Source organism: Mesocricetus auratus, unplaced genomic scaffold, assembly GCF_017639785.1.
Source record: "Mesocricetus auratus isolate SY011 unplaced genomic scaffold, BCM_Maur_2.0 Super-Scaffold_100676, whole genome shotgun sequence".
NCBI classification, from domain to species: Eukaryota; Metazoa; Chordata; class Mammalia; order Rodentia; family Cricetidae; genus Mesocricetus; species Mesocricetus auratus.
The window spans coordinates 61943243-62015331 of record NW_024429266.1 but is presented as its reverse complement, the minus strand read 5'-3'; the positions used below and the strand labels follow the sequence as shown (position 1 = coordinate 62015331).

The 72089-nt window shown below is 44.4% G+C and overlaps 1 long non-coding RNA gene across 1 annotated transcript; it reads left to right on the top strand.

Annotated features, from left to right (window-relative positions):
- Positions 1–43779: 43779 nt before the first annotated feature.
- On the top strand, positions 43780–53192 carry LOC110342756. The gene is made up of 2 exons (XR_002384923.1): positions 43780–43902; positions 51453–53192. It is a non-coding gene; the product is annotated as an uncharacterized LOC110342756 (long non-coding RNA).
- Positions 53193–72089: the final 18897 nt, after the last annotated feature.

The window sequence follows — 72089 nt, the reverse complement described above, 5'->3', positions numbered from 1 at the left end:
TCTGTCTCAGAATAAAAATTAAGAAGAAAAGTGGGGTGTAGGCAAAGAGAAGGGGGGTGTTCAGAACACAGATGACCTCTGAGCTGTACTTTGAAGGATAAAGATTCGCTCCTAACAGGAGCACAAGACAAAATTGACTCAGGTCCCTAAATAAATGACTAATAATTCAATCTAGACCACAGAAAAGCAAGAAATTAAATCCAGGCAGAATCAATCATTTAATCAACTATTTAGAAACCTTGACCCGCATCGGCGCTTTAGAAGGGCGTGGACAAAGCATTGGACTTGGGTCTAAAGCCAGCTGCATCCTGGCTTAGAAATCACAACGAATTCTCAGAATCCATTTGCTTAAAAACATACCAGGAGGGAGCAAAAGTATATATGGAATTGCTGGGAGAAAAAAAAATAGTTGTAATATTGTGGAGACAGTACAGTAGCTGAATTCACCCACCGGCCAGTCGCCCAGGGCTCGGTAGTTGGTTTTTAATCTTACACTGTAATATAGAACTGCAGGGTGGTGTGAAACGTGAGGAAAATGGGAGAGGGGGAGGGCAGTGATTAAAGCAGGAGCAGGATGGAAAGGGAGCCAGTGGGGAGCGGCCCGTGAGGTTCCAGCTGGCTAGCTGTGATAGATCACAGCTCCATTTGCAGTTAGGGTGGTGGAGGTGGTGGGTGATGGAGTGGGTAGGGTAGTGTTGGGGGGCGTGGCTACCTCACTCCCTCAACATTCCTTTTCCATGGGTTCCAGAGTGGGCTCAGCACAAGGCACTGAGCAATAAGCCACTTCTGGGAAGATTTCTATTTCTACATCTCCAAATAGCACAGGCACAAATGTTGTAAACCAGGTTTTCTGTGAGCAGCAGCACTTTTAGGTGGCCCCTGTTGGAACTACAGGTCATGGGAATTACTTGTCCTTTGGATGCTGTCTGGGAGACCCTGGCTAACCTTTCCTAACTGGCGAGCTTAACTTTGCCATACCAGCACACCAACCCCGACCTCCAGTAGTGTATCAATATTTTTATCTCTTACCGGAAAGAGAGAGATCCGTGTGTGCTGTGATGTATGCGCACATGTGCATGCAGGTAGAAGCCAGGAGAGGACACTGAGTGCCCTGCTCGGTTACTCTCTGCCTTATTACCTTGAAGCAATCTCTAACTGAACCTAAAGATAGGCTGGCACTCAGGAAGCCCCAGTGATCCTCCTGCCTCCACCCCTCACAATGTTGGGGTTATTAGTCCATAGGCCGTGTCCAACCCTTTACGAGGGTGCTGGGACTCAAGCGCTCAGGCTTGCACAGCAAATTTCTTACCCACTAAGCCATCTCCCCGGTTCCCTCTCCCCTTCTTAAATTAAACATTTTAAATTAAAATTTAGATTAAAACTTGCGGCTATGCCTCAAGGAACCAAAACTGACCTTGAGCTTCTGAGTCTCCTGCCTCTGCCTTGAAAGTGCTGTATTACAGGTGCGCACCCCATTCCCAGTTTGTGAGGCGTTAGGGATGGGACCCAGGGCTTCAGGGACGCTGAGCAAGCACTTCACAGGCTCAGCTATGTCTCTGGCCCCTTCTTTTTAGTTCTTTCAAATAATCTACCTGTCAGTAAACTTTGTAGGAGTCCATAGGTATGGTAACAACCCAGGGCCCAACAGACAAAACCAATGAAGACTTCGGTCTGAAGAACTGAGCTTTGAGTGGCCATGGGGCACTGTAGCCAGGATTGTTTTCTTTGTCTCCTCCGTTTCCCCACCCATACTGTCTGATCACCTGCATGACTGGAGTTCTCGGAACCTGCTGTGCTTCTGCTGGGAACACTGTCATGTGTGGACTACTTTGTGATGCTCTTTTCAACTCTCGGCAGCTATGACCCACACAAGACTGGGAGTCTTTGTGCTCTGTCATGGAGTTGGGAAGGAACTCACGATGTCCCACCCTCCCCAAGGATTTATAGACCACAATGGTATGACCACCCTAAAGTCTTCCCGACAAACCAAAGTTCCATTCTAGCAAATAGGCACATCTGATCTCATGAAGATGAAAGCTCAGAGGGCACCTTACAACAGCCCTCATCCAAGTTCCTTCAAGCCATCCCTTACCCTTGCTCCTGTAGGCAACCCTCATTAAACTCATTGGCTGACCAAACTAGGTTAGGTACAATCATTGCTTTGGTGTGCTGTTGTCCTGTCTGGGGGTGAATAGACATTTGTTCACATCTCCTCAGAAAATGTTTACACAACATTCTGGGAGCTACTGGGTTCTTGAAAGACATTTTGTTGGGTTTTAATTTGCCCAAATAAGCTCTGCTCGATAAAACTGGCCTCAGAAAAATTGTCTCTCTACACACCCTACCCCTTCATTTCCTCCACTATCCATAAACAATAATCCATCTTCACCTTTTCTCCTTAGAGAGAAGGAACAGTTTAAACACAGACACTGACCAATGAAAATCACTTCACAGAATGTGTAGGTCATAAAATGTGTTTCCTGTCTAAATGTACAACCTCATGTGTCAATCAAATGGAACAAATTTCCCCATAATGGATGCTTTGATGTGCAGACACACGCTGGGAAGCTCCAAGGGGATGTCTAATTCAAGCACTTTTCAGGCCTTTGATCACAGAAATGTGTTGAGTTGTGACTTTTTCCTAAGGAACATGTATTCATATTTTAGGCAAATGCTTATAGAAGGGAGAGGATGAGGCTGGGGGATGACTCAGTTAGTAAAGTACTTCTCATACAAGGATGAAGGACAGAGCCCAATTCCCAGCATTCATACAAAAGTGCTAGGCATGGTGGAGCAGGCTTATAAGCCAAAGCTTGCTGGGCAGCTTGTCTAGCCAAATCAATGAGCACCAGGTTCTACTGGAGATCCTTTCCACCAAAAAAGTATCAACAGTGGACAATAACTGGGGAGTGACAGCTAAGGTTGACCTCTGGCCTACACACACACACACACCAATATACACAAACATTCATACACATATAAAAGTAAAAGGAAGAGGAGACAGCTTCTATTCATTGGCCAGGAGCAGCAAACTTTCCTTTTGCCAAAGACAGAATACCCTCTGAGCAGTAAAAACCTTCTTGGGCTAACACAGAGGCCCTTTGAGCTCTGTGCCAAGATCATTATGAAGGTGTAGAAGGCAGAGCAAGAAAACATTGGTCACCCATTTCTCACAGCTTAGTTAAGTAGTAGAGTTGAGATTCAAATCGCACTGAAGCTATGAAACTACACTAAAGACCTCTCCCGATGACTGCCACCCACTGTTTGCATTCTCAGTAGCAGCCCAGAGGTGTACTCTGTCTCTGAGCTTTCCCATGGGTGACACAACCCACCTGTGGGTGAAGATAAACATGACATACTGGTTCTACCAGCCCTCTGTGCAGCTGGGAGAAACCTGGAGTGATGGACATAGAACCAGGCACTTTCAACAATAAGTTGCAGAGTTCTTACAGGACAAGGTTGGAAAGGTCTAAAGGTTGGCCTATAGTTTTCTCAAATGACAGCCCCAAAGTCATTCCATCATCTCCATCAGTTATCAACCATCTTGCTGTAAAGCCCAGTATGAAAAGCTGTGTTGAATTTGTCTTCCACCCGAGAGCTAAACAAACTCAAGAAACAGCACTCGGGTAAACATACAAAATAACATTTTTTGAGAATAAGAGAGCTGAGGTTGTCAAGAAACTGATGAGCCATGTGACAGCTAGCTGTCATTGTCAACTTGACACAACCTACAGACACCTGATGGTTTGTCTAGGTTGGGTTTGCCTATGGGCATGTCTGTGGGGGGTTGTCCTAAGTTAAACGGCATGGGAAGACCAAGCCCAGTGTGGGCAGCACCCACACTAGGCAGAGGATGCTAAGCTCTGTAATGGCAGGGAAATCAAGCTGAACACAAGCAAACAAGCAATTGAGAAGGCACACATTTATTTCTCTCCATCCTTGACTGTGGATGGGACATGACTAACTGTTTGAAGTTCCTGCTTTGACTTCATTTCAGTGATGGATTTTGCCCTGAAATTATAAAATTAAATAAACCCCTTTCCTGTCTAAGTTGCTTCTTGGTCAGGGTATCATTGCAGCAACAAAGATGAAATTAAAAGAAATCAATGTCCCCAAATGGCAATTAGCTCTTAGTAGTGAGAAAACCCTATACCTCCTTTGCCGCACAGATAAACTGGTAAGTGAACCCAAACATTTTATAGAAGCAAGGATACAGAAGAGCCAAAACAATACCAAAAGTGAAAGACCATTTTGGAAGACTTATTCAACTGGATTTATGGTTTCATAAGCTGACTAACAGTGTGGTGTTGGTGAAGAATAGGGGAGTAGATTAACAAAACAAAATCCAGAAAACAACCCTTACAAGGACAGTAAAACCATTTTTTTTTACCAGGGACACAGAAGAAACTCAAAGGGAAAAGGAAATGCGATTTCAAACTCTCTATGGCAGTGGTCCTCAACTTTCCTACTGCTGGAACCCCTTCCTCATGTTGTGGTGACCCTAATCATAAAATTATTTTCGTTGCTACTTCATAACTGTAACTTTGCTGCTGTTATGAATCATAGTATAAATATCTAATACACAGATGGTCTTAGCCCCCTGACCTATGTAAACACATAGGTGCACCTGCTATCATGTGCATACTCCCAAATGAGCACATATATACACCCAATGCTCCTTCACACAGCAACACACACATGCAAACATATAAAACTGGAACTAAAAAAAGACAAATAACCCAAATGAAAACTGTGAGAAGGCTTCAGCAATATTTCAAAAAGGAAGATTTGTGAATGGCCTATAAACACAACAAAAAAATCTTTGGCACCATTAGTTATCAATGAAATTCAAATTAAGCTACCAGTTAGATGTTACTATAAACCATCCAGAATGAATGAAATTCAAGTCACTAATACTACCACGCCCTGGCATTGATGCAAAAGCAAGGGAAACCCTCCCACATGCCTGGTGGGTGTGAGGAATGTTCCTTTAGAAAACTGGGAATGTTTTTTAAAGTCAAATTCCTATTTTTATACAAATATGTGATGTCTCCGATAGCCTCATTCATTTGAACACTTTGTCCCCAGGTGATGACACTGTTTCAGAAGGTTCTGGAACCTTTAGGTAACAGTTAAAGGAGATACATCACTGCAGGGGTGGGCCTTGAAGTTTTATAGGTCCACTCTACTTCCGGTGCACTGTGACTTCCTGATCCACCAAGATAAGAAATACTTTTGTCATGGCATATGCCACTATGGAGGCACCTGTTGCAATGTCTCCAGCCCCAAAGATCTGGCTTCAGCTGCCTTAGAGATGACCAGATTCATGAAAAGCATTACCCCAGTCTTCACAGAGGAGGATGTTAGCTATACACAAATGAGGAATTCAGAATTCATGAACTGATCTTTGTATTACCAGTGAGTTGTCAAAAGGGCAGTAAGTATTCTTACAAAACCAAGTAGTATGTCATAATTAAGATGACAATAGGCAATTTGTCAGAAATATAAAGTGGCATTCTCCTAGGCCATGAAAAATACTATTGTTGAAAATTCATGTTCGCAGAGATGCCCAGTTTCTAAAAAGATAAAATTCTTCATTTCTAATGACGTTACCTCTCATATAACTTGTGCAAAAGTGTGTCATTATTTTATAGCAATGTCCTTAAAATATCTACTTCTGGGTATCAGAATCTAGCCAGGATGATGACACAATGCAGTAGACAGAGGAATTCTACAAAGAAGAAAGTAAAAATATTATTGGAAACATCATTTTTTTTTGTTTTTGTTTTTACGAGACAAGGTTTCTCTGATGGTTTTGGAGGCTGTCGGTCCAGCCTGGCCTCGAACTCACAGAGATCCGCCTGCCTCTGCCTCCCGAGTGCTGGGATTAAAGGCGTGCGCCACCACTGCCCGGCTGGAAACATCATTTTTAAAAGATGTTTTTATTTTATGTGTATATGTGTTTTCCCACGTGTGTGTGTGTGTGTGTGTGTGTGTGTGTGTGTGTGTGTGTGTGTGTGTGCATAATGTGTACATCTGGTGCCCTCAGAGGTCAGAAGAAGGTATCAGATCCTCGTTACAGATGCTTGGGAGCTACCATGTAGGTTTTGGGAATCTAATCCAGTTCTTTTATAAGCACAAAGGGTGCTCTTAACTGTTGAGCCATCTCTCCAGCCCCATTTTTTAAATGCATAATTAAATAATGTATGGGGTAGAAGCAGCAGTATTCTTTATAAAATAGAGTTTAGGGCTTGAGATGTAGCTCACTGGATGGAGTACTTGCTGAATAGGAACAAAACCTTCCTTCCCAGGTACCATATAAACCAGATGTGTTGGTCCATGCCTGTAATCTCAGCGCTCATAGTTGGAGGCAGGAAGATCAGAAGTTCAAGGTCACCCTCAGCTACACTGCAAATTCACACGTTCATGCATGCTGGGATTCAAGAGACACTGTCTCAAAGAGGCTCAGTTTTCTAGGACTGTTTGAAGTTCCCAGGAACACTGCCTCCATCAACATTCCCCTCCACAGTGAAATGTGTGTGATAGTCATTGACTCATCCGAAACCCTCATAGTTCTCAGCTCACCTTCCATTCTTGGCGACACACACTGTGGGTTAGAACAGGGTCTGAAGGCATGAATCCACCCTTATAGCCTCTCACTGAGTTCGTTACCTTTCCTGTTGTTGTGACGAAAGTCACGACAAACGCATCCTAAGGGGAGAAGAGAAGGGTTCGCTTTGGGTCACAGCTTGAGGGTACAAACCATCATGTGGAGTCATGAAAGCAGGGGTGTGAGGCAGCTGCTCACATCACAACTACAGGAAGCAGAGGGATGAATACTGGGGCTCAGCTCACTTCCTCCTTTTTACTCAGGTCAGAACCCCAGACCATGTGATGTTGCTGCCCGGTTTGGGTGGATCTTCCCACTTAGCTTACCACAATCTAGAAACTTCCTCACAGAATACCCAGAGATTTACCTTCTAGGCAATTCAAGAGCTGTCATTGCCGATCCGTTTAATGACTATCTGTTCTCTACCTGTTCACCCCCGGTAGCCCCTGGAAACTGCAGGCCATAGTTTTTCCAGACTTATGAGATGTGGAATGCTCCAGTGCCCCAGTGCACAGCCTCTCAGCCTGCTTCTTTCATGTGGCAATAGGAGCGTAAGCGCGTCACCACTTTCCATGACTCCATAGTGCATGTCTGTTCGGCACTGGCCGATACTCTACTGTCTGAACATGTCAGAATAGCTTTATTCACCTCCAGAAATAGATTCTTGTTGCTTCTAAGTTTGGGCGATTATGAATCAAGATTCTATAAACATAGGCATGCAGGTTTTGTGGGGCATATTGTCAACTCCTTTGATCAAACGCCAAGGAGATAAATTACATGGTAAGAGTTTTGTAAGGGAATAAAAAATATATTAAAAAAGAGTTTTGTAAGGGATCACGGAACCATCTTCCAAAGTGTCTGTTCTGCTATTTATCTCTGCAGGCAAAGAGCAAGGATTCCATGTCATTCAAACCCTAGCCAGACGGGTGGATTGCTACTAGATATACAGTGGTGTCTCATGATTGCTCTAATTTGCATTTGCCCGACAACTTGCCATGTGGATCCCTTTACATTCTTGTTTGACTGCTGTGTGTGTGTGTGTGTTTTGTTTTGTTGTTGTTTTGTGTGTATGAAGTGTCTGTTAGGGTTTTGTACCTTTCCTTTCTTCTTGTTCTGTCCTTTCTTCCTTCCTGACTGCCTACTAGCTTTCCTTACTTATTTATCTGTGTATTTATTTTGGGGGTGCTGGTGCCCAGAATCAGGACTCTCCACTTTTAGACAAGTGCTCTACCACTGAGCTGTATTTATTATGTGTGCTCCTATTTCAGATGTCCTAGCCCCCAGGAGCCGGGATGGTAGACGTATGCTGCCACAGCTGGCTCTCTTTTACAAGTTTTTAATCAGGTTGGCCAGATATATCCTCATTGCCGTGGTTCAAGATATTTTGGGTTTTTAGATAGTAGCTCTTTCAGATAGGTTTCACACATATTTCCCTACTAGAGGAACACTCCAGTCAGTTAACTTATGCCAGCCAGTTCTTATACCACGTTAGTAAGCCCAAATGACGAGTTTGTTCATTACACTGTCCACATAACTGAGCTTCATCATACATAACTTATCTTTCTTTAAAAATACTTTTAAGGACTGGAGACGTGGCTCAGAGGTTAAGAGCACTGGCTGCTCTTCCAGAGGTCCTGAGTTCAATTCCCAGCAACCACATGGTAGTTCACAACAATCTGTAATGAGATCTGGTGCCCTCCTCTGGCCTGTAGGCATACATGCAAGCAGAACACTGTATACATAATGAATAAATAAAATATTTTTAAATACTTTTAATTCTTTAAGAATTTCATAAAATGTATTCTTATTTTTTGTGATCTCTCACTCCTCCCCCTAACTCCTCCCAGATCCACTTCAACATCCCTACCCACCCCAAACTTCACACACACCCCCACTTTCTTTAATAGTCTACTAAGTCCAATTTGGGCAACAGCCGGTTCTTAAGACAAGGTATAAACCTACATTTGTGCAGTGCAGTCTTTAAGGGCAAGAAAGACCATATAGTTTTTTTTTTTTACAAGAAACACTATTTCTGTAGCTGGAGAAATGTCTCTGCAGGTCAGAGTACTTGCTGCACTTTCTGAGGACCCTGGTTTGGTTCCCAGCACCCACATGGGCTGGTTCACAACCACCTATATCTCCAGCTCCAGGGCATGGAGGAAGCATCTTTGATCTCTCTTCTGCATCCATGCAAATCAGCACACATATGACATACACTCACGTGGACAGGGACACACACACACACACACACACACACACACTCATATAAAAATAATCCTTAAAAAATCCTATTTCCTTAAAAAATTATCCTAATCATTATCAGTTCTATAAGGTTTGGGGAACAGAACAAGATTAATCTTATTCTGTCACCAAACTCAAAGGATTTTTTCCCCTTTGAGCTGATAGAAATGCTAGTATTTGACCTAAGTATTAATTTGGAAAAGATTACAAATGACAGCAACATTTCCTTTCTGGGCAGATGTAACAAATGATTCCAGTCAATTTCCATTTTACTTATTTGCAAACTTGCTCATCTGCTTTCCTTAAACAACTCCATTTCACCCAAATGAGAACTGCTCCCACCAGCTCAGTCCTCAGATCCCTCATAAACACGTGTTCCTTTGTGCGGCCCACTCAACCACCTGGCACTGAATATTTAAGTCAGGAGAATCCCTGATGACTGCCGTCCGTTCTTTTTTGCTCCACATCTGGCTTCGCTGTGGTCTTGGGATATTTGTGTCTCATCTCTTACCTGACATTTCATCATGAAAAGAAAAAGGAGTGTGGGACCAATAAGGGGAAGAGAATTGGTGATGGTATAGGGACCGTGGGGTGTGGCGACCAGCACTTGGGAAGTGCCCTAGGCTTCTAAAGGGAGAGAACCATAGCAGGCATATCTATTACAAAAGGGGTATATTAGATCAGCTTAAACAACACAGGTTGCAGAGTCTAATGACAGATATCTGCACACGGAGGAGGCTCAGACTGCATGCTGTCTGTTCCGTAAGGCTGGGTAACCCCACAGTCTCAACCTGGCGTGAAGGTTGGGATTCTTGGAGAGCAGCTGGTCTTCAGCCCAGGTGACATCTGCATTCTGATATAACTGAAGGAATGCAGTGCCAGGAACAATGGAGTAGATGTACTCACCAGCAAGATTGTAAAAGCAGTAAGACAGAAATCAAACCTTTCCCTCGAGCCTCCGTGTAGGTGGCTGCCCCCTGAAAAGTACACCCATAGTTGGGGAGTATTCTCCTACTTCAGATAGCCCAGTTGAAAGAAGCCCTCACAGGTGTGCCCAACAGTTTATCTCTTGGTTGATATTAGATCCAGTCAGGTTGATAACCAAGATTAGCCCTCATAAGTAGTGTTTAATACAAATGGATTGGAAAGTAGGAGGTCCCTCCCCTTTTAAGACAATATCTTACACAGTCCAGGCTAGCCTTCAACTAGCCATGTAGCCAAGATGGCCTTGGACACCTAATCCTCCTGCCTCTACTTCAAAAGTATTGAGATTATAGGCATGCACCACCATGCTCCTTGTTAAGTCAGGAACTTGAAACTTTTTAAAAGAAAAATTTTACAGCTTCTCGGAGACATATCCAACTACAAGCATCACTGATTTTGAACTTCAGTAAAATAAAAGTTACCTGAACACAGCTCAGTGATATCATGAAATTCAAAATGATAACCAAGTCAGCCAGAACTAAGTTGCTTCTAAGTGATGAATAAATGGGCATCTTATATACATCATGGATACCCTGAACCAGGAAATAACTTGTGTCCCAGACAGGATGGAGCAGGGAAGGGGGCATCTCATTATATTACATAGGAAGTGTGCAAACCGGAGCTTGTAAGTTATTTATTTCTGAATTGTGTATGTGTGTGTGCCTGTATTCATGTGTATACAGATGCACATGCATGTAGAAAAGAGAGGACAATCCCTGGTGTCATTCCTCAGGAGTATCCACCTTATTTTCCTATTTAGTTTTATTTTTAATTATGGCTGTGAGTGTGTATGTCAGGGTTGGGGTGCACATGACTGTAGGTCCCGGTGGAGGTCAGAAGTGTGTCTGATCCCCCTGGAGCTGGAGTTACAGATAGTGATGAGTTTCTTGCTGTGGGGGCTGGGAACTTAACCCAGTGGTCTGGACCAGCAGTGAGTGCTCTAAACCACTGAGCCATCTCTCCAGCCCCCATCCACCTTGTGTTTTGAGATAGGATGTGCCAGTTAGTTTTTTTGGCAAATTGACACAAGGTAGGTAGCCAGTGCCACCCCAGGCAGAGATCCTCACTGTATAATAAAGCAAGCTGAGCAAGCCATAGGGAGCAAGTCAGTAGGCTGTGTTCCTCTGTGGTCTCTGATTTAGCTCTAGCCTCCAGGTTCTGTCCTTCAGTGATGGAGTGTGATTGGGGTGTGTTAAGTCAAATAAATTTGCTCAGTGTTTTCTCCCAGCAACAGAAGCTTAACTACAGCACAACACAGGGTCTGGAGTATGCCAAGTAGGCTAGGTTGGTCAGCATACTTCAGGGACCCACCTTCTCCACCTCCCCAGCACCGGGGTTACAAGAGTGTGCCACCAGGCTCAGGGTTTTTAAACCCCAAATTCTGGAGATCAAGCTCATATCCTCATGCTTGCATGGTAATCAGTTTGCCACCCGTCCCTCTCCCAACCCAAAGCTTTGTGCAATTATTCCCCCAGCACTTACTACCAGCAATCTTCAACTTTCCAAAGCCTGGATTTCAAAGTTGTTATTTCATTTAATCTTCCCAATAAAAGTGTGTGCCATGTCTGCTGTGTGGAGGTCAGAGCACGACTTGCAGGACTTGGCTCTCTCCTTCCATCGTGTGGGTCTTTGGGGCTGAACTCAGGTCGTCACTGAGCCATCTTGCTGACCTCAGTGTCTTCCTGTCATGTCTCAGAAGCGGGTGATAAAATGAACATGAGGTCACAGGCAAAGCCTTCTTGTGACCCATTAAAAATTTCCTTCAGGAGCGAGTCCAGCTTCAGGTGAGATTGGGTCTCCAGCGGGGACCGCCCGCCCATCACCCATCCCCTTGATCTTCCGGGCCGCTCCTGGCATCCAGAAGACCCGCCCACACAGGAAAGACATCAGCCATTCCAAGACCCCAACCCCAGCGAGTCCAGCTTCAGGAGACCTGCCCACACAGCAAAGATGTCAACAATTCCAAGACCCCAACCCCAGCGAGTCCAGCTTCAGGAAAGACATCAGCCCTACCAGGACCCAAACTCCGTGTAAGCATCCCCAGCTTCAGCTGCAGGAAGGAAGGAGACCAGTGGAGATGGAAAGACCCCACCAGCACCCACTGGAAGAAGAGATGGGAAGAAGACAGAATAAGAGATCACTCAGCAATAGAAACACCAACATGACCCCACCAGAATCCAGGGATCCAACACCAGCAAGACCCGAAAAGCACTACATAGACGAAGAAGAGGAGACAGACCTTAAAATTTATTTCATGAAGATGATGGAGACCCTCAAAGAAAAAACAAGGAAATCCCTTAAAGAAATAGAAGAAAAAACAAACAAAAAAATCCATGAAATGGGGGGGGAAATTCAAGAAATAAATCTCTCAAAGAATCTAAAGAGCACCAAGATAAAACAACCAAAAAAATTAAGGAAACAACTCAAACAGTTGAAGGATTGAAAGCTGAAATAGAAACGATAAAGAAAACACAGAATGAAGGGATGCTGGAAATAGAAAAGCTGGGTAAGCGATCAGGAACTACAGATGCAAGTATCACCAATAGAATACAAGAGATAGAAGAGAGAATCTCAGGTGTTGAAGACTCATTAGAGGATATAGAGTCGTCAACCAAAGAAAAATCTCAAAACCAACAAATCCTTAACACAAAATATCCAGGAAATATGGGACACCGTGAAGAAGCCAAACCTGAGAATAATAGGTATAGAAGAAGGTGAAGAAATTCAACTTAAAGGTACAGAAAACATATTCAACAAAATCATAGAAGAAAACTTCCCTAACCTAAAGAAAGATATGCCTATGAAAGTACAAGAATCTTACAGAATACCAAATAGGCTCGACCAGAAAAAGAAGTCACCTCGCCATATAATAATCAAAACATCAAACCTACAGAGTAAAGAGAAAATATTAAGAGCAGCTAAAGAAAAAGGCCAAGTAACATACAAAGGCATGCCTATCCGAATTACACCTGACTTCTCAATGGAAACGATGAAAGCCAGAAGATCCTGGACAGATGTCCTACAAACGCTAAGGGAACAAGGATGCCAGCCCAGACTACTATATCCAGCAAAGCTCTCAATTACCATAGATGGAGAAAACAAAATATTCCATGACAAAGCCAGATTTAAACAATACATATCCATGGATCCAGCTCTACAGAAAATGCTAGAAGGAAAACCTAGAGCCAAGGAAGATAACTACATTCACAAAGACACAGGCAATATATAATCACACTTTACAAAACACCAAAAGAAAAAGGGAGGAGAAACTACACAAGATAACTTCACTAACAATAAATCAAGCACAAACAAGGATCACCAATCAATGGTCATTAATATCCCTCAATGTCAACAGCCTCAACTTGCCTATGAAAAGACACAGACTAGCAGAATGAATACGAAGACAGAACCCTTCCTTCTGCTGCATACAAGAAACACATCTCAACATCAAAGACAGACGTTATCTCACAGTAAAGGGTTGGGAAAAGATCTTCCAATCAAACGGTCCCAAGAAACCAGCGGGTGTAGCAATCCTAATAACTAACAAATTAGACTTCAAATTAAAATCAATCAAAAGAGATGAAGAAGGACACTTCATATTCATCAAAGGAAAAATACATCAAGACGAAGTCTCAATTTTAAACATCTACGCCCCAAATACAAAGGCACCTACATTCGTGAAAGAAACATTACTAAAGCTCAAAATGCACATAAAATCTCACACACTAATAGTAGGAGACTTCAACACTCCGCTCTCACCGCTAGACAGGACCTCCAGACAGAAACTTAACAAAGCAACAAAAGAACTAATAGAAGTTATGACCCAACTGGGTTTAACAGACCTCTATAGAACATTCCACCCAAATACAAAGGGATATACCTTCTTCTCGGCACCACATGGAACCTTCTCTAAAATTGACCACATAATAGGAAACATAGCAAATCTCCACAGATACAAAAAAATTGGAATAACCCCCTGCATCTTATCAGACCACCATGCATTAACATTAGAATTCAACAATAACACAAATCGCAGAAACCCTACAAACTCATGGAGATTGAACAATGCACAATTGCATCATCCCTGGGTAAAGGAAGAAATAAAAAAAGAAATTAAAGACTTCCTCGATTTCAATGAGAATGAAGACACAACATACACAAACTTATGGGACACTTTGAAAGCAGTGCTGAGAGGAAAGTTTATAGCACTAAGTGCCCACATGAAAAAACTGGAGAACAGTCATACTAGAGAATTAATAGCACAGCTGAATGATCAAGAACAAAAAGAAGCAAACTCCCCCAGGAGGAGCAGACACCAGGAAATAATCAAATTGAGGGCTGAAATCAATCAAGTAGAAACCAGACAAACACTGAGAAGAATCAATGAAACAAAGAGTTGGTTCTTTGAGAAAATCAACAAACCTCTGTCCAAACTAACCAAAAGACAGAGGGAGAGCATTCTAATTAACAAAATCAGGGATGAAAAAGGGGACATAACAACAGACTCTGAGGAAATCCAGAGAATCATCAGGGCATACTTTGAAAATCTGTACTCCACAAAATTTGAAAAATTAAAGGAAATGGACAATTTCCTGGATAGATATCACTTGCCAAAACTAAATCAAGAACAGATAAACAATCTAAACAGACCTATAACCCCTAATGAAATAGAAGCAGTCATCAAAAGTCTCCCAAACAAAAAAAGCCCAGGCCCAGATGGCTTCAGTTCAGAATTCTACCAGAAATTCAAAGAAGAGCTAATTCCAATACTCCTCAAAGTATTCCACACAATAGAATCAGGAGGCTCACTGCCAAACTCTTTCTACGAGGCTACAATTACCTTGATACCCAAGCCACACAAAGACACAACTAAGAAAGAGAACTATAGACCAATTTCCCTCATGAACATTGATGCAAAAATACTCAATAAAATACTCGCAAACCGGATTCAAGAACACATCAGAAAAATCATCCACCATGATCAAGTAGGCTTCATCCCAGGAATGCAGGGATGGTTCAACATTAGAAAATCTATCAATGTAATCCACCATATTAACAATCTGCGAAAGCAAAACCACATGATCATCTCACTAGATGCTGAAAAAGCCTGTGACAAAATCCAGCACCCCTTCATGATAAAGGTCCTAGAGAGATCAGGGATAACAGGAACGTACCTGAATATAATAAAAGCAATATATAGTAAACCAACAGCTAACATCAAACTAAATGGAGAGAAACTCAAAGCAATTCCTCTAAAATCAGGAACAAGACAATGCTGTCCACTCTCTCCATATCTCTTCAATATTGTACTTGAAGTTCTAGCTACAGCAATAAGACAACAAAAGGAGATAAAGGGGATACAAATAGGAAAAGAAGAAGTCAAACTTTCACTATTTGCAGATGATATGATAGTTTACATAAGTGACCCAAAAAACTCCGCAAGGTTACTCCTAGAGCTGATAAACACCTTCAGCAATGTGGCAGGATACAAGGTAAACTCAAAAAAAAATCAGTGGCCCTATTATATACAGATGATGAAGTAACTGAGAAAGAAATCAGAGAAACATCACCCTTTACAATAGCCAAAAACAGCATCAAATATCTGGGGATAATGTTAACCAAGGAAGTTAAAGACCTGTATATCAAGAACTTTGTGTCTTTAAAGAAAGAAATCAAAGAAGATACCAGAAAATGGAAAGATCTCCCATGCTCTTGGATTGGTAGGATCAACATAATAAAAATGGCAATCTTGCCAAAAGCAGTCTACAGATTCAATGCAATCCCTATCAAAATTCCATCACAATTCTTCAAGGACCTGGAAAGAACATTAATCAACTTTATATGGAAAAACAAAAGGCCCAGGATAGCCAAAACATCCCTATACAATAAAGGAACTTCAGGAGGCATCACCATATCTGACTTCAAGCTCTATTATAGAGCTATAGTCCTGAAAACAGCTTGGTATTGGCACAAAAATAGGCAGGTAGACCAATGGAACCGAATTGAAAGCACTAATTTTAACCCACACACCTATGAGCACTTGATTTTTGACAAAGAAGCTAAAACTGTACAATGGAAAAAAAGAAAGCATCTTCAACAAATGGTGCTGGCATAACTGGGTACTGGTATGCAGAAGACTGCAGATAGATCCATGTTTATCGCCTTGTACAAAACTTAAGTCCAAATGGATCAAAGATCTCAACATAAATCCAGCCACACTGAAACTTTTAGAAGAGAAAGTGGGAGATACTCTTCAACGAGTTGGTACAGGAGACCACTTCCTAAACATAACACCAGTGGCACAGGCACTGAGATCGACAATTAACAAATGGGACCTTCTGAAACTAAAAAGCTTCTGTAAGGCAAAGGACACAGTCAAAAAGACAAAAAGGCAAGCCACAGAATGGGAAAAGATATTCACTAACCCTACATCTGACAGAGGGCTAATCTCCAAAATTTACAAAGAACTCAAGAAACAAGCCTCCAAAACACCAAAGGATCCAATTAAAAGGTGGGGTACAGAGCTAAATAGAGAATTCTCAATAGAGGAGGCTAAAATGTCTAAGAGACACTTAAGAAAGTGCTCAACATCCTTAGCCATCAGGGAAATGCAAATCAAAACAACTCTGAGATACCATCTTACTCCTGTCAGAATGGCTAAAATCAAAAACACCGAAGACAATTTATGCTGGAGAGGATGTGGAGAGAGAGGAACACTCCTCCACTGCTGGTGGGAGTGCCGACTCATACAGCCTCTTTGGAAATCAGTATGGAGATTCCTCAGGAAAATGGGAATTAATCTACCACTAGACCCAGCAATTCCACTCTTAGTCATATATCCAAATGAGGCAAGTTCATACAACAAGGGCATCTGCTCCACTATGTTCATAGCAGCATTATTTGTAATAGCCAGAACCTGGAAGCAACCTAGATGCCCCTCAACTGAAGAGTGGATAGAGAAAATGTGGTACATTTACACAATGGAATATTACTCAGCAGAAAAAAACAATGAAATCTTGAAATTCGCAGGGAAATGGATAGCACTGGAAGAAACCATCCTGAGTGAGGTAACCCAGTCGCAAAAAGACAAACATGGTATGTACTCACTCATATATGGATTTTAGACATGGATCAGGATAGTGCCAGTCTGCACTTCCACTGATAGAGAGTCTGGGAAACAGGAAAGAACCTAAAAGATATGCATATATGCATAGTACCCAAGAGAAGAGGATGGAGACAAGATCCTCTGAATGGATGGGGAACACGGCGAGGAGTGGGGGGGAGTGGGACCTGGGAAGAAGAGAGGGGATGAAGAGGAAGAGAGTTGGTCATGGGGGAACAGGAAGTTGAGGGGGTGGGGGTGGAATAGGGGGAAGAATGAATCATAGGATCGAATACAGATCAGGCACCAGAGTGACCTCGAGTGATCTAAAGGGATAACACCAATTGGCAAGCTAAGCAATAGTGGAGAGACCACCTCGAGTGCCCATTCCTGATGGTGAAATTGATGTCTGTAGCCATCCGGGAGCCTTCATCCTGTGACTGATGGAGGCAGAGGCAGACACACAATTGATTACTGAACTGAGCCCAGGGAACCCAGTGGCAGAGAGAGGAGTGATGGGCAGGTTGGCGGAGAGTGGGCTGGCAAAACCAGCAGAGACGGCTGGTCTGAGCAGGGGAGAGCTCTTGGACCCCAGGCCAACAGTGGGGAGGCCAGCGTGGGACTGATCTGGACCCCCTGGGTGTGAGTGTCAGCGAGAGGGCCTGGGCAGCCTGTGGGGCCCTGAGCTGTGGATCAGTGTCTATCCCTGGTGTACAGGCGGTCTTCGTGTTCCTGTGGCGCGGGGAGGGATGCTCTCTCAGCCTGGACTCTTGGGGGGAGTGCCTGGACCCTGCCCAGGGTGGAATGACAGACTCTGGATGTCCCCTATGTGGAAGGATTTGGCGGTGGAATGGGAGGGTAGGGGGGAAGGGGGTACGGGAGGGGGGGAGGGGGAGCTGGGATTGACATGTAAAACAGGCTATTTGGAATTAAAATGAAAAATGATTTTTAAAAAAGGATATGAAGAAGATACTCTGAAAATAAATTTTCCCAAGTCCAAAAAAAAAATTTCCTTCAGTATCACACAGGTCAAACGCCTTCTGGACACCTGCACTTTAACTGACAATGATAGCTTAGAAATGAGTCTGTAGAAGCCTTTGGCTGTAAATGTCAGCAACAACCAGGATAAAAGTTTAATTACCCACACATTCCACACGTGGGTACTTTTTGGGAAACAATGTTTCTGCAATATGGAGAGAAATTTCTAGAAGGTTCTCTGAAATACTGTTTTTCCTTCAATGGGAGGTAGTGCCCAAAATACTCTAGCATATCATTAATATTATTACCTCAAGAAATTGCTTTTTTTCCTCATTAAAATGAAGCTTATAAAGAAGTTTCAGAAAACACAACTCCTGGGGGCAGCGAAATGGCTCAGTGAGTAAAACAATTGCCTTGTAAGCATGAGGACCGAAATTTGAGTCCCCAGGACCCACATAAATGCTGGAAATGGGGTGATCCACCACGGTAACTTCAGCCTTGGAACACTGAGACAGGGGATCATGGGAGCAATCTTGAGAGCGTCATTACCCAGTCCACAACTCAGGGTTCAATTGAGAGACCTTGCCTCAGTGAATAGTTGAGCGCAATCAAGGAAGACTTCAGATGTCAACCTCAGGCTTCCATGTGCACACACATGCACCTACACATATATGTGCACACACACATACAAACAGTCATATATAGACGCATACCACACACAAAAAGATCTGCAAAATTTAAACACACACAGTTCTGACCGGAAGGACAAGGGATCTGAAAGGTTCCATGGGAAGAGCCTAGCAGGCACTCTGTATCATATCTTGATGCCCAGGAGGGTCCCAGCTTAAGCTTCTGTCTCCACTCTGGCATCCTGAATGCCTTCATCACTAACAATGAAAGTCATGCTTGGGATTCCGGGACTCCCCTGAGTATTTTCTCTCTAAACCTAGAAGGTACCGTATCAGTTTCTACATCGTGGGATTTAAATTGGTGGTGAGCAGCACTGTGATACCAGCATAGAGGCTAAACAATGCTGACCGACTCCCTGGATTAGCCACTTTCCCGATGCTGTGATACCAAGGCCAGAAGCAACTTCAGGAAGAAAATGGTTGCTCTGTGCTACCTGTAGTAGAGCGGCAGTGCCATCCATGGAGGCATAGCCATGGCATCAAAAGAAGCTGGCTGATCACAAATCTACCTCCACACAGGAAGTGGGGAGGGGAAAAGGAAATGGGGTGAGATGATAAATTCTCAAAGCCCAAACCCGTGACATGCTTCCTTCCTCTGATGGTCCTACTTCTCAAGCAGCATGACTAACTGGCCTGCAACTGTTCAAGGGCTCGAGTCCGGAGGGGACATTTCTCATTCAAACCACTACATCCCCTCGGCCCAATTTTACTGATGAACATTTGGTTTATCTTTTATTATTTCAGCCTTTGCACAAGTATTAGTAAAACGGGCTGGAGAGAAGACTTAGTCAGAAAAAAACAAAAAACAAAATGCGCTCACTGTGCAGGTGTTCAAGACCCGAGTTCAATTCCCAGAGCCCATGTAAAGAAAGCCAGGCATGGCGACACACACTTCTAATCCCAGTGCTAGGAAGGTAGATCCTTGGGGCTTGCTAGTCAGCCAGCCTAGACAAGTCAGTGAGTTCCATGCCAATGACACCCTGTTTCCAAAAAAAAAAAAAAGCTGTGAAGAGAGTGAGGAAGTATGACAGCTCAAGTTGCCCTCTGACCTGCACGTGCAGGCACAGGATGGTGCATGCACACAAACCTCCAGCATCAGGAGGGCTTCATGGTTGACAAAAACTCCAAAAGTGGCATGACGATCCTCATTTGCCCTGGTAAATTATTAAAATGACTTGTAAATCCTCATCTCAGCTTGTAGGGTTATTTCCATGGACCTGAACTGACATGCAGGGCAAGAGCTGCCTATAGCATCATTTCAACACACAGTCGCTCGAAAAAAAAAATCTGAGCTAATTACACTTTTTCTTTTGTATTGAGACTTTCAGATAATTTGTATGTTTTACATGCATAGAAAGGCTTTGTTCAGACTAGCCTTATTTTAAATGTCATATAGCTGGATGGGACAGCAGCTGTGGGACTTATAAGCACCAATCTACAGTTCCCTGTCTGTCTGTCTGTCTGTCTGTCTGTGCGGTCTATGTAGCCCATGCTAGCCTCAAGCTCACTGTGTAGCTAAGGCTGGCCTTGAACTTCTGGCCTTGCCTCTGCTTCCCAAGCACCTAGGGTTCTAGGTGTGAACCACCACACCCGTTATTCATTGCTTGGGCTAAAAGGCAGAGCTTTGGGAATGCTAGGCAAACACTTTTATCAATTGAGCCACACCCCTAGACCCTCTGTACCCCTTTATTTTAAACCAGAAGTGAAAAGTGTTGAAGATGAGTGCAACTGACTAGAAACTGTCCAAGCAAGTCAAGTTTGATCTGGAGAACAGAGCAGAAACTCTTTCTCCCTCCATGAGCAGAGGTGCTGGCATGAAAGATGACTTGAATTGTTCTCAGAAACACGTTGGAATTAGCCTCCTTGGAACAAGAGAGAAGAGAAGAAAGAGCCAGTCAAGCTTTCAGGGAAATTGCTGAGGTCTTGTTCCCCACGGACTGAAGCAATTCTGTTCATCTTAGCTCGGAGAGATTTGTCAGGGCTTCAGGGCTAACACATTATTTCTCAAATATCACTCTGGTTCTGAGGGCTCCTCAGCAATGGGTAATGCAGCTGGAGCTTTGAAAATACTCTTGGAAGTTACAGGAGTCAACAGACTATCTCTTTGACTTCCTCATTCTGCATTCTGTGGCACTCCCAGAGGCTTGTGCTTGACAACCATCTTTCCTTCCGTGTAGTTCCCAAATGACTCCTTGGTCAACTGTTCTAATGTTCCTAGACTTTTCTTGGGTGGACAGTATTATAGCGTTCTATTTTGATCTAAGTTGTACCCGACAATTGGCCCATAAGTATCTGTAGATTAGATGCAATGTGTGTATGAGTAAACACATAAGCGCATACTCATACCATTACTCTCTTTTACAATTATTTATCTTTAATTTCTGGGGACCACGCTTGTGGAAATCAGAGGACAACTTGCCAGAGCAGTTCACTCCTTCCACTGTGTGGCTTCTAGGAACCAAACTCAGGTCATCAGGCATGACTGCAATCACCCTTGCCCACTGAGCCATCTTGCAGGGTTATTACTGCCTGCTTTTGGGCAGTCTACCTGCAGTAGAGAGGGAGGTAGTGATGTGATTTAAAATACAATCTGCAACGTCTCAAGCAGAACCCAGCTCCAGTTCCAGTGATGTCACTTGCTGTTTGTCATCTCAGATGTATATCATGTCATCTTTGGATGCCTCGGTTTCCTCAGTACAAAATGGAAATCGAGTCATCAAGTTCTTACTATTCCCATAGGGGTGAGGCAAGAAAAAGTATGCAAAGTACTCAGGAAGAGTCTGCTTCATCCTAGAGGCTAGGATAACAGCCAGATTTACTATTATTGTTATTTTCATATTAAGTTATTATTATCACTTTAGCTTGAAATGTGCCTGCTGGGATGGTAGCTCGGTTAGTAAAGGGCTTTCTACAAAACCACGAGAACCAGAGCTCAGAACCCTAGCACCCATGTAAAAAGCCAGCTGCGGTGGTGTCTTTAGTTTCTTTAGTTATGATGCTAGGGAGGCAGAGACAAGAAGAGCCCTGGAGCTCACTGAACAGGCAGTCTAACTGAATCCATGAGCTCCAGGTTCATTGAGAAACTGTAAAGAAAAGTAAAAGCTGGGGAGTGTCTAAGGAACATATTCAACATCAACCATCTAGCCTTCTCTCTCTCTCTCTCTCTCTCTCTCTCTCTCTCTCTCTCTCTCTCTCTCTCCTGGTGCCTTCAGTTCCATCTTTACAGTGTAACATGTAACCCACACAAACATGTACATATACCATCTATGACACCAAATAGATACCTGTATCATTACAATCACTCTATTTTATTACTAGTTTGTTTTATTATTTAATTATATTTATTCATTTAGTGTGTGAGTGCGTGCACGCGCACATATATGCCACAGTGCATGTGTGTAGATCTGAGGACAACTTTAGGGAGTCTGTTCTCTCCTTCTATCATATGTGTCTTTGGTCATTGGACATGTGTTGGGGAACTTCGGGTGACTGTCCAGGCAGTAAGATGTCTCTGTCAATCCTAGTGTTTATATATTATCCTTCTGTGGTCTTTGATGGAGTTGAAGACAGATAGCTATAATCATAGTTTTCCTTAGTTATGATAAGAGATAAGCTACATATAGGACTTTGGACTCACAAGAATGAGATGGATGATATTTTCTTTAAATCTTGCTAAAATATTGTAACTATGTTCTTACTTGATAACTGTTCTGTTATATACAATTTGACTATGTTAAAGTTAAGACCTTTCTTTTTGTTTAAGCAGAAAAGAGGAGATGTTGGGGAAGTCTTATGTCAATAAAGCACTGTCTGGCCTATAGGGAACCTAGATGGGAGGGACTAGGAGTCCAGGAGAACTCTGGGAAGGAGAAACACAAAAGAGTTAACATGTAACGCCATGGGGTAGGAAGCCTGGAACTATTCTCCGGTAAGAAACATACTTAGATTAACAATTATGGGGTAATTACTTAAAGCAGAGCTAGCCAGTAAGAGACAAGCAAGGCCAACAGCTTCATAATTAATACAGCATCTTGTGTGTTATTTGGGGACTACAACGCCACGCGGCAGAGCCCAGGCAACTGGCGGGTGATAAACCAAAGTGGCTAGCAAAGAAAAAGCTTCTCTTAACAGACATGGCAGTGCCTTTTACCCATGGAGCCATCTCCCCTTTGCTGGATGTGTTCTTAGTCTCTCATTTGACTAATTTATAAATGAAACTGTCATAGCTGTGTACATAGAACATGGTGTGTTTAAGATGATTTCAAAGGTCTCTGGGGCATGAGGAGGAGGACACTATATAAAGTGAAAGAAGCCTATCCCCAAAGACCACTTACTGCATTACTCCACACATATGCTATTTCAGAAATATCAAAATCCACAGGGATAGGTGGTATATTAATGCTTGCCAAGGGCATAGGGGGAGACTACTGTTAATGGATATGAACTTTCTTCTTCTGGGTTGGTAAAACTGCTCAGAAATTTGAAAGAAGTGATAGCTGTATAATTTTCTAAATATGTATGTTCAAAGTCACTGCACTGTACAAAAAAGGTAGGCAAACATGTTTTTGTATATGTGAAGGGCGAGGTAGCAAGGGCTTTAGGTTTTTGTGGATCATAAGATCTTTGACTGAACTGTTCATCTGACACTGGAGCAGAAGCCACCATAGGTAAAACATAAATGATCAGGCATAGTGTCTTCTAAGAAAATCTCATTTACAAGGCTGAGGCCATAGCTTGGATAATAAGATGCTTGCATAAGTTTGATTCCCAAAAGCCATCTTAAAAATGCAGCCATCATGATCCAATATTGTAAATCCTAGAGCTGGGTAGACAGAGATAGGCAGGTTCCTGGTGCTTGCTCTCCAATTTGGAAAATTCCTTTCTTAAAAAAAAAGTGAATAGCACCTGAAGAATGACACCAAAGTTTCTTCTCAAGTGCACATGCACACACCTCACACACATACATCTGCACACACATGCACATACCCTCACACACATACATCTGCACACACATGAACATGCACACTCACATACAGAAACACACTAGTAACTGACTTAAGAAGTACTTGAACATAGGAAGAGGTCAAGAGAGTCCCCAGCTATAGTGGGAACAAATCCTAAAATTCCCTTCTCCACAAAACCTGTGCTTTACATCGAACCCTTTGTAAGGCTGAAGAAAACTTCTATGACTGTGGAAAGGTCAGGATTCAAGAGTCCAGAGCCTAGTAACAATTTATCTTGGATTCTCTCTGTCCTCTTTAATAGGCATTCCTTCAACACTTGGGTCTGACCGTGTGTCTTGACCACTTGACCACTGTGTCTGACCTAACATCTTTGTAACTATTGGGCGAATTACTTGGAATGTGCAAATATAAACCTAGCACCCACCAATATAAAGGTTAGGAATATCATCAGACAGCACCCAAGACCTTTAGCAGAGATTTCTCCAGTTTACTATAACTTGCCTACCTGGTGCTTTCATCAATATGGTTGAGAAGTGTCTTAATTTATGACTTTCTTGATTGTATTATTATAAAAATTTCATGAAACTAGTACCATGCTGGAGCCTAGTAATTGAGGTACACTCAATCTGTGTTCCCAGGCTATGGGCATTCATATTTAGCACCAGAATAAGTTATCTTTTACTTCCTTTAAGGTAGAGATGTGCATTCGTGTTGACAATAGTTTGTGAATTGGAAGCATAGGTCATAATGGGAGACTCATTATTGACATGTGGAGTGGAGGGCAACCTTGTGGGGCTGAGTCACAACCTGTGGGATTGAACCCCATCTCCAGGTAGACAGTGTGGGAAAGTATCTCACATATTTTGATGTCTGGGCATGACATGTTCTTACTGAGTAATGAATATGTGTACATGTCCTTCTGTGAACATTTCCCCTATTATCACCCCTGTACAACTTACCTTACATATCTCTGTCTTCAATCACCTTCTTTGTCACTGTCTTAGTTTCATTTCTGTTGCTGTGATAAAACACCACAACAAAAGGCAACTTTGGGGATGGAAGGGTCTATTTGGCTTACAATTCCAGACCAGAGTTTATGCTTGTTTATTCTAGCTTCTTCTTCTTTTACACAGTTCTGGACCACCTGCCTAAGGAATGGTGCCGTCCATGGTGGGCTGGGTCTTCCCACAATCAATTAACAGTAAAGTCTCCAATAGGCAGGCCCATAGGTCCACCTGACTTAGATAATTCCTCATTATGAATCTTTTTCTATGTGATACTGAATTGTGTCAAGTTGACAGTTAAAACTAAACAAAACTCTCTCTAGCTTTCCACCCCTGTACTCTGATACCAAAGGTTGTTAGACTACATAAAGAATCTTCAACACTGATGTCACTATGATGGGAGACAGAGAGGGATACTTTCTATTCTCTATTACAATCATACATGTGTACTTCATATTGCAGCAAGGAATCTGTGTACACACACGCTGTAAGTAGCCCAGCATAGATTTTCCTAGACCTGAGTTAACCTTTCATCTCGATGTCATACAAAATGTGACTCAGGAGGAATGAAAGACTAGTGGCTTCAGCGTGTGTAAAACTCCAACTACACACACAGAGAAAGCAATAAGGAGAAAAGCACCAAGAAGAGACAAGACATGATACCTGACCAGAGTGGCAAGGATAACCTTTGGGATGATTGACAGCCTTTGTTTCCCCTCCATACGTAATCTGATGACTGAAGAGGAGATGGAAGACAGATATCTCCAGGATAATTTCCACTGACTTCTCAGATTGCTAGGCTTGGGGACTAGGAGCTAATGAGGCCAGACCTACCTACAGCAGCCCCTTTCTTATTGATGCTGAAGACAGAAAGGCAAGTTCCCTACCAAGACCCAATCCTCATAAAACTCCCCAGACACTAGGATTCCACAAGAGCAGACACCAGCCTCACTTCCCCCCAAAGAAGTTTATAGGCTCAGGACCATAGACTCCAAACATCAAAAAGCTATGACTATAATGTATACACTTCAATTTGATGTGTGTCCCCCCACAACCTTGGAGTTAAACAGGGCTGCCTATTCTTTTTCCAGAATACAGGACTTCCTCCTATCCCTTTGCTACCCAGGAATCATAGTCTGGCTGCAGGTCCAAGCTGTAGAAACTCACCAAGAATAGATCTGAGACCCCTACTCTGCCTCGTGGGCCTGACCTCTGCAGAGCCCCCCCCCAGACCCACTATCTCTCTGTCTGCACTGGGGCTTGAACTCTCCTCAGAGGCCCCGTTTTGCTGTCTATCTGTGGTGTTATTAATTCTCCTAATAAATATTTACCGCAGGACTATCTACCTCAGTGTTCCCCTTGGTCCCCAAAGGCAAACCTTTCAGAATGATGAGTCTCTGAATAAAGTGCAGGTTTTTTTTGTTTGTTTGTTTGTTTTTTTTTGGTTTTTTGAGACAGGGTTTCTCTGTGGCTTTGGAGGCTGTCCTGGAACTCACTCTGTAGACCAGGCTGACCTCAAACTCACAGAAATCCACCTGCCTCTGCCTCCCAAGTGCTGGGATTAAAGGCGTGTGCCACCAACACCCAGCATAAAGTGCAGTTTTAAGATCTGGTTCCTGACTTTGCTCATTGGCTTCTGTGAGTGATGGCGGCTTCACAAGGCAAACCCAGTTTGAACTTCATGTCCTCTTGCACCCTAACTCTCTCATTTACAGGCCACTGTCCATTGTTGTGATAAGATCCTCCCGTTCACAATTGACTCTTCTGTATCACCACCCCTTGTCCTCAGTCACAATCAGCTATCAGAAAGCCCAGCCCTGGACAAATCCAGCTCTCCGTCTGCGTCACACCATTGCAGCTGAAAATGGCCAAAGCTACAGAAGGCATCCTGTAAGACTCATCTCAGTTTACATGTGTGGCACAGGCTTCCAGTGGGCCCAGAGCGCCTTCCCACTCCTGCCAGGCAGTTCACACCCCTGCCTCACAATGAGTAATTCACACTTCACTCTTAGCGCATTACCCACCCCCTGCCATTCCTCTGTCAGCCGAATTTAACTGAGAAAACAGCAATAGCAGAAGAGAACTGTGTCTTCCTCGGGACTTTTCTGGAACCCTCCTGCTCACCCCTTTCCCTCATCCCCCATGGTCTTGTGCTTTGTCTTCCCTCTGAGAAGCAATGTGTTCCTCACTTCACATGTTCATGATGATACTGCCGCCATCTTGGAGGAGAGGTTACCACGGCAACCAGTTGAGTAGCACAGTGCACCGTTTTAACCAGCACTATGACAATGGTAATGTCATAGCTGTTGGCAAGTCCCAGTAGGAGAGGGGAGAATCACAGCAGCCTCATTTGATATTCCTGTCAGTACCCCCTGCTGGAACCATCCTGCTCACACTCAGCTGCAAGGGATTCTGGAAGATGCTAGCCTACATGAGAAGTAAAAGGCTGGGACATGCAAGACAGCCCAGTGGGTGAAGACACTTGCCACTAAGTCTGACAATCAGTTCTCTAGATCCCACATGATAGGAGAGACCCAACTCCTGCAAGTTGTTCTGTGACCTCCACTTACACAATATAGGACATGTGTTCTCCCTCCCACTTGCACACTTACAAAAATAAATAAAATTTTAAAGGGTAGGAGAATCCCACCACACAGCTTTCACGGAATTATCATCCAGGATGGGTGGGATAGTAATGATGTAAACATCTGGGGGCCACTCATGCGCCCTATAATAACCTTTCAGTCATGATCTGTTAGTGAAGTTCAATAAATTCATGAACTTACCAAGTTCGACTTCAAAGAAATCCTTGCTTTGGTCCTTGGACCCCCATTTAGGTTAATGGAACAGACATCTGTTCATGTCTCCCCAGGGAAAATTAACACAGCAGGTGATGGCTCCCAGCAATCAGTTGTGAATATGGAGAGAGGTTATGTCTCACATGAGGCTGTTAAAAAGGTCAGTCATTGCAAATATAGGATTGGGTCAGTGAGATGACTCAAGAGGTTCAATCTGAGTTCAATCCCTAGACCCCACAAGATGGGTTCAGACAGCCACAGATTGTTCTCTGACTTCCACACATGCTCTATAGCACATACAAACACACACACAGACAGAGAGAAAGAGAGAGAAGATACATGCAAACTAAAAAATAATGTGATTTAAACATTTTTAAAGAGCCGGGCGGTGGTGGCACAAGCCTTTAATCCCAGCACTCAGGAGGCAGAGGCAGGCGGATCTCTGTGACTTCGAGGCCAGGCTGGACTGACAGCCTCCAAAACAATACAGAGAAACCCTGTCTCGTAAAACCAAAAAAAATTTTTTAAGAAAAAGAAACACAAAATAGTCACCACCTAAAAAAATGAATAAATAAACTAAAACAGAACACTCCAAAAGCTTGTCTTCTATTGAGATAAACTATATGTATACTGGGTGTTAAACATTTAGAGGATTTAGTTTTTCTAAACTACTGAAAAATGAAGAAATAGCATCATAAAAGAAATCTAAGGAAAGCATAGCTAAATGAAACACATATTTGGATCTGTGTCTCCAAGACCTCAATTGACTCAGAGCCCAGGACTAGCTGTATTGATCTTTATTAATCCAGCAAATATCATGGCACCTAGAATTCAATATTTGCTGGATTGAAGAGAGCCTCCTGCAAGATAATGAAAAAAGAAAAATTGACTGCACAGTCATCAATGCAGCTCTTCTTGCCTGTAAGTTGGAAGAATTCAATTCCTTTCACTGACTTGGATTCACCTACAGCAGTGTAGTCCATCATGAAGGATGTGAAGAAAACCTTTATTTGGGTGACAGCTGGTCACAAGTTGGACAGTGGTCTCATACAAAGCTTGCAATTCAGCAATGCCTTTCAGCTCCCTGCACCGTGTCTTTAAACACCAAGGGCGGACACTGCAGCACATCTCCAGGGTGGCATTTCCATGGAGAGATGAGGGTGGAGTGGGCTGCTTCTGACCAAATCAGGAACAGAGCTGAGAAACCTGGCCATGTGGCTCTGAGCCACGGGGAGCAAACGGGAGGCAGCAGGGCGTGTCAGAACCACCTGCTGCACTGTGTGAGCTACGCTTGCCCTTTACTGTGATGCTAGTGCTACCCAAGTGACTGCGCTGGTCTTACTTGAGTCACTTCAAGAGGAGAGGTGAAGGGACCAGAATATGATGAGCAAAAGTATTTTGAAAATCCCAGTCCCCCCCTCCTCTTCCTCCCTCTTTACTCTCTGGAACACCAGACACCTTAAGAGCTGAATTTGGGTTGGATCTTTCCTTCTCAAATATCAGCATGTATTTTATATATGCATAAATATATGCATGTATATGCCATTGGATTCTAGAAAGGATGCCAGATGGCTTACAGGGATATACAAAATACGAAAAAAAGGAGTAGAAAAAATAGAAATAAAATGCCAAAGAGATAAAAAATTAAAAAGTTGAAAATTCAAGCGTGGGTAGCCCTAAGTGCGTGTGTGTGTGGGGGGGGTGTACACATGCACATATGCATGTGTAAGCCAGAGGTCAGCATCAGATATTTTCGTCAATCACTTTCTACCTTATTTCTTTCAGAATGTAACTCTCTGATTCGGCTAGACTGACTGGCATCAAGCCCCAAGCTTCTCCTGTCACTGCTTCCTCAGCATTGGGATTGTAGGTTGTAGCACTTGACTTTTTAACACGAGTTCTGGGGCTTCAACTCAAATCCTCCTGCTTTCATGACAAGTACAGTACTGGCTGAGCTATTTCCCCAGGCCCCTAAGTGTGCTTCCATGAAATTTCAACTGCACTGATGGATGAGAGCCCCTGCTAACTGAGACGAAGTATAAGGACTAAAGATATAGACAAGACGTCCAGAGAGCAAGGGGCACTCGAGCACCTCCTCGAGAAGAAGAGGAGCATACATTGCTAAGTTAGAAACTTCACCAGACCGAAGCAAGGGTCGAACTGTATAGACCTGGTATTGTCACAGGATCCCCACAGAGAAATTTTGGAACTTAAGGAGTCACTAGGCAGAGTCCAGGATTGTTATTAGGTCTTGCTACCATCCCTCCTACCCAGAGTGTGGCCCTATTGAGGTACATGGATTTCAGCCTTTGAAGTTCAGGTCATTTATTTCTACCACAGTCCCATAAACCAGCCTCTAATGGTTGGGCTGTGCACAAAATCGGTGGAGCTTGGAGAATGATCTTGAACCAGCTGCTGCCTTCAATGGCAACTGCTCTTCCAGATGTAGCCTTGTGGGTGGAACAAATAAACACATCCTCTACTGTCTGGTAGATGACTGCCAAGCAGAAAATGACAGTCAAAAGAAGTTTGCTTTCAGCTGTAAAGGCTAGCTATACACCTTCACTGATCCACTGCAGGGCTAAGGTGTTCTGTAGAGAGAATGATAGCCATGAATTTGGCTTTGAATGAGTGGGATCATTAAGCAAGTAGCAAGCAAAAGTAAGGAAATAAAAAACAAGTAGCAGACAGCTAGCAAAACATCAAGTTAGATGCTGGTAACATGCAGCAGAAGAGACTGGGCAAGCCCTCCTGAAACACTGGTACTTAAGTTCCTGATTTCCAGGCAGAGCAGATCATTGTCTCCACCAACGAGCTTCCAGTTTCTTATTCCCACTGCAGACATTTTGATACCATGGGATATACAATATTAACCCCTACTGGAAATGTTTTACCACTTATCTGTTCTCATGGGCACAATGATTTTGAGTTTTGGTTTGGTTGGGTTTTTAGATTGGCTTTTGTGTGTATGAGCATTTTGCCTGAATGTATGTCTGTCCACCATGCACATGCCTGCAGAGGTGGACAGAAGGCACTGGATCCCCTAGAACCTGGCTTACAGATAGTTGTAAGCCACAAAGTGGATGCTGAACCAAACACAGTTCCTCTGTAGGAGCAACAAATGCTCTTAACCTCTGAGCCATTTCTCCAATTCCAAGGTGCAGTGTTCTTATACCTTTAATTTCCGCTGTCCCCTTCATTCCATGTTACAATGCCAGGGAGCCTGCCTGCCCCAGAATCAGGGGAGGACACTTGAGATAAATATGATTGATATAGAGACAAGGTGGCCCATCTTTTCTAACTACTACAAATAACACATGGCAATTTACCAATATAATTTATGTTACATCTAGACACTTTGCATAATGTAGTCCATAGAACCTGCTTACTCTTTAGGACAATGTGCTATCTTACTGAAACGGTGGTTATTACAGTGGTTAGATTGGGTGAGCAACTACATTAGGCACATTAAGATATTATTTGCATTGGGTGAGGAGAAATAAATTTCCCCCAAAACAATGGGATGTTATGGCCTCCTAGAGCATATCAAGGTATCTCTTTCAGGCCTGTCATAGTAACACACATCTGTAATCCAAGAATTTGAGAGGTAGATGCAGGAGGAACAGAAGTTCAAAGGTCATCAGCTTGTGCTACAGGAGACCCTATTCAAAGAAGGAGAAAGAGGAGGAGCTGGAGGAGGAGGGAGCGGAGGAAGAGGAGGAAGAAAGAAGAGAAAAGAACTCTCAAGGTGAAGAGTGAATTGCTGCCTCAGACCCATCCTACCACTAAGAAGGAACAGTTTATAACAAGTCTATTTGGGTCTGGCAGGCAACACACCCAGCTGTTGTGTGATATTTTGATTGCATTCTGACAATAAAGTTTGCTATGAATCAGAGGACGGAGCTAGACACTAGCTGGCCAAAATTAACCATAGAGGTTTTGAAGGACTGAGGACAAATAGAGAGACAGGAAGTAATAAGATGGGGCTTAGAAAGGATCTCAGCCGTTTTGGATGGAGGAAAAGAGATAGAAGGTCCCTGGTTGCTTCTTTGCTGTTTGAATGATCATTCAGGTTCTTACCCCAATATCTGACTTTCGAATTTTATTGATAAAGAATGATTAGATAAACATACCACCCAGTTACCAAGTGACCTCAAAGTCTCCCATGCTCAGAAAACCCTGGGGCAGGTTGAGATTGCTATTCAAGCACCTGTACCACTGAGCACATGACCTACAACTGGCTACACCACCTTCTCCGTTTCAACGTGCTCATAAGACCAGTGAACGCAGCCTTGGTTCACAGATTATTCTGTTTGTGGTAGTCTGTAGAAGAAGCATTTCAGTCTCACACTGAAATGGGCCAGGACAGTGAGGACCAACCAGTTTCTTTACCAAGTCAATCCTGTCCTTCTCCTCTCAGATGGCTGTGTCGTTACAGTTCAAACTAACGAGGGCAGGAGCCATTCCTCAGGACAACAGAGGGATACTTGGACCCCTCCATGACAGAAGAGAAGACATTTTGCTCCCTACCACATACTCTATGCATGGATTTGCCTTCTTTGCCTGCAAAGCTTCCAACAGAACTACAATATGTGGACTTGCAGAACACTGGATCTCCCGCATGGAGTTCCACACAGCCTTACTTCTCACCAAGGAGCATGATTTGTAGCAAGATAAAGGACAGCAATGGAGTTCTGTTTATGGAATTTACTTGTCAATATGATGCTCTTCATTATCCCGAGGCAGCTGGCTTGACAGAATGGTTGTCTAGATCAGGTTGTCCTGTGGGCAAGTCTGTGGATGGTCGTCTTAATTACATTCATTAATTGATGTGAGAAGACTCAGCCCACCCCTAGGCGTGGGTCCTGGATTGTATACAATGGGGAAGATTAAGCTAAGCACTAGCAAGCATGCAGGCACTCTCTGTTCTTGACTGTGGGTTTAAATTGCTGCTCCAAGACCCTGCCACCTTAACTTCCTACAGTGGTAGACTGTATCTGAGAATTGTAAGCTGGAATGAACCTTTCCCCCTGAAGCTCCTTTTGTCAGGGTTGTCACAACTGGAGGGGAACTAGGAGAGGAATCAAGAGATAAAATGGAAGGGCTGGCCTAGAATCCCAAGACTTCTATAGCAATAAGGGACACGGGTGTAAAGGGAAGCCTTTTCCTTGAGAGAAGCCTTCCGGCCAGCCTGGTTCCAGAGCCACATCAGTCCCAAATAAACACGCAGGAGGCTATATTAATTATGAAGCTGTTGGCCTTGCTTGTTTCTTACTGGCTAGCTCTGACTTAAGTATTTATCCCATAATTGCTAATCTAAGTATTTCTCTTACCGGAGAGGTTTCCGGGCTTCCCACCCCATGGTGTTACATCTTAACTCTCTGTGTTTCTCCTACCCAGAGTCCTCCTTGACCCCTAGTCCCACCAATCTTGGTTCCCTATTGGCCAACAGCGCTTTATTGACATATACACGGGACTTCCCCAACATCTCTTTTCTGTCTAAACAAAAAGGTCTTAACTTTAACATAGTCAAATTATATATAACAGAACAGTTATCAGGTAAGAACACAGTTACAATATTTTGTCTATCAACATTCAGCAAGGTTAAAGAAAATATCATCCATCCCATCCTTGAGAGTCCAAAGTCCTATGTGTAGCTTATCTTTTATCATAACTAAGGAAAACTATAATTATAACTATCTGTCTTCAACTCCATCAAAGACCACAGAAGGATAATATGTAAACACTGGAATTGGCAGAGACATCTTGCTACCTGAACAGTCACACGGGGACATGAGAACCTGATAGCCAAGCAAATAACAAAGGGACTCTGTCTCAAACAAGGCGAAGGGAGAGGACCAACAGCCAAGTTTATCCTCTGACCTTCTGCATGCACACATGATACACACAAACAATGTTCTAAAAGCAAGGCCTCTGACTTGTCCTCACCCAGATGGACGAACTGTAAAAGAAAGACCAGAGAAGACAAAGGTCCCTGGCCCCTGCACCCAACTGACCCCTGAGGACCAGACTCTCAACTGATCTTGACAGCACAGAAAAGAAAATTTGATTTTGCCTACCTGCATGGTCTCAAACACTCGGCAGGAAAGTGTAACCAAGACTAAAGTGACTGTATGATTATTTAACAATTCAAAGGACCACAGTCCTCAGACGTTATACTTAACCACATAAAATGTTATTTGAACAGCTATTTCTCACTAATGACTCTCTTTCTGCTATCTGTCAGATATAGGACAAGGCCTTGGCTTACTTCAGCACTGGGGTGTCTATCCACAGATGAGAAAAACAAGCCTCTCTTCCTAAATCCTGAGGCCAAATCGAAAAGCTATGCTTACCAATTATAGGACACTATCTCTTTCTGGAAGAGTATGTCTCATGGCTATAATGTGTCCTTCTGTGCCCTAACCACTCCTGTTCCCTGATTAAAGATACTCTGTCATCAAACTCATAGGTCTGGGAAGGTACTCAGGATATCCAAGGGGTGTCCTTGGGACTTTGCTAGATGACCCTATAAAAAGGACCTAATGGGATTCTAGTTCTCTCTTAATTATCAATTAATGCTGGATTTAACTGACTTCTTCTGCAAAGCTTCCAGGTGCTTGTTGCTTATGCAGGAGTCTGAAGAAACAAACAATTAATTGCAGTTACCTTATCCTTCTACAAAACGCTGGTACATGGTCCAGACAGTTGTGCAATTACATGCACCTTACTAAACAAAACATATGGCAATCAGGAAGTTATTTTTCTCATTTACTTTGCCTCTTTATGTTCCCCCATGAAGTTGGACCAGAGGAGACTTGATAGCTGACTCTGAACTTACGCTGACCAATGAAAATTGACTCAAGTTCCTCCACCAAACCAACAGCCTTACATCTTGGAATGGCCAACGATGTCAAAAGCCGTCAGTTCTGCCAACACCTCTGACAAAGCCTGCTGAGCCTCCTTTAGATGGTTTTCTTGCTGTGTCCTTCCTCCAGTAAGGACGAACTGCCCTCTTTCATTAAAGACACTCTCAGTAGGAACAGTGGGAGTCCTGACAGTCTCACTCTTTTTTTCCCCTTTTTTTATTTAAGTTAGAAACAAGCTTGTTTCACATGCCAATCCCAGCTCCTTCTCCCTCCCCTCCTCCCCCTGCCCTCCCTACCAGGCTCCCCAGTCCCCCACCCACTCTCCACTCCGATCCCCAGGGAGGGTGAGGCCCTCCATGGTGGATCTTCAGAGTCTGTCATTTCATCCAGAGCAGGGCCTAGGCCCTCCCCTAAGAGTCCAGGTTGAGAGAGCATCCCTCATTGTGGGATGGGCACTAAAAGTATATTTGTACGCCAGGGACAAATACTACCCAAGGCCCCATAGATTACCTAGGCCTCCTCACTGACACCCACCTTCAGGGGGTCTGGGTCAGTCCCATGCTTTCCACACAGTCATCAATCTAGGGTTCAAGAGCTCCCCCTTGTTCAGGTCAACTGTTTCTGTGGGTTAAACCAGCTCAGTCTTAACCCTTTGCTCATCAGTTCTCCCTTTCTGTCACTGGATTCCAGGAGTTCAGTTCAGTGTTTAGCTGTGGGTGTCTGCCTCTGCTTCCATCAGTCTCTGGATGACGGTTCTGTTTCCCAGACTCTATGGCAGTGGGATTGTATGCTTGCACTCCCCTGATCCATGTCTAAAATCCATATATGAGTGAGTACATACCATGTTTCTCTTTTTGTGACTGGGTTACCTCGCTCAGGACGGTTTCTTCTAGTGCCATCCATTTGCCTGCTAGTTTCAAGATTCCCTTGTTTTTTTCTGCTGAATAGTACTCCATTGTGTAAATATTCCACATTTCTCTATCCTCTCTTCAGATGAGGGGCATCTAGGTTGTTTCTAGGTTCCGGCTATTACAAATAATGCTGCTATGAATATAGTGGAACAGACGTCCTTGTTGCATGAATGTGCATCTTTTGGGTACATGCCTAAGAGTGGAATTGCTGGATCTTGTGGTAGACTGATTTCCATTTCCCTGAGGAATCTCCATACTGACTTCCAAAGTGGCTGTGTGAGTCGGCATCCCCACCAATCAAAACAACTCCAAGATACCATCTTACTCCTGTCTGTCTCACTTTTGTATGTCTCAGACACCACCTCCCCCATGTAACACGCTCCAAGGATGCCTGTTGTCATCCCATGGCTGTCTCATGTACTGGATCTTTGTCACCTGTTAAGTTTTTATTGTGGCCCCTTAGATCATCCTTCCTCCTAGGGACTCTAGCTGCTGCCCCTTCCATACCCCCCTTTTCAAACTACAAAGCAGTTAGAGGGCCCCCAAACCATAACAGCAGTCTGGGTGACCACTGTAAAGGGCACAAGTGAGCCATCTAGCCCGTCATCATCCTACCACTCTGGCATTTTCTCGGAACTCAGAACTGAAAAGGGTGACTGGGGACTTACTTGCATCAGTTAACCTGGCGTCTCACCAGCTCTCAGAAATCTTTGGAGAAATTTTAGGTCAGTGTAACACCCTGCAGGGCAGACTCTATTCTTAGGCTGCTGTGGTACTCCAAAATTAAAGAGGACTACAACTTCGGGCTACTGCTAAGGATGGCCTTTGTGTCCTCCTCCAGGGACATGGCTGCTTCCAAACCAACAAATGCAAACTGGCTTGAAATGAGGCTCAAAGACTTAGGGACCAGACCAAAAAAAAATTCAGTAGCAAGCCTGCTCCTATGGATGGGAGCTCCATTTCTCCAAATTCAAAAGGCAGAGTGGACAAATGTCAATCTTGGTGCCTATTAGCATACCAAAGTGCACGCTGGCCTCCAGACTCCCTCAGTATCTCAAGTACCTATTACACATTTCAGAGTCCATGCTGGCATCCTATTTCTTCTCACCTCCTCCCCTACCCTAAACTCCCTCCCACTTACAGGCTTTCCTCCCCTAGCTACTCTTTCTCCTTATAACCCTACTTTTTCTCTGTTCTCTCTCTCTCTCTCTCTCTCTCTCTCTCTCTCTCTCTCTCTCTCTCTCTCTCTCTCTCTCTCTCTCTCTCTCTCTGCTCAGTCTCTGTGTCTCCCCTACTTCTCACCCTCCCTCCCTCTGTTTCTTTCTACATGTCCTCACCACCTCTGTCTGTCTGCCTGCCTGTGTGTGTGTGTCTGTCTGTCTGTCTGTCTGTCTGTCTGTCTGTCTGCCTGCCTGCCTGCCTGCCTGCCTGCGTGTCTGTCTGTCTGTCTGCGCTATGCTTCTGTTTCTCTCATGGTCAGGTCCAGTGCTCTGGCCATGTTCGGTCTACAATTTTCTCTCTCTGCTCTGGACTCTCCCAGACGCCTCTGGCTGTCCTCTCCTCATATCTACAACAAAAACCTCCCCTTAACTATACCATGGAGTGGTCGTGCTGTCAGTTTGTAGAGTCCCCTCCCATTCCTGCTCCGCACCTTGATCACTCCTTTCCCCTTTAATATCTTCATACTTAGTTTTTACCCTGTCTTTTAACGGTTTATGGAAGTTTCTCCTGGATCAAATCACTGTTGCCACTGGGTTCACATTAGGACAATGGTTACCCTACCTAGGGCCCTGACTGAGTTCCTTAATCTTTAGTCTCATCTTACTCACTATAACCCCCATCTAACTAACTGTTTTCAAAAGTTTATCCAGGAGCACAAAACAACTGCATGATCCACCACAGCTGATAAAATTAAAGCTCTCCTCCTGCTACATGAAGTCAACCTGTTGAAGACAGAGGAAGTTTGAAGTGGATAGTGAAAAAAAAGCTAAATACTGTGGACATCCCAGTGACCTGCTTCTTAAGGGACCACAACTATCCATATTTAGTCCCTATTTTAATTGTACATCATAATGACTTTCATTGTGACATTCTCATACACCAATACCTTGGTCATATTTTGATCACAAATATTTTGATCATATTCACCCATCAGTACTCTCCTGTCCCCTCCCACATCCACTGATACCCTTCCCCTTTCCCAATGAGCCCCCTTGTTTTGTTGAGTGGGCCGCTGAGTGTTCAGTAGGGCTACTTATAGGAGTGTGATTTGGGAGTGGTAGTGCTGTCAGGAGCAGGGGCAACTTAGCAGTGACTATACCACTGGGCGAAATGTCTCTCCCTCCCCCATTGACTGCAGCATCTCTTCATGGTGTCTCCCCCCTGTCAACTACTTTTTCCTTCTTTCTTTCTCTTCATTATCATTTAATATGAAATATGTCCATAGCTTTAACTTTGTATCTTGCCATTGAAGCTACAAGATATAAAAATGAGAGTTCAAATCTCCTGGAGAAAAGTATATCGCTCAAACAGAGCCAACAATATACATCTTCATGAGAGAGTTAGTATCTCTGCATTATGTTAAGTGGGAGTATAACATTTTTACTGCATGTATTTGGACATCTAGTATGGTTTCTGGAAGTATGTGTAAGTAGAACGCTGTCAAGAAGAGAACTAAGAGCCTGGAGACATGACTTAATGGATAAAAACATATATTGTTCTTGCAGAGGTCCTGAGTTCACTTCCCAGCACCCATGGTGGACTGCTCACAACCACCAGTAACTCTAGCTCCAGGAGATCTGACTCCGCCTCTCTAAGGCACCTGATTCATATGCACAACTCCCATCCCCATCCCATACAGACACACAGAAACACACACACACACACACACACACACACACACACACACTTTTTTAAGTAAATGAAAAATCAGAGAGCGTGAGAAATGGGTTTTTTTGTGTTATACCAACCTGGTTAAGCTGAGTTGCAGCTTTCCAGAACCTTTTCCCTTCTGTGTTTCTAGCTAGGGAGACAAGAGAGTCTCATGGGAGATTTGTATACAGCAGGGAGAGAGCAGGTGTTCCATAGCTCACACGTGAGTTCTCACTTTCCTGTTGGCTCTGCTCCCAATGGAAGGCAGCCACTGAGCCTGCAATCGCACTGTCCCTGGATCCTTGTTCCCCACCGTAGCTTTACTCTTTGATGGAGTCTCAGTTCAAATCCCCAGCACCCTCATAGAAAGTCACATGTGGCCACACTGCGTGCCTACAACCCCAGTGCTGGTAGGTGGACACAAGAGTTGGCCAGACAGTCTGGATACTCAAATGTGGATTCCAGGTTCAGTGAGAGGCCCTGTCTCAAATAAGGTGGAGTGTGACACACACACACACACACACACACACACACACACACACACACACACACACATACACACACACAAGCGGTATGCGTGCGTGCACGTGCACAAGTCAGTCAGCCTCTGCCCAGAAGTATCTCCAGAGAGATACTTGAAGGACCTAGCTGCTATTGCTGCTGCTGTGGCTCCTCCTCTTCCTCCTCTCCTCCCTTCCTCCTCCTCCTCTTCCTCCTCTTCTTCCTCTTCCTCTTCCTCTTTTCCCAAAAGGAAGATATCCAGGGCCATGAAATCTTGCCAGGCATGGAATTCCCAGAAGGCAGCTGGAATTCCTTGTGAGAATGCTCAGCTGGGACATTCTCTTGGAGAATGCCAACTGAGGGCAAGTGGCCACCACCCTGAGCAGGCAGCCACCAGGCAGCAGCAAGAGTGTGGCCTCCCAGCCACCAATCTGTGCCTTGTCCCACTGTGGAACTGGAAGTTCTTCAAGTATTGGGGGAAGAGCTGTTGCCAATGCAGCTGAATCAAAAGATCTAAAGATAGACAAAGAAAACACACAAAGAGAACGAGTAAATCAGATTATTTGGGAAAGTTGGCAAAGACGAACGGCAGAATGGGGGGGGGGGGGCAGAAAGCTGAGTCTCGGCCTCCTTCCTTAGCAGTAATTACCCCTTGCTGCTATATGCTTGCTAGCCGCTCTCTCTCCTCACTGTTTACTGGTTACAAGAAGAAAAAAAAATCTCAGGTCACCTTCATGGTACATGAAAGTACAGGAGGCATACAGGTTCTTGTGCTCGCAGATAAGCGCAGGGGAACCCGGATGTTAACACACAGGGTTGTCTCTTCAAAGGGAGACGTGTACAGTCCATGTTCTGCCCAGAAGGCTGGGAGCAGGTGTGGTTAGTAGCCCGTGACATGTCTGTGCAGCTGGGATGAGCGCCTCCCTCGGACCCTTATCTTGAGCTTGTTCTTCTCAGTTACTCTGTAGAGCCCATCTTTATGGAAATGTCACCCGTACTTTACAAAGAGTTTCCATGTAGCCATGTCTTGAGCTCTGTTGTGCATATGGGATTGAGTTAATTATCACCAGGAAACATTTCTCCTATTGTTCTGTGCTTAAAATACGCCCAAATAAAGCACCCACAGTCAGACTCTTGAAGTTTGAATCAATACCAGCTACTGAGTTATGTTAAACCTAACCTCCTTCTTGTTTCTTGTGGATAGACACTCTGCCGGCCACGGGGTTTGCAGACACCCCCAAATGAAAGCATTCATATTAGAGAATTGAGCTACCTGACCTAACAGAATGCTTCCATTGTAACCCTCCAACATCTGAGGGGGTCCCTTCCTAGCATGCATGGGGGTAAACATGCCTTTCTTGCAAGGGAAATATTCTGAAAGGCAGGGATGAGAAGATGGCTCAGTCAAGTTCCTGCTGGGCAAGCATGAGGACTTGAGTTTGACCCCCAGGCCCCATAGCCTGGTGGTGCATACTTACCATCCCAGCATTTGTAGGCAGAAACAGGAGGGTCCCTGGTCCTTGCTGAATTATCCAGCCTTGGGGCAGTGAGAGACTGTCTCAGAAAAGAAAGTGGATGGTGCCTGAGGAATAACACCCAAGGTTCAACTCTGACCTCCACCCACATATACACACATGTGTATTGCTCTCTCTCTCTCTCTCTCTCTCTCTCTCTCTCTCTCTCTCTCTCTCTCTCTCTCACACACACACACACACACACAATCTGAAGGGGCTCCAAGAAGTGCCCCTCCCCAGTCATCAATTTATATGACATTGTGAGTTTTTTGAGGAAACAGCAGGAAGTAGGTCTGGTGGGATGCACATGGCTGACACACCAGAAAACCCTCCCTAACAGTAACTTCTTCCAAAGGACATTTTCAAATGTCACTTGGGGGAAGTGGACCCAGAGTCAGTCCAGCAGTTTCACAGTACTGGGGGAAGCCCTCAGAGAAACTGAGATGTGAGTGGTAGGCAGGGAGGGTTTACCATCCCCACTGTCGTTCTGAATTCTGTGTCAAGGTTAGCTCTCTGCACTGCCCACAGAAGGCCTACTTTAGCCTGCTGTACCTGTCTCTTTTAAAGGCATTAAAAATGCTCACACGCATATACATGTTGCACGTTTCCTTACCTTCCCTTCTCCCCTGTCCCCACTAGTCCCTTTTACCCCTAGATCATTTCACTTCCCCTTTCCTGCTATATATACACATATGTGATTGTATGTGTATACATATGTCCCTTTTACCCCTAGATCATTTCACTTCTCCTTTCCTGTTATATATACACATATGTGATTGTATGTGTATACATATGTCCCTTTTACCCCTAGATCATTTCACTTCCCCTTTCCTGTTATATATACACATACGTGATTGTATGTGTTTATATGAAACTAGGAACTAAAAAGGAGAGAAAATACACTTCCTTTGTCTTTCTGACTTAATTCTCTTACTATGATTATCTCCAGTTGATCTGTTTTCCTGAAAATGACACAGATACTCTATTGTGTATACATATCACACGTTCTTTACGCAGTCCTCTGTTGACAGACACCTAGGTTGACTCCGCAATAGCTATTGTGCATAGTGCTGCGGTAAACACAGATGTCCCAGGGTCTCTTCTGCGGTGACCTGAAGCCCTTTAGAAAACACCCAGGAGTGAGAATGGGTCACTTGGAAGGCCGGTTTCAGTTTTCTTGCAGAACCTCCACACTGATCCCCGTAGGAGCTGGGCTAGTTGCGTTCCCACCAGCAGTCTCCGAGGGTCCCCTTCGGTCCGCATGTTCACCAGTGTCTGTTGTCAGGCTTCTGAGGTCACCTCAGTCCTTGGCAGACAGAGTTCCTTTTGTTTTCTAAAGTCCTCATCACAGTCTCTGCACCTGCTATCAAATGTCCCTCCCTCCTCTCCCTGACCCTCCCCCCTTCAGCTGCTGAGGACTCCTGTGACCACACCCAGAACAGCCAGGACAGTCCCCACCTAAAGGTCCTTAACCAATCACATCTTTACTCTTCCTTTAGCTATGGCAGGTGGTATTTTCTCGGGGTGTAGGCATGAGAGTGTGGATATCTTTGGGGGCTCCTATTCACCACCGTTAGGCCTATCCAAGGGTCTCTCCGGCTATGCCCTTCACATGCATACTTAGAGCGAGCAAGACACCCCACTGAAGAGTTCTGTTAAATAATCCTGGAGATGTACGTATTGTCCTTTGTTTTCATTCATTCATTCATTCACTTATGCTTTTGAGATAGTCTCATGTATCCCAGGCTGACCTCCAACTCCCTCTGTCTCAGAGGGTGGCCTCATTACCCCTCCTCCTGAGTGCTGGGGTGACAAGCCAGATTATGCCCAGTTTATGCAATACTGAGGATGGAACTCTGTGCATGCTAGGCAGGGACCATACCAACTAAACTACATCCCCAGTTCTTAAAGGCTTTACAGTAAGAGTGTAGGATTGGCAGCAGCGTCCCTTGTAGATGGCAACAGGGGAAATGAAGGATGTTTGGGGATCATGGCTTAGGCTAGATTCTGAACCCAGTCCTGGGGAAGCTCTGGCCTGTGTCTTGGCCAATTGATTGTCCTAAGTCCAGTCCAGTCTCTAAGATGCCATCTGCAGTTGCTGTGATTAGCTGGTCCTTGGGGTCCTGTCTTACCCTTGAATCATGGAGAGGCACCAGCCAGAATTCTTCTCCTCCCTCTCAGGAAAGGGCAATGCAGGGGAGTGGGAGAGTGGACCTTCTCAATCTCTCTCCTGAATGAAGCCAGCTGAGGCCAAATGCAGTTCGAAGGCATTTAGAGAACATATGACACTGAATGTTAAAGTAGTCAAGCATGTGTTTGGGGAGGAAGCCCCGGGATGTGGCTGCCATGCAGGGAGCCAGTTGGAGGTTAAGAGCTGGTCCCAGGAAAGGAGGTTGACTCCCGCAGCAGAGACCCTGGGACATCTGTGTTTACCACAGCACTATGCACAATAGCTATTGCAGAGTCAACCTACAGAGACATACAAAAGAGCCACTGACCAGACTTAGGTCAGACATAAGCCACATAAGCCACACAGGGACTCTGACAACAAACCCTTTTCACAAAGCCAAAACAAACAAACAAACAATGAGCCAGGCCGGGGAGGTGGGGAGGTGATTCAGTGGGTAAAGAATGTGCTTGCTTTACAAGCATTAACACCTGAGTTCCAGTCCCCAGAAACCACCAGGTGTGTGTGTGTGTGTGTGTGTGTGTGAGAGAGAGAGAGAGAGAGAGAGAGAGAGAGAGAGAGAGAGAGAGAGAGAGAGAGAGAGAGAGAGAGAGAGAGAGAGAGACGGTAATGCTGTCATTCCAGTGTTCCTATGGCAAGATGGAATGTAAAGACAGGAGAATCCCCAGGAGATCTCAGGCCAGACAGCCTAGAGTACTCACCAGCAAACAACAACAGACCCTGCCCAAAACAAAACTGTCAGAGTTCTTCTCAGTTCTAGAGTACAGTCCACAACAGTGGGAAGACATGACGGCTGGACCAGTAGATGGCTGGTCACTGGCATCCATGGCCAGGAAGCAGAGAGAGGCAAATGCTGGTGTTGGCTCCCTTTCTCCTTTTGATTCAGAGTCTAGCCCCAATGGATGAAAGAGTATGGCCCACAGTTTCTAGGAACTCCCTAACAGACAGGCCCAGAGGCTTGTCTCTATGGGGATTCTACATGCTGTTAATCAGAAATATTAACTATCATAGCTGCTTTCATTTAAATTGGGTTCACTTCTCATCACTCCAAATAAGTTTGGTTTCTAAGAACAAGGAGGATTTGAAATAAAGGCTGCCACAAAGGCCTCCATTATCCTAAGTACCCTCCCAGAATTGGTGCCTTCTGCTGTCATCAAGGACCAGAGTCAGGCATTCATATCGATCACCTCAAAAAACTTTAAGAGCCTTCATTCTCAGGTTGGTAGAAATACTTAACCTGTACTTGCATGAAAGAGAGAATGGGTGATACCCTAAATTTTGTATCCTCCATAACTTGCTTACTGCATACTAGTCCTAGAGCTGCCCAGGAGCTCCCTACCCTCTCTCCCCTCTTACTACATTGGGCAGACCAACTTCTTCCCTTAATGTCTACCTTTCTAAAAATGAGCAGACCCAGCTGAGGAAATGCCCCCATGAGATCCAGCTGAAAGGCATTTTCTCAATTAGTGATGAATAGGAAGAACCCCAGCCCGTGGTGGGTAGTGCACTCCCTGGGCTGGTGATCCTGGGTTCTATAAGAAAGCAAGCTGAACCAAGGGAAGCAAGCCAGTAAGCAGCCCCTCACCATGGCCTCTTGCATCAGCGCCTGCCTCAAGATTCCAGTCCTGCTTGGGTTCCTGTTTTGACTTCTTCCAATGATGAACTATGATCCAGATGTGTAAGTCAAATAAACCCTTTCCTCCCCAGCTTGCCTTTTGGTCATGGGGTTTCGTTGCAGCAATAGAAAACCTAACTAAGACAATCTCCCAGAACCTACATAAAAAGAAGCAAGGGATTATGTCAAACACTGATGGGGGAGTGAAGACAGGAGGGCTCCTGAGGCTCACTGGCTGGGCAGCCTAGCCTATTTGGAAAGCTCCAGGTCAACAAGAGACCCTGTCACAAAACACAAGGTGTATGAAGAGTGAAAGCCAAGGTTGACTTCCAGCCGAACACACACACACACACACACACACACACACACACACACACACACACACACACGGAGAGGGAGAGAGACACATGGGGGTTTATGTAGATCCCATAATTCATAGCTAATACTCCATGAACTTTCACAATAAGTGCTCTCACTCATCATCTAAGAGGCTTCTTTTTGCCACAGATGGAGGCCATTACAGAAAACGACAAGTCAAAATGCAGAGACTAAATGACCATGGAGCATCCAGCCTGAAATGGGACATACATAGCATAATCCCTACACCAAAGCACTCAGGCCACTCAGGGGATATCACAGGGGAGGGTACAGAAAGACTGAAAGAGCCGGAAAACCAGGACGACTGCTGGAGCATAGCAGGAACACTGCTCCCAGGTACACTCAACAATACGGCTGCTTGCACACAACCACACCAGACAACACATCAACAGAAATGGACAAACACAAGGCCCCAGCCTTAGTTGAAGGGCTGCAGGCAGTCAATGGATGCTAAGAGAAGGAGAGTCAGTTTTCTGTATGGATGAGGCCCCAGACAGGTCACTCAAACCTAAGTGGTCCATCCTAAACCCATGTGTATACTGGGCAACACTAATTGGTCTCAGCAGATTGTGCACCGTCTACATGTACCTATATAATGTATCATATATATATATATATATATAGTATTTACAGAAGAGGACACGAATCTGATAGAGAGATAGTGGTGGCATTGGAGGAGTTGGAGGGGAGAGGTGGATGGGGAGAAATGATGTAGACAGTGTGGTTGTATAAGACATTCTCAAAAAAATCTGGTTCATGAATTTTAAAAATGTAGGTCTATTTGGGGCTCATCAGAGCCCTCTGACCTCCACTCTCTGGGGTCTTCGGGTTCTTCAGAACACACAGGCTACATCCTTATGGCCACTCAACCCCTAGAGAGCAGGAAAAGGCATCTGAACCAGCTAGCTGCCCGTCACACCTCATGGGTTTGCATGCCGGGTTCCTACAAAACACCTGGCAGAGAACTGGGCTGCAGCTCACTCCATCCCTGCCCTATGCCTGCTCTGAAGTTCTCCAAGCACATAGCAACCATGCTAATGCTTGTCTTTCACAAACCAGCTGGCCTGAGGCAAGTGCGGACGTGTAGATTTCACACACAAGGGAGCAGTTTCCAATCCAATTATAGGAAGCAATAATTGACCACATTACAGCAATTACCAGTTTTTTAACCTGTGTCACTAAGGAATGGCTTCCTGCACAGCCAGGTCCAGAGGGCTGAGCTTTCTCTACCTTGGCAAGTCCCATGCTAGAGAGTCTCTCTGCACATCCCTCTTTCTCTTTCTTCTTCCACCATGGCATCACCTGTGATTGCCAGGCTCGGCCGACTCTTGGCCTGCCCCTTCTTTCTGGCTCCTTCCCAGCCGGCTCTCTGAATGCGAGGAGATCTTTACCATGTTTTCTGAGGATCTCTTGAACTCAGGGTCCCAAGGCTTACACCATCATGCCTAAGAAAATTTATATTCTTGAATTTATGTTGATACTCTGCTTTCTGAAGCCTGGTGTGGGGTTGGGGGTTCTGGGTGTCTTTCTGATGTCATCATGGCCTGTCCTCCCTTCTCATAACCTCTGCCAAGGGAGAGGTGGGGTTGTCAGGACACTTAGGTGCCCATACCTACTGGCAATCAGAGACTATGGGGCAGTTGAAAAAGGCACCTCCAGCTCCCATTGCTTTTCCTATGGATGAGATAGAGGAGGTGTGAAGGGACCTTTGAGGGCACAGAGACTAAGTGGGTACTATTCCTGCTTTTTACAATCTTTCTATGATACCCACTTCTGGCTTCTAATGTCCTCTTCTATTCTACAGGCTCTTTGTATTGGTCAGGCTTCTCTAGAGGAGCAGAACAGCAATGGCTATCTCCTGACAGAAAGGCTAGAATCCAGTAAGTTGTTCAGTCCTTGAGCCTGGAAGTCTCTGCTTCTCTTTCAGTCTACATTAGAATCACAAAAAAATGTAGGTTCTAATACAAGCCAAGAACGCCTCAGCAGCAGAGTTGATGAACTTGCCATAGACAGTGAGAGTGAGCAGGCCAAAAGCAAAAGCTCCTACCTTCCATGATTGTTTTATGTAGGCTACCACTAAAAGGTGTTGCCCAAATTTTGGGTGGGTCTCACTCCAAATGATCCAATGAAGAAAATCCCCCAGGGACATTCCCAGGTGCTTGGGTGTTGGCTAATTACAGAAGAGGTGATAAGGATCCTTCATAACAGCCCCAGAGACAGTCTAGAATGGCTACTTCTCTCACTGCTGTAATAAAATGTCTGACCTCAGCACCGTAGGTATGGGAGGGTTAATTTTGGCTCATAGCCCAAGGGTATAGTCCATCATGGTGGGGAAGGCATGGCCACAAGAGAGTGAGGAGGTGGGTCACGTTGCATCCACAGGCAGGAAGCAGAGAGAGGTGAACACTGGTGCTCAGCCCACTCTCTCCTTTTCATTCAGCCTGGGACTCTTCTATGAAATAATGCCACCCACAGTTCATTTGAGTCTTCCCCACTCAGTTATATCTTCCTGACAACACTCACGGACACATCCAGAAGTGTGTTTCAGTGATTCTGGATAAGATTAATAATTGCAGAATCCACATTTATTCTTATGGTATTTCATACATGTCTACAGTGGGAGTGGGTGCCAAACACATTGAGGCAATTAGCATTTTCATCTTGTTTCTCTGGAGACTTCAAACCCTCTCTCCTTATCCACAACATTACTATGGCTTGGGCTCTGAAACGTCTCCAAAGCTCATATACTGAAAGTTTGGTCCTTAACTGGTGTCACATGGGAGAGTGATGGAAATTTTAGAATGTCAAGCCTAGCTTAAGGAAGTAGATTATCCTGAATTCCTCCCTGTCTATTTCCATATCTGCATCCCTCCATGTGGAATGGGCTCCCAAAGTCCATTTGGATGCCAGGGATAAACACTGATCTAGTACCCGAGGCCCCAAAGAACGCCGAGGCCTCTTCATTGACAACCACCTTCAGGGTCTGGATCAGTCCCACGCTGGCCTCTCAGCCATCAGTCTGGGATCCATGAGCTCCCTCTTGTTCAGGTCAGCTATTTCTGTGGGTTTCACCAGTCCAGTCTTGACCCCTTTGCTTATCACTCCTCCCTCTCTGCAGCTGGTTTCCAGGAGTTCAGTTCAGTGTTTAGCTGTGGGTGTCTGCCTCTGCTTCCATCAGATGATGGATGAAGTCTCTAGGATGCCATGCAAGGTAGTCATCAATCTCATTATCGGGGAAGGGCATTTAAGGTGGCCTCTCCACGATTGCTTAGATTGCTGGTTGGTGTCATCCTTGTAGATCTCTGGAAATCTCACTACTGCCAGATCTCTCCTCAAACCTACAATGGCTCCCTCTATTATGGTATCATCTCTCCTCTGTTCTTCCCCCAACCCAACCTTCCTGCTCCCCCATGTACTCCTCTCCTTTTCTCTTCTCCCCCTCGCTTTTCCCCCTAAAATTTATTTAGGAACACATAAACCCCAAATATAAATGACAAAAGACAATCCTATAAGAAATTACTTTTTACTGTGATACACAATTTATTGAAAAGAAAATATTGATATTTACTATTTCATAGTAATATTAATTAATATGCAATGTTAATGTTTAAAAATATTAAATGTTGTAATGCATAATATTCCACAAATGACTTTCTTTTTATGACTAAATAATATTCTGTTGTGTATATGAATCATTTCTGACACTTTTAAACACTGATGGACACCTAGATTGACTCCATATCTTTGAGCTATTGCAAATCAAAAGTACGCATGGGCATGGAGTTGCTGTCTGGTGTACAGATTTCACTTCCTTTGCAAATAAATCCAGAAGTGGAGTAGAAGGCCCATGAGTAGACCTGGTTTTAGTTCTGAGGAGACCCCCCCACACACTGCTATTACACTGACTACATTTTTTTCTTTTGATAAAAGTTATTCTCACCAGGATGATTTCAAGTTGCATTTCCATGATCGCTAGTGATGTCATACATTTTCTGCATATTTTTGGCCATTTGTGTTTCTCTTTTGACAATTTGCCAGACGAATAGCTTGAAAACACTTTCTTCTGTTTTGGAGTTTATCTCCACTGTGCAGAGACTTCTTAGTTTGACATAAGCCCATGAATCACTTCTGTTCCAATTTTTGTTTTGTTATCTGTACTTTTGAAGTTATAAAAAATACCATTCCTTATACCATTGTCTTAAGATTTTCCATAGTTTTCTTCTAGTAGTTTTGTGGTTTTAGGTTCCACATTCATGTCTTTTATCTGTTTTGAGTTTCTTTTTCTTAGTATAGTCAGAAGTGAGAAATGCATGGTGAGAAACAGAATGTCCCAGCTTCCTTTGTGTTGATGTGATAAAACATGACCAAAAACTACTTAGAAAGTGTTCATTTCTTCTAACACTTGCAGGTCACAGTCCACTATTGCCAGCAGTCAGGACAGGCACTTAAGCCAAGACTTGAAGGCAAGGTGTGTGCTTGCTGCTCCAGGATCATCACCTCCAGGGAACTACTCAAACACAACAGGAACCATGGAAGAATGTTGCTTGATGGGTGGCTCTCTGGCTAATTCATAGTCATCAAGTATTTTATGGATCCCAGGGCCACCTGGCTGGGGAATGGTACTGCCTGTAATGGGCTAAGCCCTCCGGCACCAATTAATAATCAAGACAATCCCCCACAGACATGCACACAGAACAATTCAATGGCAATTCCTCAACTGGAGCTTCTCCTCTCAGATGAATCTAGGCTGGGTCAAGTTGACAATCAAGTTACATGGGACATGGGGTTGTTGATCTATGCATGGATAACCAATTTCCCTGGCATCCCTTACTAAAGATACTGACAGTGATGATTAGCTTTGTCATTTGGACGCAATGTAGAGCATGGAAAGAGATGGCTATAAGAAATTATCCAGACTAGACTGGCCTCTGGCCATACCTGTGAGTGATTTTCCCAGTGGGGTTAATTGACATAAGAAGACACACACTGAATGTGGGCAGCACCATTTCATGGGCTGGAAACCTGGAGTAAGTGGAAAGGAGAGAGGGAGCTGAGTACTAGCATGCATTCATTCATCCATTCATCATTCATTCACTTCTCTCTGCTCTTGACAGTGGATGTGATATGGCTTGCTGTATCAAGTTCCTGTACCCTGACTTCCCCACAATGATGAACTGTCACCTGGAACTGTGAGTCAGCACAGCCTTTGCTCCCTTCAGTTGCTTTTATCAAGGTATCTTATCATAGCACAGGAAATGAACTAAGATAACTGGCCTTCACTCCAGGCATATTCTGAGAACCACTGTTGAAATTCAAATGGCCTCAGATACATGGATTTACTTTTATGATCTGTTGGTTTTTACACTCACGCCATGCTGTTTCTGTTACCATATTATGACTTGAGACTAGGTCATAATTTCTCTTCTTTCTCAGCATTTTGTAGCTATTTGTGGTCTTTCCTGTTTCCATATGGTTTTTAGGATTATTTTTCCTGTTTCTACAAGGAGTGCTGTTGGTATGTTGGTGGGAACAAGCATTGAGTTTGTGGCTTGCTTTAGATAACATGGATATTTAAACAATATTAATATTACTTCTCCCGATCTGTGAAAAGTCTTTCTTTCTTCGCATCTTTTCGATTTAACTCATGTAATTTTCACTGTAGAGAACATCCACTTCCTTGAGTAAATTTATTCCTCGGTATTTCTGGTAGCTATTGTGAGTGGAGTTATTTATGACTTCTTTCTCAGTGAGTTCATTATTTGTATATAAAAATGCTGCTGAGTTTTATGTCTTGTACCTCTGTTGGGTAGGTTTATGATTTCTAATGGTCTTTTGGTGAAGTCTTTAGATTCTGTATAGTTAAATCCTTAAACAACAAGGGAGATGGGGATGCTAATCTCCACATACACAAAACTGAGTATAACGTTTGGCTTCCCCCTAGCATAACTACTAATAGCTTGCAGTTGGCCAGAAGCCTTATCTCAGCAGAAACAGCCAATGAGCACATATGTTGTGTATTGTCTGGTGCTGAAAAATAGGCAAGGACTATAAGGAATTGTCTTTTACTGGGATGCACAATTTAGTGGAGAGAAAAACTGTTCATGCGGTAAGATCAGTGACATGCATGCAGACTTTTAAGTAGGTAATCACAACACAAGCTCACCAAAGTAGCAGCAGGGGTGGCTATAAAAGTATTGCAGTAATACAGCGTTACTGTAATTAAGTTTATGCAGATATGATTGGATGCTGTATCTTTGTTTATGTGCATGCTCCTCTTCACTGTGAAGGGCACCAAGTATGATGTATTTTTTTTCCTTTGGTTTTATGAGACAGGGTTTCTCTGTATTGTTTTGGAGGCTGTCGGTCCAGCCTGGCCTCGAACTCACAGAGATCCACCTGCCTCTGCCTCCCGAGGGCTGGGATTAAAGGTGTGTGCCACCACCACCCAGCTATATGATGTATGTTTAAGTGCATTTTTAATACTTTTTTTTGAGACAGTGTTTATCATGTAGCCTTTGGCTAGCCTGAAACTAACTATGTAGACCAGGGTGGCCTTAACCTTGAGATTTTTCTGCCTCTGCCACCCAAGTGCTGGTTTGGAGGCAGGAATCACCATGCCCACCAGCAAGTTTTGATAAGTGTGTGCATATGTTTGTGTTCTTGTATGCACATATGTGTGTGCACGGGTGTGGGAGACACAAGTCAGTGCAAGGTTTTTCCCTAAGTTGGTCTTTCACCTTTTATTAAGGAAGTAGCTCTCACTGTACCTAGAGCTCACTAAACTAGCTAAACTAGCTATCCAGCAAGTCCCAGGGGACCTCCTGTCTCACCTTCCCAGCACTAGGGTAATAGACATATGCCACAGGCTGGATTTATTTTTACATGGGTTATGAAGAGCTCAGGTCCTCATGGGTATTATCCATGGAGCCATACCTCCAATCAAATTTTAACTTTTTATAATACACCGATGTATAGTTAATGGTAGTACGTGTATTTTTGCACTCATGGCATACTTAACTTTTACAGCTTATAGGCTATATAGTTTACCTGTGAATCATTTCAAGTTGTTGCAATACTCAGAAGGAAAATTTTCTTATCAGTAGATCTATATAGTTCACCCCCATTGTTCAAGGGTCAAATGTTTATATGGTCACACCATCTACAAACAGGACTCCCTTCCTTCTTATTTTTGAAGATTTATTTTTACTTTTTAAAATGATGTTGTTTGTGTGTAGGAATATGGACGGTTACCCATGGAGGTGAGGGAAAGGCTGCAAATCCCCTGGAGCTGGAGTTACAGATGTCTACGAGCCACCAACTGTGGGTAGGAGGAACCGGACTCCAGTCCTCCGGAAGAAGAGCAAGCACTCTCCACCGCTGAGCCTCCTCTTCTGCCTGTTCCCTTTCTGTTCCCATGCCCTCAGCTTCCTCTTCTTGCCTTATGAGCTAAGAGTCTCAGTCATCAGTAACAAGAGGTATAAGCAGACGCTGACAGCGTTGTCTCGCTCCATCCAGGTCTTAGAGAGAGCGCTGTCAGCTCTTCCGATGCTGCACGGCGTTTGCTGTGGATTTGTGATAAGCAGCCATTGCTGTACTGAGTTTTATTCCTTCTGTGCATGAAATGAACAGAGTTTTTATCATAAAGAGGTGTTGGATTGTATTGAATTCGCACTCCACATATTTTAACGCATCACTCAGCGCAGTGTCTGACGTTGTAGATAGCCAGTAAGTACTTGCTAAATGAGGAAATAGAATCGGGTGCTCTTACAGCTTGGATACAGTCAGATTTTTCAATCAGTGGTTCAAATAAAGTTACACTGATACTAGAGCCTTCCATCTCCTAATCACAATTTCCATTCCACTGCAAAAGTCTCCCTGGTTAGTCAGGGGGTGATGGAGCATGCCTTTAATCCCAGCATTCTAGAGGCAGAGGCAGGTGGATCTCTGAGTTCCAGGCCACCCTGGTCTACAGAGTGAGTTCCAGGACAGCCAAGAGTACACAGAGAAACTCTGTCTTGAAATAAACAAACAAATAAGCAAACGTTTCCCTGCCATCAGGAGAATATGGTGATATCCTTCAAGCAGCATTGTGATGGTTGCTCTTGTCAGTTGGATGGAATTCCTAATCATACTGGATAAAAGCATCTGAGCATGTGTGTGAGGGGCTTTCCAGATTGCAATACCTGGAGCGGGAAGATCTACGATGAATGTGGGTGGCACCATCTCACGGACTGGAATGCCGGACTGAATAAACGATGTGACAGTGAGCTCCGCGCCTGCATCCCTTTCTCTCTGCTTCCTGACTGTGGGTAAATGCGGCCGGTAGTCACAGACCCTGCCACCATGCCTTTTCTGCTGGGATGAACTGAGTCACAATAGACGCTGCTTTAATTGCTTTTGTCAAGTATTTGGTCACAGCCATGAGAAAGGAACTAATACAGACATCTTCAGTGCCCCTAAGCCAACCCAAGGCCCCCAAATCAGCCCAAGGCCTAGCTGCTGTTAACAGCAGCTGCCAGCTGTTAGGAAGGTCACTGACTCTGCCCTGAGGCCTTCAGCTGACCCCTGACTCTGCTATGGGATTCTTGCACTGATGATGGACTGATGGTCTACCAGACTGCTGCTAATAGCGCTGCCTTGCCTGAAGTTCGGATTATGCTGACTCTTTCTGTCCAGTATCAATGCTGCCCTCACACCGCACGGTGACAACAAAGCAACCCCTGTGGATTGAGAATGAGGACTCCTCGGGAAAAGGCTCCGTGACCGGACACCTGAGACCCTCAAAGAAACTGATGGGCTAATGCGGGACAGGGGCACACGTTAGCGGGAACTTCTTACTTATGCATGACTTCTGCTCACTAACCCTAAACCACACGTCAGGATCCTGAAGATGAACTTAGAGTGTCACTGACTTCTTTATTTGTTCCTCTTTCCAATATAGTCATATTGAATAAACCTCCTTTCTCGACTTTTCACAAATGCTTATCTGTTTAGCTTGGATGGGTGGATGAGCCTAGATTGTCAGGGTTGCCAGGGCCCTGGCTTGGACCCTAACAACTCTGGCAACAATCACATCTGCAAAAAACCAAATCCAAAAAAAAAAAAAACCCAAAAACTCAGGTTCTGAGATTTTAGATGGATATGAATGCAAGAGGAACACTATTTATACCAACAGAGCAATGTTTTTACAGTGAAATTAAAAGCTCATGAAAAAATCCATGAAGAGCAAAATTTAAAATTTTTAACTGAAGAAAAAAAATCTTCCACTCGCATAACTCACCTCACTCGCCTTCCCTAGACCCAGCCCAAATGAGGTCACCTCTACAAGAAGCCTCTAGGACAGAAGGGTAGGTAGAAAGTATCCTGGGACTTTTCCTAGGGAGCAGACATCTGCTCACCCCAGGTAGGGTACAACAACACCACCCCAGGCAGAGTAGCAAATACACCATCCTACAACAAAGGGTAGCACAACAGGCCTGAGAGAGAGACAGAGAGGAGACAGTGAGAGAGAGAGATTCCACCCAAGTCAAGTCTAGCATGGTGAACCAGTGAATTTATTGTGGTTACTCAAAGGCTCATGAGTTACTCAAATGCAGCTTCACCACCAAAAAGCCCACCCAGGCAGAGGGGGTCAGCAGAGCTGGCCTGATCTGGAAAATATGGACTGGTCCCTTTAGGAAGGCATGCTCTTTCATTCCCCCATCCCACTCTGGGGAGAGGGTTGTTGCTGACCCATCCATAGGACTTGCAACCATTACAACTTGCTAAAGGCTGGGGAGTAGGACCAATAAGAGAAAAGAGAATCTTCAAGGAGGGGATTCCAGGGGCCCGATGCCCCCTCCTGGAGACTCTCACTTCTGGGACCCCTCCCATACTACTACCAATGGGAAGTGTGTGTTTGCATAAAGTTTGTTGCCTGTGTTCTTTTCTCTCTCTCCATTGGTGTCCCCTCCAGCGTTCCCCATGTCAGCAGGCCTCCTCCCTCGTTTCTTTGCTCTCCCTGTGGCCCTGCTCCCCCTCTCCTTGCACCAGTGGCCCCTCTTCACCTATAATACCTCACTTTTTCTATGAGGACCCTCTTTCCAGGGCATATACCTCTTGTCCTGCCCACAGAAGGAACTCAGTGGTGCCCCTCCACAACTACCTCTCAACCAAGAGACCCCCTTAACACTTTGGGGGCTCGTCTGGGATTGAAGACCCTGGTGACACAAGTGTGGGTGACAGCTTACAAAGCTGTATCCATGAAGCTCTTTGCCCAACTTGCAGGAAGCTCCACACAAGAGTCTCCCCTCCCCAGTAACTGTTTACTCTTCCAACCTTAGGGAAGGGCCTCCTGAATCTCCTAAGTTTCTACCTTCCCAAGCCTTGTAAATTGCATGAATTTCCTGAGCCTTATGAATTGTATGATCTTAGTGGGGCTTGTAAATCATATGAACTTCCAAGCTTAGTCAGTTTCTTTAATTTCCTTAGAGACCATAGCCTCTCTCCTCCCTCTAGGAGGGAATACTTCAACTTAAAGGAAACCATACACAACGAGAGAGTCCAATACTCCTCATCTATCTTTCAGCTTTACTGGCCTAGCAGGTTTCCCCTACCACTTAGTTCTATAAATGGTTTCATGAGAAACACCTATCTGTTTCAAGGGCTTGACCTCACAGGTGTCTGCTGCATGGTCCTCTTTGTACCATTTGGGTTAGAAAGGACTTGTAAACAAGCACTGTTGGAAACTCTTCTTTTCCTCCTGGCATGAGCCTGTCCGCACTGAAATGACTCCGTTCTTAATGAAAGGAAAGCGTTCTGGGGAGAAGTGGAGCCTGTGCCGTAGGCCAGACGAGATCTCATTACTGCTGGGAGCTTCTGAGACAGATCAACCACAACCAGCGCTGGAAAGCCTTCCCCTGGCCCCGTGTGCAGCCCTAGGAAAACAGACCTTCGTGATTGGCTAGTAGGTACTGCCATCTACTTGAAAAGGCTCCTGAAATTGCCAGACTCCTTCTCTGCCTGGACATTGGTTTCCCAGTAATTGATGGGAAGAAATAGCCCAATCAGAGCTGTAGTGACTCAAAAAGTAGGTCATAAATATCTTTGAATCAAATTACTGAAACTAATTCCTGGCAGCAAACACTATAGCAAGTGGGTCTCTGTATTTGTTTTTCTTTCTTTTCTGGAATTACAGAGACAAAGCATGGAAATACTCATGTTTCCTTCAATCCACAAAAAAAAGGACAGAGAATTCAATATTATTCATGTCGACACACGTTTTGGTACATATAAAATGCAAGGCACTTTCTAAGTGTAATTTCCATGAAATCAAACTGACAAGGTTAATCGTGAATTATCCTTGTTTTTAGAAACTAAAAGAGCTTCAGAAAGAGAAAGTCCTGTTCATTCAGACCCCAGCTAAGTCTTCGTGTGACTCCCTAACTATATGCAAAGCAGCAGTTCTAATAGGATCATGACTCTACAGATGCAGGCTACATGCAGACTCCAAGCAAAACCGCTCCTGGTCACAAGCCTGTAGTCGACCTGTGGGGAAAGAGCATCCATGCAAATGGGTAACCCATGCAGCGCTGGCCAAGACAGCATCTGTAACCCCAGAGCACCTAGGAGGAGAAGGAAGGTGGAGACAGGAGAACCCATGAAAGCCAAGAGACCAGCTAGCCTGGTGTATGCAGCAGTGAACACTGAAGCAAGGGGGAAAGGTGAGAACCAAACCCAAGGTTGTCTTCTGGCCTCCATGCAGGTGGCATAGCCTGTGCATCCCCCACATTATTGAGTAAGGGGGTGGCTGCAAGAGCTGGTTTGGTGTAGAAGGGCACTGGGCATATTTGTGGTGATCAGGTTATTTAATAGCAATAGCCACCATGGCAGGAGGGGCTGGGGGAAGAGTTCCAACAGCAACCCACAGAACAAAGGGAGTTCCTTGCTGACGTAGAAATACTATTCCTCTTACATAAAGAAGAAGGCTAAAATAGCAATGAGGGCCAGGGAGATGGCTCTGCAGATAAAGACACATCTCATGAAGCAAGCCTGACGACATGGGCTCAATGCCTGTGACCCACATGGTGGAAGAAGAAGACCAACTCCTTCAAATACTCCTGTGACACCCATATGTATGTAACGGTGCATGCATGCACACACATGTGTGCACACGTACACACACCTGCATATATTAAATTGAGAAATCAGCAAACCCGTGTGCGTAAACATGATAGGCTGTGGCTCTTCTCTGAGATGCCAACGATCATGCTTCCTTTGCTTTGTAGCTCCTCCTTCCCCTAACCCCGGTGCTTAGCTTACGTTTTTAAAAATGCCTTTTAATAAATCCCAACTCTGATTCATCCTGTCTAGTAATGCATGTCTGAATCTAACTAAGCCAAAGATCCAGTTTAATGGAGCTCTTCCGGCTACCTCAGGTGACAACATGGAGCTGTGCCTCTGTCACTGCCTCTGCTGACAGCTCTTACAGGCACCCAAGCCCTTCTCACTTGGCTGAGTCCTGGGCCTTCCTGCCCTCACTCACAGGCCAGAAAGGAAGCAACTGCCTCCTTACTTCAACCTCTTCCCTTTCTTGAGCTTCAAACACACACATAAACAGAGACACACAGACACACACAAATAGATAAAAGCAAATGTAAAACAGAAGTATAAACTAAAACACTGAAACAGCTAGGATTTGTTTGTGCTGGGACCTCGAAGAGTAGGAAGAGGAGTTCTGGCAGTGGGCATGCTGAGGAAGACACAGGAGCCGGGATGGGGTGGATGGGAGTAGGTTCTTTGACGTATATGAGCCAGGATGAGGAAAACGGGAATCGGTTCTTTGATGGCAAATGAGTTTAAGTTCTGCTCAGGGCTCAAAGCCTAGCAGGTCTGCTGGGGGACAGCTGAGCTCCTGCCTGCAGGACTCCAGTTGTCTGGCCACACTGCACCATCTGAGGTCCTTGTCACATGTAAATGCGACGGGACTAGTAATACCCCATGGCAAGCTCTGCAGCAGCCCCAGGCATTGATGAACACTGATTGGCATGTGACTGGAAGGATGGGCTTGGGTGAGCTATGAGGAACCTAGAGAAGGATTTTTCACTTTATTCCAAGGAAATGAAGGGAGCCATAGGGAATATTAAAACTTGTGGCTGATGATTTGTATCTGAGCACCCAGAAACTATCCTTAGGGAGCACTGTTGAAGTAGCTAAGAAGAGAATGTGGAGAGATGTGGTATAGAGAGATGGAATGTGGGTAGAAGCTGGGGGAAGAAAGACAAGAGTCCAGGCAATAACTGAACCGAGTAATGGCAGTCCAGGCGATGGAGCAGTGAGACTCTAGGACACTGGGATCTGTAGAGTTGGGTACAGTGGAGACAAGTGGAGAGCCACATGTCCCGAGGTGGAGAGTGGACTGGCGCTGGGACTCAGCTGGCAGAGTGCTTGCCTGGAATGTGGGAAGCCCGGTATGTCCCCCCAATGCCTAAACTGGGAGGGTGAATTCCTTGACTCTCAGCACTGGGGAGGAGAAGGCAGGAGAATCAGAAGTTCAAGATCATCTTCTTCTCCACTGTAAATTCAAAGCCAACTACATGAGACCTTGTCACAAAACAAGAAAAAGTGAGAGACACACAGACTGCCACTGGAAAAGGATTAGGGGGAGGGGAAAGATACTCTCCAAGGCACAAACTTCTAGATAGGAAATGGTTTATGAAGAACAAGAGAGACTACCATTTCAGCATATAAATGTGAAAACTGGAATTGTTTTTATTGATAAATTAGGGATTAGGGTCTGGAGAAATGGCTCAGTAGATAAAGTGCTTGCCATGTCAAATGGATGGCACTAGAAGAAACCATCCTGAGTAAGGTAACCTAGTCACAAAAAGACAACATGGTATGTACTCACTCATATATGGATTTTAGACATGAATCAGGGGAGTGTCAGTCTACAATCCCACTGCTAGAAGGTCTGGGAAACAGGGAGGATCCTGAGAGAGATATGCATGGCACCCCAGAGAAGGGGAATAGGGCAAGATCTCCTGAGTGGATTGGGAGCACGGGGAGAGGAGAGGGAGCTGGGGAAAAAGAGAGGGGGAGAAGAGGAGGGGAGAGGAGGACATGGGGGAGCAGGAAGGTTGAGTTGGGGGAAGAATAGAGGAGAGCAGGATGAGAAATACCATAATAGAGGGAGTCATTATAGGTTCGAGGAGAGACCTGGCACTAGTGAGATTTCCAGAGATCTACATGGATGACACCAACTCACAATCTAAGCAATAGTGGAGAGACTACCTTAAATGCCCTTCCCTGATAATGAACTTGACGACTACCTTATGGGCCATCCTTGAACTTTCATCCAGTGACTGATGGAAGCAGAGGCAGATACCCACAGTTAAATACTGAACTGAACTCCTGGAACCCGATGGCAGAGAGGGAAGGAGGAATGATGAGCAAAGAGGTCAAGACTGGGCTGGTGAAACCCACAGAGACAGCTGACCTGAACAAGGGGAAGCTCTTGAACTCCAGACTAATGGCTGAGAGGCCAGCGAGGGACTGATCCAGACTCCCTGAATGTGGGTGTCAGTGAGGAGACCTAGGCAATCTATGAGGCCTTGGGTAGTAGATCAGTATTTATCCCTGGCATACAAATGGACTTTGGGTGTTCATCCCACATTGAGGGATGCTCTCTCAGCCTGAACTCACGGGAGAGGGCGTAGGCCCTGTCCTGAACAAAATGACAGACTTTGGAGATCCCCCATGAAGGGCCTCACCCTCCCTGGGGAGCTGAGTGGGGATTGGGTGGGGGGGTTGGTGGGGAGCGGGGGAGGAGGGGAGGGAGAGGGAGCTGGGATTGACATGTGAAGCGAGCTTGTTTCTAATTTAAATTTTAAAAAAAGTGCTGGCCATGCAAGCATAAGAACTTGAGTCTGAACCCCTAGGACCCAAGTAGGAAAAACTCCATGGGTCATTATGTACTTACAATCTCAGTACTGAAAGGTGGAGACACGGAGATCCTAGGCTTGATGGTTAGCCAGTCCAGAGGAATTGGAATGTTCCAGGCTCAAAGAGAGATCCTGGCTCCAAAAATAAAAATAGAATACTTAAGGGTGACATAGAACCCTGGTTTCCAGCCTTCATATGCTCTTGAATACATATGCATGCACATCCATACACACATAGTATGCACATACATGAACATGTGCAGACACATATGGAAAAAAATTAATGACTTGAATTTGATGAGAAATGAAAACCTTGAACTGGAAAGATGGTTCAGTGGGTAGAAACACTTGCCAGGGAAGCTGACAACCCTAGTTCAAGTCCCCTCTTGACACAAGAGTTCAAGCATCTAATCCATGGGGATGGGCACTCTATGAGGAGATGAGACAGGGAGACAGGAGAATCTCTAGAATCTTCCAGAAAGAACCCATGTGGAACAAAGTGGAAAGCCACAACTGATAACCAAGTTTGTCCTCCACACTCTTGTGGTGGTATGCACACACAAACACACACTCACATATACTCATACAGTGCAAACACATATGCATGCCAAGTTAAATGATAAATAAAAAACTTCTGTCCATGCAATCAGAGACATTTTTAAGGCTGTTAAAGGATAGGCTGTAAGCTAGGGGATAATATCTAGTATATATATACATAAAACTTGTGTCCAAAATATGCAAAGAACTAGAAAACTTAGAAATCAGGGCCAGTGAGGTATCTCAGCAGGTAAAGGTACTCGCTGCCAAGGCTGACAACCTGAGTTCGATCCCTGGGACCCTCATGGTAGAAAAGGAGAGCTGATACCTGCAAGTTGTTCTCTTCTTCCACACACATGCCCTGCCATGTACACACACACACACACACACACACACACACACGTGCACACACACGCATGCACACGCACATGCACACATACACACACACTCTGTAAATTTAAGAGTAAAATATGTAATTAGGAAAAGAATTAGAAATCAGTAAAGCCAAATTACTGATCTAAAATAATAAACAAAAGATTTCAGAAGTCATTTTGCATTGAAAATATCCAAATTCCTTAAAAGCCCATAAAATAGTGCCTAAAATGAGTCATAGGGACTAGAAAGTTGGCTCTGAGGTTAAAAGCACTTGATGCTCTCCCAGAAGACCTGCGTTTGCATCTCAGCACCCATGAAACTCCAGCCCCAGGGGATCTGATGTCCTCCTCTGCCTTCTGTGGCCATCTGCAACCATGTGTGCAGATAACTACTCACAGACACACACATACATACACATAATTAAAATGAAGATGAAATCGTAAAAGAAATGAACCGCTGGAGTACAGATGAACACAACAGAGATCTTGTTATCACTACCACAATGTCCTAAGATACAGAGACTGTCAGCACCTACCACCACAGCATGGAGAGCCACTGGGGTCCTCTGGAGCACCAGCTGGTAAGATCACTTTGGAAAAACTGTTAAGTACTTCCTTAAAACATGTAAGCATGTGCTCTCTCTATGGCCCAGCAATCCTACTCCAAGCTAATTACCTAAGATACATAAAAACGAATACATGCAAACGGCTTTGTAAGCACTTTTCAGAACTGAAAAAGCTCTCCACCGAAAAGAAAAGGGACAATCAGATCATAGCGTACATGTGGGACAGAACACTAGTCAGCAGGAAAGAATAAGAGTGTGAATCTGACATGTGCAACAGCACAAGGGATCTCAAAACTGCGGCTAAACGAAAGTGCTCAGGCCTGGGAATAATGACTGCTGACATCTCTATGGAGCCCATGATGCGGAGACACTAAAGCACGCGTATGCCAACACCGTAAACAGGAGTGGTCCCATATGACGACAGTTACAGGAGCTGGAGAGATGCCTCAGCAGTTAAAAGTACTTGGGCTTTTCCAGAAGCCCCAAGTTCTGTTCCCACACCCACATCAAGCATTTTACAACCACCTGTAACTCCAACTCCAGGGAATCTGATCCCCTCTTCTAGGCCCCACACTTGTGGAGATTCAGACATACACACCCAGATACAGTTGATCTTTCTTAATTACAATACATTTGAAAAGTTCCTTTTACCTGGTGCAAAGGTTAACCTTGACAACTTGATGAGATTAGAGTCACCATGGAAACCAACCTCTGGACATGTCTGTGAGGGAATTTCTAAATGCCAATAACTGAGGTGGGAAAGCCACCCTGCATGTGTGCAACATTGTCAGATAGTCTGGGATCCCAGACTGAATACAGGGAAAAGTGAGCTAACACCAGCATCCATCTCTCTCTGCTTCCTGACGTCAGACGCCATGTGACCAGCTGCCTCACACTCCCCTGATGAAATTCACCGGCAAAAGCAGCTTAGAAAAGAAAAAGGTTATCTACTTTACAGTTTCAGGTTACCGTCCATCATTTTGGGGGAAGTCCAGACATTAGGGTTAAAAGCAGACAACACTGCATTAATGCTTGCATGCTAGAGCCTGGCTCACTGTTTCTTACATAATTCAGACTGTCCTGTCCAGGGCTGGTGCCACCACAACGGGCAGGTCTTCTCTCCACAGTTCACATACTCAAGACAGTCCCCAGAGACAAGCCACAGGCGGCCTCACCTTGACAATCCCCTGTTGAGACCCTCTGATTCTGATTGCACCAAGTTGAATTAAAACTAACCACCCCCAATGGCCGATGTCTCTACGGGGAGACATGAGACACCCTTCTCTCACCTGATTTTAGTTTTGCTTTTTCTTTTAAAAAAATCTTTTCATGTAGTGATATATTCTTTGTGATTTATTAAAGCTTGCCTGAGGAATCAGAAAGCAAGGTCAGTCGCAAGCCCTAGAAGCCAGGCACACACCTGAGATCACACACCTTTAATCCCAGCACTAGAAGGTGTAAAAGGTAGAAGCAGGGTCTTCAGTATAGAGTAGGAGGCATTCAGTCTCCAGCCATGCTGAGGAGAGCTGGTGGGTCAGCCCTTTCAGCCTGAGATAGGTAGGGATTAATGGCTGTCTACTTTGCCTTTCTGACCTTCAGTTTGAAGTTTGAACCCCAATATCAGTCTCTGGGTCATCTATTAATTCATGTTACATTTGAAGACTGTATTTTTAGGTGTGTGTGTGTGTGTGTGTGTGTTTCTATGTGTGTGCAGTGCCAACAGAGTCCAAAAGAGGGCAATGGGTCTCCTGGAGCTATATTGCAGGCAGCTGTGGGCTGTCCAATGCTGGTACTGGAAACTGAACTCACTCAGGAAGAGCTATACTCTTAACTACTGAACCACCTCTCCAGCCCATTTACAACATTTTTATTATGTGTGTTGTTTATTTGTTTCACTTGCATGTGTGAGTTGTGAAGGCCAGGAAACAACTTGAAGGAGCAGTTCTCTCTATCCAGGGAGCGAGTTCAGACAAGAAGGCTTGACAGCAAGCTCTTTTACCCTCTGAGCCATGTGGCCAAACCCTCATCAGATGTATTGCTGTTGGAGTGGGAATGTAAAGTACTTTTTTCAATGCCCCCATAGTGTTTGAATTATTTTTAAAGTATAGGCTTTTTTCTTTTTAATTTTGACCTTAACAAATGCATTCTCTCTCAATAAGCACTCAGGACTTCCTTTCCCTAAATTTAGCAGCAAAGATTTTTAAGATATATGAAATATTCCATTTAATTAAAGTTTCTGACGATAAAATAGCTCTCCCAAGTCTTGCAGCTCATTCCATTTTGAATTTGTGCTCTAATTCTGTGGCTTTCTCCTTTAAATACATATGTTTTTAGAAGAAGAAACAAAAGAATAATAGCTGTACTGCCGCCCCCAGAGTGCTGGTGAAAAACAAATTAGATGATGACTGGAAATGCTGTGACAAGTTCAAAGTGCCGCCAGGATCTGAAGAGGTGGGCGGGATCCCGGGGCCCTTCCAAGCTCCCGCATAAAGGCTCTTAATGCACCTTGGGGAAATATTTAACTTACCTGTTTCCTGGGTGTGTGCCCGAGTGTGAGTGTGTGTGTGTGTGTGTGGTATGTGTGGTGTGTGCATGCATGTGTGTGCATGTGTGTGTTGCAATGCACACATGCACATACACGCTTATTTCTCTTATAAGCAGATCACCTGAACCATCTACCTGTTTCCCGTGTGTGTGTGTGTGTGTGTGTGTGTGTGTGTGTGTGTGTGTACACGAGCACACTCACAATTCTCTTATAAGCCGATATTCATCGTGGGTCTTTGGAGCCACCTGAACCATGTGTGTGTATGATCACAGGTGGACATATGACTTCACCTACAGCCAGCCCTCGGTAGTCACTCTGCCATGTGAGTTAGCAGAGACTGGACCCTCAGTCTACCTCGTTATCCTGTGGTGATAAGGGACTAATATGATAATGGGGGTATTGAGATTGACAGAGCCTTTCTCAGGGAGCTAGGGTGCTGGGAATTAGATGGCAACTAAAACCGTTTCAAGTCAGTAGCTTTTGGGTTCTCGTCTCTCAAATATGAAGGTTAAAATTCACAGACCACAGAAGTGAAGACAGAGGGGGCAAGGGCAGAACTCCTGTATAGCAGGGAGGGTCTATGGAGCTGATGGTGTGGGGGGTTGAAAGGACATAGGTCAGAAACTGGGGGGAGGCGTAGGGAGCAGGTAAATTGCTTGGTCCAGGTGGCTCCACTCAGTGTCGGCTGCCTGTAGCTTCAGCAGAGGTACTCAGTGAGGAGATGACAAAGGAGTGAACTGAGCTCCCTTCCGGCATTCCTCTGGCGACAGATATTCTGAGCCGCTGCTTTGAGGCCCCTGCCTTAGCTGATCCATTTCTACCTTCGATTCTTTCCACCAGGCATCCCCTAAAGAATCTTCTCTCTTGGGAGCTTTGCATCTTGTGGCAGTCCTTGCTGGAAGTTTGCATCTCACCCTGGGCAGCAAGGCTCCTCCCTCTCACTACCGCTTCAAACTCGGCAGTAACTGTTGGACCATGGAGAAACCTTAAGTGCAACACTAATAACAAGTATGGCATTGTAACTCAAATTGCCTTCTTTTCAAAGTTTGGCACGTTTTTATTCACATGGCCATGCTAGCACACACATGCCATGGTACACATGGAACAGTCACAGGACAACTGTTGCGAGTTAGTCCTCTCCTTCCACCATGTGGGTCCCTGAGATCAAACTCAGGTCTTCATGCTTGGCAACAAGCACCTTTAACCATTGTGCCATTCCACAGCCCCACATTTGCTGTTTTGTGTATTTAAAGTGATCTGTAGGGCTTAGAATACAGATCAGTGGTCGACTGCGTGTCTCACATGCATGAGGCCTTAGCTCAATAAAACTCCCAGAACAATGCAATTAAATGAATGAATGAATGAATGAATGAATGAATGAATGAATACAGGCCTCACCAGACTGCCAAAGCAGTGCTAGGCATATAAGAGTTAAGATAATAGATACATTTTCCCAAGGTGTCCTGTTACTGTTTCCAATGGTGTTTTTTTAGTTTGTTCTGTTTGTGCTTGTTTTAAGACAGTTCTGTTTGTAGGCCAAGGTAAGCTCAAAGTCAACGATCCTCCTACCTCAACCTTCCAAATGTTGGAATTTTAAATGAATGCCACCAGCCCAGCTTCATTTTAGTCTGTGTCACAGTCATTTTCTGGTTCTCCAGTCATTGCTCTCAGAACCTCATTCCCATTTCAAACTTCCCAAGCCACCTTGCTGAGCAACACTCAGCAAAATGAGCACAAATTCCATTTTCCTTTGTGGGTAAGGTTACAGATCGTGGGTTCATTCACCGATTTCCATTGAGGCATACCTTGGCATCTTAGCCTCTATACTGTGGGATTTTTTACTGTGCCAATCAACAGTCATTTTGCTGTGTTGTTGTGAGAACATGACTTCCAGGAGTTAGAGGGATGGCTCAGTGCTCGCCACACAAGTAGGAGGACGGCGGCTCAGATTCCCAGAACTCACATGAATGCTGACTAGACATGGCAGGATGCCTGTAATTCTGGCCCTCTAGGCAGAGACAGGGAATTCTGCAGAGCAAGCTGACTAGAGAGGACACATATCTGCAAGCTCTGGGTTTGTGCAAGCACTCACACAGAGCAGTCGGGGGTGGGCAGGGACTGAGGGATGGAGGAAACAAAGCCTGCAATACCAGACTTTGACATTTATTAAAGTCTCCTACAGACACAAACGAAGCAAACACTCAACACACAAAATTTCTACCACACTCTCAGTCCCGTAGCTGACCTTTCCAGACACGCAATTTCTTTATTTGTTTGATTTTCGTCTATTTATTTTGAAATGAGATTTTATCATGTTGGCCTCAAACTCCTGGGCTCAAGGGATCTTCCTGCCTCAGCCTTCCAAGTGCAGACACGACAGGGTGGACACACCATGGAAATCCAGAAAAGAAACAGTAAATCCTTTGGGGCATATCAGATTAAGAAGCGAGATGACTATAGTAAAATATTCCGACTCACCAAGATAGTCAGTGAGATTCCTTCGAAACGGTGTCTGGGTCAGATGGAAAGCACAATTACAGCTGGCTTTCCTGCACAGTTTCTGCCTAAGGTTCCAGGGCTGGAGAGATGACCCACTGGTTAAGAGCACTCCAGCATACCCAAGCTCAGGTCCCAGTATCCACACAAAGCAGTTCAAAGCCTTCTATAACTCCAGCTTCGGGAGACCCGATGCCCTAATTTGACCTCAGCAGGCAAGCACATACACACACAAACACACACACACACACACGCGCGCGCGCACGCTCATACACGTACACAAATAAATAAATCTTTTAAAACCCTTTAAAGTTCCTATTTGTTTAGCAAGGTCTACACCAGCAATTGGTGTAACATGCGTGTTTATTGTTAGGGGGTAAAGAGAGTGTAGTCTTACCATCATCTCTGTGACCGTCCTAGGGTAGTGGGTGTTGCTGTGATAAAATACCGAGACAGAACTCAATTTAAGAGACAAAGTTTATTTTCGCTCACAGCTCCAGGTTACAGTCTACCACTGGGGGCAAGTCACAGTGGTGAGAACTCATCATATCCTCAGTAATGAACAGAGGAAGAATGAGCACATGCAGGCTAAGTACTCAGCTCACGTTCTCTCCATTTTTACATCCCAGGACCCACAATGGGCAGGCTTGCCCACCTCAAGTAAGACAACCCGCCACAGACAATAGGCCAACCCGTTGTAGACAATTGCTTGTTGAAACTCTTGTCCCAGGTGATCTCAGATTGTCTCAAGTTGGTGGTTAAAACTAGTCATCATTGTAACCCAAATTCTCCCTTCCTCCCTCCATCCTCCCTCCCTCCCTCCCTCCCTCCCTCTCCACTTCCCTCTGAATGACACTGACACATGTCACTTGGTAACTGTCTAGTGGGTCAAGGGACTACAGGATACTGTGAGAACTATTTATTGGCAAGCAATAACAAGCCTCAAGAATAAGCAAAGATTGGTGACAATTATACAGGATATTTTAAAAACCCAGTGGCCTGTCAGTCCATAATATGAGACCTGCAGTGTTTGGCCTGTGTCTCTGTTCAGTTCTTTAGGGCCTCCTTAGCACCCACAGGGATGCCCACAACTTAGGATGCCAGGAGACAGCAGCCCTTGATTCTGCCCTTACGACACCCGAAGGCTTGTCCACTAAGTACTGGACTAATTGGGAGCAGTGTGCCTCCCCCACATTGAAGATGTGGCTTTCTGACTTCCATGTTTCCTAGGAGAGATGAGGCATCAGGACATTGTCATTCCTTTGGAGGCAAGTCATCCCTGCTCACCTGCTTCCAAGTTATTTCCCCATTCTTTTCTTTTTAATATTTCCTGGAATTTGTGTTTATTCTTGAATCTGGGGATTGGCACTTTATATTTTTTTAATTATGTTTCTTTTACCCTATGTGTATTACTGGTTTGCTTACATGTCTGTATGGGTACCACATGTGTGCCTGGGGACCAGTCTCCATGTCTAACTATGTGAGGAGCCGCCCCTCGCTATCGCTATCGCCATTTGAAGATGGCGCTAACATCTGCTGTCAGTTGGAGTTTACCGTTTAAGCTGTGCCTCACCCGTCATCTGGGGTGATGAGCAAACCACCAATCCCGGCTCTACACGTCTCACTCGGAGCTCCTAGGCTTATATAAGGGGCTGGGTTTCTTAGCTTGGGGTCTCCCTCTCAGAAGCTGATCATCTATCTCTCAAGATGTATTAAAGCTTTACTGCAGAAGGATCCGAGTGTCCTGCGTCCTTCTTGCTGGCGAGATGGTAGCGCGGGACATAACTACATGTTTGTACATCTCTGTGTGTGTGTGTGTGTGGCTGTATGTCTGTCTCCCTTCCTACCTCCCTATTCCCCTCCCTCCCTTCCTCCTCCCCCTCCCCCTCCCCCCCTCCCTGCTCTCTGTACTCACATGTGTGTTTAGGTATCCACAGAAACCAATAGAAGGTGTCAAATCCATGAAGCTCAAGGCACTTGATAGCCACCTAGCATGGATGCTGGGAACCAACCGCAGGTCCTCAGCAAGAGCAGTAAGCTTTCTTAACTGGTTTACTGCCCCAAACAGCACCTCTGCATTTCCCACATCTCCCATCTCCTTATGCTGCCTCCTGTACCTCTCCTTCCTGAGCTAATGATCCAAACATTACCTAATCTCTTGTCAACTCTTCAGTGAGTTAAAGATATTGTTAAATACTGTTTGCACACCCTTTCTGGAAGTTATCTTTGCAAATTTTTTTATAGGCTTAACTGATCATATTCCCAGAAACTACTGGGTGTAACTGTAGTTTTTAAGGCTGGGTGCCTTACTTTTCTTTCCTATTTACTATGACAAAGTGCCCTGATCAAAGCAACTTGACTAAATTTACTCAGAATTTATTTCTAAACTCCTGATTATAGTTCACCTGAAGCAGATGGTCACATCACATCCACAGAGACACACACTAGTGCATAGCTCACTTTTCTCCACTCTTATGCAGTCCAGTGAATAGTGCCACCCACCATGCAGATTGTGTCAAGTGGATAATTAAAGTCAATCACCACACTACTTATTTACACGTTGGAAAAGTTATACCATTTAATATGAACCTTGACCTATATGTCTTATCGAGTTCCCAGAATATGTAAATATCTCTCTTGATATACTGCTTTTAATCTTGATGGACTCTTGTTTACTGTCATACCCACAAAACTTAGCATTGTTGGTGACACTTATGGTTATAACACGTTTTTGAACATTTCTCACAGCTCTGTTTAGTTTAAGGACATATATGGTATCATCCCAGCAGAGTAAGGTTGAGTAATTCCTTCTAATATTATTCTCTCTGTGTATACATACAGGTTCTCTACCATTTCTTTTTTTTTGTTTTTTTTGTTTTGTTTTTCGAGACAGGGTTTCTCTGTAGCTTTGGAGGCTGTCCTGGAACTCACTCTGTAGACCAGGCTGGCCTCGAACTCACAGAGATCCACCTGCCTCTGCCTCCCGAGTGCTGGGATTAAAGGCGTGCGCCACCAACGCCCGGCTTCTCTACCATTTCTTTAGTAAACTTATTTTCTTATACCAAAAGAATCTTATTCTTACAAATGGTAACTTGCTTGTGTTAACTCTGTCAGTTAGTTTTAAATGTCAATGCACCACCACCTAGAACCTGACTTAAGGAGTCATCCAGATCAGGTTGACCATGTCTGTGGAGGATCATCTTGTTGCTTAATCGACCCAGGCCACTGTGGGTGGCACCAATCCCTAGGCTAGGCTCTGAACTGTATCAGAGTGAAGACGGCAAGCTAAGTGCTGCCTTCATTTCTCTCTGCTCTTGACTGAGGATGTGATAGGACTAGTTAGCTACCGAGTTCTAGGCTTGACTTCCTTGAAAGGATGAACGGTAATGTATAATTGTGAGCCAAATAAATCTTCCTCCCCAATGTTGCCTTTGATCAGTGTTTTATCACTGTTGTACCCTTCCCCCATGGGGGTCTGCTGACCAGCGTGTGACTAGGAGCTTCTAGCAAAATACCTCTTGTCCTCTCCTCCCAGTATAGCCTAATGCAAGATCCTTATTGTCTAAATTCAAGTTCCTGTTGTCTGCCCATCCTTTGCTGGAGGGCCCTGGGAACATGAGTTCCTGACCTGGGTAGACCTTGGTGGTTTTCCACTATGCCTGCTACTGGTATTTAACGCTCCAGTCTTGTTACAATAAATGCCATTCTCCTTGCAAGAATGAGCCACTGTCTTTGTATTCCTTTAGATCCTTAGCCCTTCGCCCGGATCATTGAGAAGTGTTGTAGCCCCGTAACCAAACCGGTCACTACAGATTGAGGTCCCACCAAGATCTGGAAAAAAGGGAAACTGCTGAAGAATTACAATCAAATGCTGGCCAGCAAGTAATGTAGAAGGGTGTGATTGGATAGGAGTACCAAGTTAGGGGTACTGTGTTATCCTCCAGCCTTCGCCTGGTCTACTGAGACTGGGAAAACAAGGAGTCACTGAGGGGAAGCTCTTGTTGAAGGGCGGTTTTGAGTCAACCCCTACAGAAAGCCAGCCAGCATTCTCATTAAGGTTAGAAGTAAGTATATTAAATATAGGTGCTACTAGTTTCTACCCTCTTTTAGAGGACCATTTGATCCAATTGTTAAATATCTGACATAAGATAGCTAAAGACTTCTTAAAAACTATACATCAAGTCAGCCTTGGTTTTTGGTCTCTAATGATCTTAATTTCCTCGATTGGAACCAGGTTAGAGTGGACCTACAAAAAACTTTACATAAGGAAGGGTCAAATACCATACCAATTGTTACCTTTTCTCTTTGGCATCTTGTTAAGGACACACTTATTAGTGATAATATGGTAGTAAAAGGAGGTCAAAAAAGCTAAAGATGCCTTCACAGAGGCTCAAGACCAAGAGTCTGTTAGATCAATTCAAGCTTCCAATGCTCCTTTTTCTGGGTACTCTCCCTCTTCTTCAGGGGATGACACTGAGGAACACAAAAAAATCAACTTAAAAAAACAAAAATCACATGATCATCGCACTAGATGCTGAAAAAGCCTTTGACAAAATCCAACACCCCTTCATGATAAAGGTCTTGGAGAGATCTGGGATACAGGAACATACCTAAACATAATACAAGCTATATACACTAAACCAACAGACAACATCAAACTAAATGGACATAAACTCAATGCAATTCCTCTAAAATCAGGAACAAGATCAGGCTGTCCACTTTCTCCATACCTTTTCAACATTGTACTTGAAGTTCTAGCCAGAGCCATACGACAACAAAAGGGAATCAGGGGAATACAAATTGGGAAGGAAGAGGTCAAACTTTCACTATTTGCAGATGATATGATAGTTTACATAAATGACCCAAAGAACTCTACCAGGGAAATGTTACAGCTGATTAACACCTTCAGCACAGACAGTGAGATCAACAATTAATAAATGGGACCTCCTGAAACTGAGAAGCTTCTGTAAGGCAAAGGATGCAGTCAGCAAGACAAAAAGGCAGCCCACAGAATGGGAAAAAATATTCACTAACCCCACATCTGACAGAGGGCTGATCTCCAAAATTTACAAAGAACTCAAAAGCAAGTCTCCAAAACACCAAAGGATCCAATTAAAAAGTGGGCTGCAGAACTAAATAGAGAATTTTCAATAGAGGAGTCTAAAATGGCTGAGAGGCACTTGAGAAAGTGCTCAACATCCTTAGCCATCCGGGAAATGCAAATCAAAACAACTCTGAGATACCATCTCACTTCTGTCAGAATGGCTAAAATCAAAAACACCAATGACAATTTATGCTGGAGAGGATGTGGTAAAAAGGGAACACTCCTCTACTGCTGGCGGGAGTGCCAACTTGTTCAGCCACTTTGGAAATCAGTATGGAGATTCCTCAGAAAAATGGAAATAAACCTACCACAAGACCCACTCTTAGGCATATATCCAAAAGATGCCCATTCATACAACAAGAATGTCTGTTCCACTATGTTCATAGTAGCATTATTTGTAATAGCCAGAACTTGGAAGCAACCTAGATGCCCATCAACCGAAGAGTGGATAGAGAAAATGTGGTACATTTACACGATGTAGTACTATTCCGCAGAAAAAAACAATGGAATCCTGAGATTTGCAGGCAAATGGATGGCACTAGAATAAACCATATTGATCGAGGTAACCCAGTCACAAAAAGAGAAATATGGCATGTACTCTCTCATATATGGATTTTAGACATAGATCTGGGGAGTGTCAGCCTACAATCCCATGGCCAGAGAGTCTGGGAAACAGGAACTTCATTCAGTGGTTGATGGAAGAAGAGGCAGACTCCCCACGGCTAAGCACTGAACTGAACTCAAGAAAGCCAGTAACAGAGAGGGAGGACTGATGACCAAAGGGATTAAGACTGGGCTGGTTTAACCCCCAGAAACAGCTGACCTGACAAGGATTAGCTCTTGAATCCCAGGCTGATGCCTGGGAATCCAGCATGGGACTGATCAAGACCCCATGAATGTGGGTGTTAGTGAGGAGGCCTAGGTAATCTATTGAGCCTTGGGCAGTAGATCAGTATTTAACCCGGGTATATAAATGAACTTTGGACTCCCATCCAACAATGTGAGATGTACTCTCACCCTGAACTCTTGGGGGAGGGTCTAGGCCCTGCCCTGGATGAAATGACAGACTATGGACACCCCCATGGAGGGCCTTACCCTCTCTGGGGAAATGAGGAAATATTGGGGGTTGGGGGGAGGGCACGGGAGGAGGGGAGGGAAACAGAGAGGGACCTGGAACTGACTTGTGAAGCAACCTTGTTTCTAATTTAAATTTAAATTTAAAAATAAATAATAAAAAAGAAAAAATCCTCAAGTTAAAACACAAGCTTTAAAAATGTTCCCTTAAGCTGCGTTCCCCTATTTGTAATCCTAAGGCAGTTATGGAGTGTG